Raw genomic sequence first — 72089 nt, 5'->3', positions numbered from 1 at the left:
TTACAATTCCACAAAAGACTCTCCTCATCACTTGGTGCTCTCTCTTCAGTTTCTCTTCATTAATTCTTCCATAGGATGCTCTCACATAATCACATTTTCATTAGTTTCTCCCTCTTCCTTGACAAATAGTTTTCTTATTTAAAGCTAAGCAAATATTGAGAAATACCAACTTCTTCTTTTTCTTCTTCTTCTTCTTCTGCAGTTTTGTTGTATACTTATATTTGATTTCTATGAATGTTATGGACATGGATTTTCAAAAAAATAGGAGAAACTCAAGAAAAAAAAAAAGACTTAAGATGCTTAATTGGTTAATTAACTTGTTAGTATTTTGATTTTTGAGTGCTATAGAATTACACCGACAAAAAAATTCTATCAATAAGCTTGTGTTATAGATATACTGTACTTTGAGTTTTTCGTTGAATCAAAATAATACTTTTACCTTGGCCCCACCAAGCAAAAATTTCTGGCTACGCCTCTGCCTAGTTCTTTAGGCTTTTTGCAATAAGCCTAGGGACCCAATATTTTTCAAAGTGAAAAGTATATTTCCTTAGAGCATTCACATCAAAGTTTTTAAAAAATTTACTTTTAGCATATCAAAAGCCACTTTATCTATTTTAACAACTCATGTTATAATATGCCCAACATCAAATCTTCTATTTTTACTTTTCTCATTAAAATAATATAAACAACTTCTTAAAATAAAATAAAACTTCCCCACAAAAAATTCATAGCAACTAGGCACCACTAGCCACTTTCACCACCAGCCACCTTCACAACCACCGCCACCACCGTGGGAATCACAACCCACCGCAAAAAAAAAAAAAAAAAAAAAAAAAAAAAAAAAAAAAAAAAAAAAAAAAAAAAAAAAGAAAACAACAACAACAACAACAACAACAAACAAACAAATAATATAAAATAAAATAAAAAAACCACCATCACAACCAAAACAACAACCACCCTCATCATCATCAACAACTTACCACAAAACCCGTTACAATAAACCAACACCACTAGCCACAACAACCACCATCACAATCACAAGAAATTTTAGCAAAGAGGGAGATGCAAATTATGACAATCAAAGTTTGAAAATTTTTGTGGGTAAGCACACAATAGAGTCGTCAATGGTGAGATATAACCTTTTATAGATGGTTTGAGATTTCAGTTTCGATAATATGGTGGGGTTTTGGCTTCCCAGTTTATGAAGCATTTTGTTACAGCTTGGTGTGGTGAATGGAGAAGAAGATAGGAAATAGAGAAATTTAAGAAGAAAGAGAAATAAATATTATTTAATAGGATAAGAGAGAGAATGGAATAATTTTTTTTTTTAAGTTTCTTGCTACAGTGAGCTGCCAAAGATGACAGCTCACTTTAGCTTGGATGTTAAAATTTTAAGTTTCAACATCATTGACGTAGATGCTTTTGTGATCTGTGTTGCTAAAATATAGCTTTTTAGCATTTTAAAATTTTTTATGGGAATGCTCTTATGAGCTCTATGTAAAGTTTTCAAGTTAAATTCAAACAAATGATTATATTGAGTTTATTTTTTCTTGGACAAGATAAATATATTTGTATTGTATTGGTCAATACGATCATGTGTTTCATTATATGGTGATTCATAAAACTATCTATAAGTGTTAAATCACAGAACTCATTAAATTATTCAAATAAGTTACATGATTTATTAAATAGGTCAAGTAATTAAAAATATAGCTGAATACTATAATTAAATCCAAGTAGTGGGTTACTAGAAACTTTGTTCTATTACACATTTGTTTGACATAGTTATTTGTGGTGGGCCTTTGTTATAATTTTGGGTTGGGCTGCCTCCTGCCGTACTAGGCCCAAAGTGTTTTGGATCAGAGAGTTGGGACCGGTCCAATTGCAACCCACCTTGGTCCGATTTGTGCACAAACTATGCCCCGTTTGTCAAGATTTTTGGTCACATGCCCATGACAAGCAGAGCTGTTATGGCAATTACGACAGGCAGATATAATAAAGATAATAAAAGAGATTCGTTTACTATTTAGACAAAAGTAAATAATGGGCCATGACAAGGAATGCTTGTTTTATGAAATAGCAGAAACAAGTATGGAAGATATAGTAATAAGCTTATTAAATAAAAGAGAAGTGTCAGTTTGCCATGTCAGTTTATGTTACGGGGTCTAAGTCAAGAAGGAAGTCATTCCCTCAATGCGAATAATCTCTCTGGGAAGAAATTAACTGCTTTAAGGGAACGGGCCTAAATGACTTGTGCCCAGAGAAATCCTTTGCCTTTAGCAGAGAGCATGGGCTTTAGAGAGAGAGAGGGAATCAACCTATCTGGTGCATGCCTGCCCTTTTATTCTCTCTGTTTTTGTTTTCTTGTTCTCTCTAATTCTTTGTTTCTTTTCTTTCCGTTTTCTTTCTCAGTGCTTACTTAGTTGTTGTGATTCTCTCCTTAAAGGTTCCTATTACTCTGTTCCCTCTCCTGTGCACGGCAAGGGTCCTTTTTATAATGCCTATTGCAGCTGGCTTTTACTATTTTAACCTTTAACCATCTTTGTCTGGTATAGGTGTCCTTGCCGACCATTACTGATTGGTCAATCGCCCAGCCAGTACCACTTACCTGTACTAACCGCGTCACTCCACATCACCAGACGAAGAGGACTATTTTGTTTGTTTTCTTGCCATGACATTCTTACCTGCCATGGCGTGGGTGCTCTCTCTCTCTCCATCCCTCATGGCATGCACCTAGTGGTTCCAACTCATCTTTGCTTCTTTTGGGCGGTATGCCATCCTAGCAGGAAAATTCCCCCAAAAGAACCTGAGCAAGAACCACAAAATAGATTTTCCCCTCTCCCCACCACCAGACCATGCCCTCTTACCTCTAACCCATGACCCACCACTTCCTGTGTTGGCTGGGTACATGCTAGTGGTGTCTAGGCCTTGCACGTGCTTCACTTCCATACTCGTCCAAAATTTGTCTGCTGCTCATGCGTTTGCCGCGGCCTAGAGGCCCTTCTACACATTCTGCCGTCCGTCCTTAACCTTTTATGGATAGAAATGAGCATCAACATTATTTTCTAGAGAATACTTCTTAATTATTATGAAGTGTTAGAAATATTAGGTTTATGTGTGTAAGTCTGAGAGACCCAATTATATTGTATGCACGTGTATACTTAACATTAAATTCTAATTTTCGTACAAACCCTACTTAGGGTTCATTATAATTGTTGAATTGAGATTATAGTATAGATATGATTGTCAAGAGCTTCCTTCATAGACATAGGTTGTTAACTTGTACAACATAATCCTTGCATCCTCTCTTTCCTTACTTTACGCTCTTTCTCTATGTTTTCATAAAATCTAATAGGAAGGAAACCGAGCAAGAAAGGAATTACAAGGGAGGAGAAATAATCTCATCTAAGAGTCCTTAAGGAAAAATCAAGGACGAAGAATATGAGCATATTTTTCTCTCTATCTCTCACACACACGCACACAAATCCATCTAGCATTTTTTTGAGAATTGATAAGACAAGGTCTAGTCGGTAGGTAGTACAGATATATCGTATTTATTTTTGGTACATCGGTACAATGAGACTCACATATTAATTATTGATGGATTGCATTGGCCGTGGCATTATATACATCACTAGTTTGAAACTTTTGAATTGTGCCTTGTACGTACTGTTTTTAAAGGTTAAAGATAGAAACTGTATTACGTATGTACCTTTTTTTTTCTTTTTATAGGACGATACATATAAATGCAGTAGTGATTGGACGGTGATATAATTTTATGGTACGAGAAGTCTTAGTTCTAGAGGTTCCAACTTCACTAAAATTTAAGGAGATAAAATCCAAATTTTGAAACGTGATTCAAATTCTAAAATTTTAGAGTAAAAAATTCAAACACTCTCAAACTTTAGAAGTATAATTTGCAATTTACCTTAAAATTTATTTGGGCACAATTTACTTTTATCTTATCAAGTGACCTAACATTCATGATAAAATTCAGAGTGTAAAATTTGAATACTTTCAAACTTTAGAGGTGTAATTTACAATTTACCTTAAAATTTATTTGAACTCGACTTACTTTTATTTTATCAAGTGACCTAACATTCATGATAATTTTTTTTTTTTTTTTTTGAGAAAAAACATTCATGATCATATAGAGATTTTGGAATCCTATTCATCTAGTGGAATGTGTAAAAATACTTGTGCCCCACAATTGAACTTAGAAGTTAGAAGACATCAATGGGGTGGGGGCTGTGAGCCTGTGACTCCCTGGGACTTCAAATTATTATTTTTTAATACTATTTAAAAATAGATATTATTTGAATATTTTAGTTCGAAAAATTCATGCTTAGCGCGCGTGTGTATATATATATATTGTAAGGACAAGATTTGAGTCCTAAACCCAAGAGGTAATAGGATTAAGGCCCAATGAGCCCAATACAATGAATTTGTAGAGAATTGGCTAAAAACTAGGCTCTAATGGAATGAACAATGTTCAACATGGACTAAAGATGATATGAAAATAGAGAAAAGTAAGATTTTTGCAAAAGAATCCTTCCTTGGTAAAGTCTGAGGTGAACGGTTCTTGCATATATTTCTTTTAGACTATATTACAATTTCAGCTCTTGTTGCTACAGTAATTTTTCTACAGATTCTTAGATAGATCCCTTTGTAAAAGGCTTCTTTCTCCCTTATATTATCTTCCTTTCTTCATTTCCACCCTCTACATGTAGGTCAAGTTGCTGGCTTTGATCATTGTCCCATCAGCACCTTCCTGAAGTCTCTAGAAGTAGCTGTAAGACTGAACATCACTGTTCAGGTATCACCTCCACATTAATGCGGCCAGAGAGTTAGTTGCAAAGCCTTTAATGCGGTGGTAGCAGCTTTCTCTTAGATATTTCTTAGCTTCCTTTTTTCCTACTCTCTTATGAAGTTCATCCTTATCAGCAGAATCCTCCAGAGTGTTGCTCTTGATGACAAATCAAACATTCTGACCTCCACTTTGCTTAACTGAGGAGGCATTTCTCCTCGGACTACATTTTCAAACCTTCTTGGTTATAATTCATCCGTGATACTCTGACCCATACTTCTTCCCTAACATCTACTAGTCCTCGGACTACTAAACGTCATCGGATAAGACCCACAACCGAATTTACTATTCTAGGCCTTTCATCCCTACAATAGCCCCTCGAAATTCCCTTCTTTTGCTCCTCGTAAAAAGGGGGATTTCGATATTATATAAAAAATAATTCTGCTCTTCCCTTACATCATTTTTGTCCATGTAGATGTCTTTTCAACTGCCTAGAAGCACGCTCCTGATGTTTCGGCATCTGGGATGCGCCTGCAATTAATTTCTGTGGCTCCATGTTCCCCACGTTCTACAGTACGATGGAGATCCAACGGCTGGGGATTTTACGGGAACTTAAGCAAGAGTTTTCCCACTTGCTTCATCTACCTCACTTTTTGCACTCTCAAAACTCAAGAGCTAGTCTGAGGAGCCTTTCTTCTCTCTCGTAAGTAGTCTCTAGAAATTTTTCTTTCTTTCCTTTCCTCGGTCCTGTCTGTTTTTCTTTTTACTTAGATCCCCTTCTTCCTCGCCCTTCTTCCTCGACCCGTCTAATTTCACCTCGTCTCCCTAGTTCCTTTAACTCTCTATTCATATGGGGAGATTCACTTACCTAGTAGACACCCTAAAAGGTATAGAGAGCTTCAAGGCTTAATACCGAATTCCACCAAGGGTTTCTATTAGGTATTTCAAACAAAGGGAATGACACACCATGAGGCAAGAGGGAGAAGTAGTAATCCTTATGATTGCCTTAATAGAGGGATGGATAAGAATCCCCATGGGTAGAGTCACTAGGGATTACCTAATAGCTCATAGGCTTTCCCCCACCCAGTGTGCCCCTAATATATTTAGGATCCTAGGTAGTGTGGATGCCCTTAATGAGAAGATGGGCTTGAACCTCACCCACCACGACGTGAATTGGATTTACAACCTTCACCATTTAAAAGGGCAAGGTTACTCATTTTTTTTGTAGTTTGTAATTGCTACCCATTCGTAGTGGGTGGGGGCACACTAAAGCTGACTCCATGATGGACAAACCAAGACTAACCACATCCACCCTAACCAATCACAACATACATTCAACCACTTTAATGCCCCAACTCAATTACAAGCTCATGTCAGTACAAAAAAACTACAAAAAAAATAAATAAATAAAAGGGCAGGGGTACTACCTAAAAACTAGGGTTCTTGAGGTTAGGCTCATTTCGTGTCTCCCTGAGTCCAACAAAGGCATGAACAAAGATTTTATAATTGTCTGAGGGGAGTGGCACGATGGCCTTTACTGTCTGACGAGAGATGGGACACCAGGTGGGGTTCCTAGGTCTAGGTTTATTGTTCTAGTAACTTCCCTTTACTCACCAATATCCTCCATGCTTATTTCTTTTATTTATGCTTGTAATTTAATTTTCCTCTAATTTGTACCGTCTTCTTAATAGTGTTTTTTTTTTTTTTTGATGGTTTTACAAATAAGTACGCTGTTGTTTCAAACCTAAACCTTGTCAACCAGCTAGACTTGGACAAAATACTCAAGGCCGAGGTCTTTGTTCACGAGGACGGACAACAAAGAGCAGCTCATCTCATTCTCGACTACAATCCATTGTCATCTAGCTTTCAAGCACCCAAGTGCGTGATCAGGGCCAAAGACAAGCATCTACACCTGATCAACGTTGCCATCCCAGGCTTCCTTAATCCAGGCCCCGCTCCAGAAGGCATGCAGCAAATAGAACTACCTTTCCGTTTCACAGCCAAAGAGGAAGCAACTCCCTCCCAACTAGCAATCAAAGAGGAGGAGGAAGTAGTAGAAGTTTTGGACTCTGAAGACGATTTCGAGGTCTTCAACCAACCCCAGTCCCCAGAAGCTCCAACTGAAGACTTTAGCTGCCTTCCTCCAAAGCAAGTAAGCCAAGCCCAAGAAGATCCCACTATCCCAGACGCCATGGTACTGCAACGCAAGACCAGATCAAGCCTTCGGGAACTGATGGAGTCCCAAGTGGGAAGTAATCTACCAGAGAAAACCACCCAGGCCAAGCGTCCTACCCCTTCAGCCACCTAGGCTCTCTGACTTGACCCTACTAATAATAAGAGGAAGAGGGACCAGAGAGGTAAAAAGGTGGTCGAAGGAGGAAAAAGCCACTCCTCCAAAGAGGCTAAGCCTTAAAAGGGGGTCAAACAAGCTAGGGTAACGCAAACTATGGAGGACAAGAGAAGTGATTCTTAAGTCGGGGTCCCGGCCTGGACTCTTGCCATAACACTGGATGGAGCTCCCTTGCCTGCCAATGCCTTTATCAAGGATTTCCAGCAAGGGAGGGCTGGATACGTGGCCAATGCCGTGAAACAGATTCTACTGCTGCTTGGGAACATGGCCGACCTGAGGTCATTGTGGAAACATGAAGTGTTTCTCAGCTTAAAGAGGGACCTCGCCCTAGTAAGTCCATTAATTAGCTCTTTCATACTCAAAATCATAACTATTTTGTTTGTTTTTGTTTGCTTTTTTTTTTTTAACCATTGTACTTTTTTCTTCGAAAAGCTGTCTAAGCTGCCCATAAAGCCGAGGAGTTGGTGAACAGCTCTCACAGGTAAATGAAGGACGAAGAAGGCAAGTGTATTGCCTTGGTGGACGCCTTCAAGGTAGCAGAGAAGAAGATCCAAGAGCTAAATACCCAACTCACTGAGGCTGACAAAGCCATGAAGAGCGCTGAAGCTGCTCTGCAAGGGGTAGAGAACCAAGTAGAGACCCAACGAAGCAACTTCGTCAGGCCGAGGAGGAGCTGGCTGTATCCAAGGAACATATAAAGGTCCTAAAAAAGAAGCTGGAGGAGGCAGAGAAGGCCGTGGATAAAGCTGAACAGGACGGCTATGAGGTAACAGTGGCAGAGACTGAAGAGGCCCTCAAGGCTGAGGTCTCGGAGGTGTGTAGATTCTACTGCCTCCAAATGTGGAATGAGGCCTTCAACCAAACTAGGGTTGAGGCCTCCTCTGCCCTTAGGAAGGCAGAGAGTATATACTATCCTCCTGCCATCCGTGCCTCAAGTTTCTCAAGCTTTAAGGCTGACACTGCCTCCAAGGAGGCAGATACTGGCAAGGACAGCCCAGCCAAGGCCCTTCCCTCTTCTGATAGTCCTTCCAAAAAGGCTAAGCAGCCTGGGATTGCTGAAAAGGAAGAAAACACAACCAAGGGAGTGGCCTCTGATGCCACCCAGCCTCCAGCTACCCCCAAGGACCCCTCCAAGGAGAAAGAGGCCTCCCACAATATAAAGATTGTCCTAGCTACTCTTCCCATACCTGCCAAGGAGGACCTCAAGGGTAAAGGCCCAACATCCTCAACAACAACCCCTGCCCCGTCCACCAAGGCCCTAGCAAAAGACAAGCTTGTACTAAAAATCAAGTAGTTCTTAGAATAGTTTTTTTTTTTTTTTTTTTTTGTAATTGTTGTTTTTGTTTCCAAAATTTGTAATCAATTTGCCTTTTTTAAGGCTTAGCTTAATGATAATTATGAGCTTTTCTTTTACACTTGTTATATTTATGCGAATCCTAACATAGTTTCTACTTTATTTCACACTTAATCAATATAAAAATGAGATCTAGCTTCATTTAATTATCTGCATAAGTGATAGTATGGTTGTTACATCCCACATAATCAGAAACGGAACAGGCTAAACCTTCCAAGTTTACAATCTTAACAAAATATATTATTAATTTCAAAAACATACCTTAAGCGTAAGTAACTCAAAGGACCCTTCGTATCACTGGACTTTCTATTGATCTTAGAGAATGGTGGAGCATCTATCCAACCAAGGTTCCATATAACCTTTCACTTAATAGTAGATTTAAGGAGTTGTAGATGACAATTAGCTCTTGAATTGACCGTGGACATACTTACAAATGCTTTAAGTGATGCTTAAGTGTACCCTTTCAATTAAGTTACCACAATGAGGATTTTGGTTATCCACCATAATCAGACTGGTTACTAATTTACTCAAGGCATGTGGTTCAAGGGACCTGACATGGCCGAGGTTCTATTTAGTATTTTCATAAAAGAAATGTTAATTTACCCAAGGCAGGTGGTTCGAAGAACCAGACATAGTCGAGGTTCTGTTTAACACTTAGTTAGCTTCTTGGCAATGCTAACTTACCCAAGGTAGGTGGTCCGAGGAACCAAGCATAATCAAGATTCTGTTTAATACTTAGACAAATAAAGAAGAGTATTAATTTACCCAAGGTATGTGGTTTGAGGAATAAGGCATGACCAAGGTTCTGTTTAATACTTAAACAAATAAAGAAGAGTATTAATTTACCCAAGGTATGTGGTTCGAGGAGCCAGGTATGACCAAGGTTCTATTTAATACTTAGACAAATAAAGAAGAGTATTAACTTACCCAAGGTATGTGATCTAAGGAGCCATGCATGACCAAGGTTCTATTTAATACTTAGACAAATAAAGAAGAGTATTAATTTACCCAAGGTATGAGTTCCAAGGAGCCAGGCGTGACCAAGGTTCTGTTTAATACTTAAACAAATAAAGAAGAGTATTAATTTACCCAAGGTATGTGGTCCGAGGAGCTAGGCATGACCAAGGTTCTGTTTAATACTTAGAAAAATAATGAACATAGCATATAATATCAAAATAAAAACATGGCAGAGCTGCCTTTCATTAATAATAGTACCTTTGCAAGTTATTTACATTCCAAGGACGTGGTGTAGCATTTTTGTCTAAATCTTCCAGGAGATAGGCACCTATACCAGCTACTGAAGTAATACGGTATGGTCCTTCCCAATTGGCCCCAACTTTCCCTATACCGGGTTTTTTGCAATACCTATACCTTTTCTTAACACTAAATCTCCAGGTGCTAAAGGTCTCAATCTTACACTTAAGTCATACCCCTATTTGAGCTTCTGTTGATAATATGCTAACTGAACCATGACGTTTTCTCTTCGCTCTTTAATTAGATCCAAGCTTTAATTAGATCCAAGCTCTTCTCTAATAGGTCGTCATTGCTGTTTAGAGTGAACAAGCTCGTCCTCAACGTTGGGAATCTAATTTCAAGAAGAATCATAGCCTCGGCTCCATAAGTCATTGAAAATGGTGTTTTCCCTATTGACCTACGAGGGGTAGTCCGGTATGTCCAGAGCACATGTGGCAGCTCGTTTACCCATTTTCCCTTCGCATCATTCAATCTCTTCTTGAGCCCACTTACTATGACATTATTGACAGCTTCGACCTGTCCATTCCCCTGGGGATAAGTCAGAGTTGAACATCTATTCTTAATACCCATTTCACAACAATACCTCCTAAAAGCCTTACTATCAAACTGAAGCCCATTGTCCGAGATGAGGGTGTGAGGAATCTCAAATCGAGTGACAATATTTTTCCACACAAACCTTTTAGCATCCACATCTCTAATGTTCGCCAATAGCTCAACTTCAACCCATTTAGTGAAGTAATCAGTGCCAACCAAAAGCCACCTCCTATTCCCTGCTGCCTTGGGGAAGAGCCCCACAATATCCAATCCCCACTAAGCAAAAAGCCAGGGACTGGACAGAGGATCGATGACGCCCCCTGGCTGATGAATGTTTGGAGCGAATCTCTGATATTGGTCACACTTCTTCACATACTCTTATGCTTCCTTTTGCATACCTGGCCACCAATACCCTTGAGTGAGGGCCTTGTGAGACAATGATCTGCCCCCGATATGACTTCCACAAATCCCTTCATGTAGCTCTTCTAGGAAGGGCTCGACTGCCTCACGGTGGATACATAGCAAATATGGTCTAGAAAAATAGCGTGCGTTTGTACAATTTTTGTTCCTTGGACAACCAAAAATGAGGAGCTTTTCTTTGTACTTTATCAGCCTCCCCTCTTTCCTCGAGCAGATGTCATTCTTAAGGAACAGAACTATGGGATCCATCCAACTAGGTCCCACTCTAACTTGATGAATTTGCGCCCTCTCCTTTCTTACCTCGGCAGGCTTGCATAAATCCTCAACCAGGATGACCCGAGGTAAACTCCGTGTCGAGGAGGTTGCAAGCCTGGCAAGAGAGTCAGCATGCGTATTTCTACTTCTAGGGATTTGCTGTAAGGTGAAAGACTCGAACCCAGATTGCAAATGTCTGACCTAACTTAAATACTCTTGCATCCTCAAATCTCTGGCTTCTAATTCTCCCTTTACCTGTCCAACAACCAGCCTTGAATCTAAAAACACTTCCATTGCCTTTACTCCCATTTTCTGAACCATAACCATCCCCACCAAAAAATTTTCATACTCAGCCTCGTTATTCGTGGCCGAGAAACCCAACCTTAAGGATTTCTCAATAATAATCCCTTCAGGAGATACCACAACTAGCCCCACCACAGATCCTCTTTGATTAGCAGCACCATCAATATACAACCTCCAAGATAGAAGTTCCTGTAAGAAAACCATTCTAACTGATTTTCCATCCATGTTCTGCTTTTCTCCCACCTCTTCCAAAGGAGATTCAGCAAACTCGACCGCCAAATCTGTAAGGACCTGGCCCTTAATAGAAGTACGAGGCATATACTTGATGTCAAACACCCCTAGAATCGTACCCCATTTGGCAATTCATCCTGTGTAATCAGCTTTCCGAAGTAGTTATTGAAGAGGGAGTTGGGTTAAAACCACGATTGTATGAGCCTAGAAGTAGTGGGAGAGTTTACGTGTAGCATGCACCACTGCCAATATGGCCTTTTCCAATGGTAGGTACCAAACCTCTACTTCATGCAAGGATTTTTTTCACATAATAAACTGGCCTCTGCACCCCATCATCAACTCGTATTAGTACCAAGCTTACAACATAGGGAGCTACAGCAATGTAAGCAAACAGAACCTCATCCTCCTCGGACCTGGACATGATAAGTGGCTGAGAAAGGTATTCCTTCAGCTGTTGGAAGGCTAGGACACACTTCTCGGTCCATTCAGACCCCTTCCACCTATTCAACAACTGGAAGAAAGGTTTGCACCTATCTGCTAATCGAGAGATAAATCGGTTCAACGCAGCAGTCATTCCTGTTAATTTTTTAACTTCTTCGGGATTCCAAAGAAGCTATAAACTAATTGCCTTAATTTGATCAGGGTTGACTTCAATTCCATGATGAGTGACCATGTAACCCAAAAACTTACCTAAACTAACTACAAAAGAACACTTGGAAGCATTAAGGCGTAGTTCGTGTTTCCTTAGTATTTCAAAGATATTTTCTAGGTCACCAACGTTCTCGGATTCTACCTTACTATTTACCACCATATCATATATATAAACCTCAATATTTTTCCCTAATTGTAGCTCGAACATCCTGGTCATCATCCTCTAGTAGGTGGACCCCGCATTCTTTAAATCAAAGGACATCACCTTGTAGTGGTAGTTTCTAGTAGGCGTAACGAAAGCAATCTTCTCCTGATCATCCAAAGCTAATAGGATCTGATGGTACCCTTAAAAGACATCTAAAAAACTCATCCAATGATGGCCTACAGATGGATCCACTAATTGATCTATCCGAGGCATGGGGAAGGGGTCCTTAGGGCAAGCTTTATTCAGATCGGTGAAATTTACACACACTCGTCATTTTCCATTTTTCTTCTTCACCATCACCGTATTGGCCAACCACTTAGGGTAAACACCTCCTTAATAACCCCAGCCCTCTTAAGCTTGATGACCTCCTCTTTGACAGCCTCAGAATGCTCTTTAAATGAGCGTCGAGATGGTTGCTTTTTGGAAATGACAATTGGATTGAAATTTAAATGATGGCAAATAAAACTTGGATCCACCCCAGGAGCCTCATAAGCACTCCATGTAAACACATCAATATTCTTTCTAGGAACATTGTCAGCTCCTTCTCTTGAGGAGGCAACTGAGCACCAAACTTGAAAAACCTCTCCTTATCATCGCCTATAACCACCTTTTCTAATTCCTCACACCTCGCTCCTTCCATCGCTACATCCGCAGATAACACTGATATTTTTAATTGCTATACACCCCGCTCAGCAAGGGTTGAGGACTCACCTTCAGCTTGATGCCTAATTGCAGCCACCAAGCACTGTCTAGCCATAGATTGGCTCCTGACCAACTCCTCAACCTGGTCCCCAGAAAGGTACTTCACCTTCAAATGCAAGGTGGAAGAAACAGTTCCTGTGGCATGAAGCTAGGGTTTCGCCACAATGGCGGTGTAAGGGGAGTAAGCATCTACTACAATGAAGTCCACCTCAACCACTTCTGAACCTGCTTGTACCGATAGTCTAATCTGGCCCATTGGAATAACAACTTTCCCATCAAAACCTACCAAAGATGAATCATAACATGCCAAGTCTTCAGGCTTCAACTTTATCCCCTTATACAAATTAGGGTACATGATTTCTGCACCGCTGCCCCGAATCCACCAACACCCTCCTCACATCATAGCCCCCAATCCTAAGGGTGACTACCAGGTTATCATCATGTAGCTGCACGGTTCCAACCTTGTCTTCATTAGAAAAACTCAATGTTGGTCAGACCTCCATCTTACTCCTCTTTGACTTAAGGGATGATTCCTCCGTGTGCGGCTGAGGTATGGACATTACCCTAAAGGGGTGAGAACCAGTCCTTCCCGGAGCAGCAAGAATAACGCTGATTGTGCCTGAGGTGGCCTTGAAGAAGCATATTTCTGAACTCCTGACCCTGTCTAGCCTCCTTGCCCATTGGGGTGATACAGAAATTGTTTTAACCTTCCACTTTGGGCCAGCTGCTCTAGGTGATTCCATAAAGTCCTGCAGTCTTCTGTGGTATGCCCTCGCTCCTGGTGGTGTTGGTAATGAAGGCTTTGGTTGCGCTTCTTGGGATCCCCTCCCATCTTATTTGGCCATTGAAAGTATGGCTCATTCTTAATTTTTTTCAAGATTTGATGCGCTCGGAATGCCGTGTTAACCACTTAAGCAGTAGTAGATCCAAACTGCCCAACAAAATCCCGCTGAGGACGATTATTATTGTGCTTGTCCGACCTGAAATCCCTTCTATCTTGAGAGACCACCTTAGCCTTGCCTTTCCCCTGCTGTTGGTCCTCCTCAACCCGCTTATACTTGTCAATGCGGTCCATGAGTTGACGTACACTTTTAATAGGTTTCCGCATCAAAGATTTCCTCGAACCATGCTCAGCAAGTAAGCCAACCTTGAATGTCCTTATAGCCATGTCGTCGAAATTCCCATCTATTTCATTAATCATCTCCCATTATTTGTCAGAGTACGTCCTCAGGGTTTCTCCCTCTCACATAGTCATAGACAACAGGGAGTCTAGAGGCCGAGGAACTCTACTACAAGTTACAAAACGGGAGCCAAAGGCTCTTGTAAGCTCCTTAAAGGAGGCAATAGAACCTTCCTCCAGACCATTGAACTACAAGTTACAAAACGGGAGCCAAAGGCTCTTGTAAGCTCCTTAAAGGAGGCAATAGAACCTTCCTCCAGACCATTGAACCATCTCATCGCCACGGGCCCCAAACTAGATGGGAACACCTTGCACATCAAGGTTTCATTCTTCGAATGAGCAGCCATCCTCTGGTTGAAGTGGCTCACATGCTCCACAAGGTCTGTTCGGCCATTGTACATGGTGAACGTTGGCTAAGTAAACCGCTGAGGAAGCTTTCCCCTCTCAATCCTTCGGGTAAAAGGTAATTTAGAAATCTGATTCAAAGCCCTACTCATAGCATCGTGGCCCAGGCCCTTGTGAGAAGGATTTTTCCCTCTCCGCCTATAATGGCACTCCTCATCACACGAAAAAGACTTACTGGGGGGAATCCTTGACCTAGGTCGATAGCTATTATCACTATCACCGCCAGAAGAATAATCAAAACTTGAGGGAGTTCCCCTACGTCACTCGCAGCGTAACCTCCTTCGCAACCGGTCAATTTCTAACTGCATGCTTCTAGTATTTTCCTCATGAGAGATGTGACTCCCACTTCAAGATTGGCTCATACTAGTTTGTGTGGTGTGTACACTAACCTCTCAGTCCCTTCTCTGGTCAAGATTAAGAAATTGATCTTGACATTGGGACCCAACAGACTCCTCTCAGTTTAGCCCTGAGCCTACCATAACTGAACGTTGATCTTCCACAGACAACGCCAATTGTAAGGACAAGATTTGAGTCCTAAGCCCAAGAGGTAATAGGATTAAGGCCCAAAGAGCCTAATACAATGAATTTATAGAAAATGGGCTAAAAACTAGGCTCTAATGGAATGAACAATGTTCAACATGGACTAAAGATGATGTGAAAATAGAAAAAAAAGTAAGCTTTTTGCAAAAGAATCCTTCCTCGGCAAAGTCTGAGGTGAATGGTTCTTGAATATATTTCTTTTAGACTTGATTACAATTTTAGCTCTTGCTGCTATAGTATTTTTTCTACAGATTCTTAGATAGATCCCTTTGTAAAAGGCTTCTTTCTCTCTTTTATTATCTTCCTTTCTTCATCTCCACCCTCCACGTGTAGGTCAAGTTACTGGCTGTAATCCTTATCCCATCAGCACCTTCCTAAAGTCTCTAGGAGTAGTTGTAAGGCTGAACATCACTGTTCAAGTACTACCTCCACATTAATGCGGCCAAAGAGTTAGCTACAGAGTCTTTAATGCGGTGGTAGCAGCTTTCACTTAGATATTTCTTAGCTTCCTTTTGTCCTACTCTCTTCTGAGGATCATCCTTATCAGCAAAATCCTTCGAAGTGTTGCTTTTGATGACAGATCAAACCGTCTGACATTTGCTCTGCTTAGCCGAGGAGGCATTCCTCCTCAGACTACCTTTCCAAACCTTCTTGGTTATAATTCGCTCGTGATACTCTGAGCCATACTTCTTCCCTAATATCTACTGGTCCTTGGACTACTAAACGTCCTTGGATAAGGCCCACAGTCCAATATACTATTCTGGACCTTTCATCCCTACACACACACACACACACACACATATATATATATATATATATATGCCAACATCCTCATTAAAAAACAAATATAAAATTCATTTTTACTAACAAAACAAAAGAAAATTCCTTATAAAAAGAAACATCTGCTAGAAAAACGTACTTATTCGTTATAACTATATGTTTCATTTGACATTTTGGTGTACTTATTTTTGGGATCTAATATTAAAAGTTTGGGATTTTAGATTTTGGATATGTGGTGATACTATCTAATTCCAACTAAAGGATTGTTTGGGCGTTTTTTTTTTTTTTCAGCCATTAGCAAGATGACTTTACAATTATCATTATTTATTAGATTTTTTTTTTTTTTTTACTGCTGCAATAAACTCTCGATTTTAATTTACAAGAATCAATCATTACTTTAGTTCCCATAAAAAAAAAATCATTACTTTAGTGGATAGATAGTGGAATTGCTTATTTTTAGTTCAGCACTGCATCTTCGAGGGGTACATAAATCTTTTTAGAATTGATAGTTTTTTTAATTAGTAAACAAGTTGTGGGGGGTAAAAGCTATTGAATAAACGTTTTGGGCTTTGGGCCTGATCGGTTGGTACCAGTCTGTTTTAATCAGGGCCTCTAGGCCCACAAGTCAATCCGCACGGTAGTAGTCCGAGGAGTTGTTCGAGGAGGAGTGTCTCCTCAGACAGGTCCAGCAATGACCCTAGGACTTGCTAAATGGGTTAGAGGCAGAATTCTGGAAGAACTGATGGGTAAGAGGGTGATCCAAGCACCCTTTAGAAGCAGGAACATGTGAGAAATATCTAAGGAAAAAACTGCTACCACCACATTAAAGGCCCTGCATCTACCTCCCTGGCCGCATTAGTGGGGAAATGACCTCTGAACAGTAGAATTCAGCCATCCTGTTATTATTTGAAGACTTTAAAAAGGTGGTGGATGGGACAAGTATCTAAGGGGAAGATTTGTATGACACGTGGAGGAACCAGTGAAGAAGAAAAAGTATTTAAGGAGACGAAAGAGGAAAGAGGGGGGGGCGACTCCTTAGCTAAAAAGAACTAAGAATTGTAAACTTTGGCATAGAAAGAGAATATTTATACAAATCGTTCTCGGCTTACATCCGAGGAGGTCTCCTTGTCATACTTGTTTATCATTTGTATAGATTGTGGCATTCTAGCCTGTTAATTGAACTTCCAACATCCCAAACCTAAGTTTCAAATCCATACTCTACCAATTTCATTGTATAAGGCTCGTTGGGCCTGAACTCATCACCTGCTTTTGGGTCCGGGTACAAATGTGCACTTACACAAGTTTTATTCTTAAGAATTCACAAATTACGAAAAACTTTTTTTTGTTTTTTGGTAAATTGAAATTTCATTAAGTACCAAAAGAAGTAGAAACAAGATCCCTCTTGCACGGCTTCCAAACAAATTATGAAAGGAAAGAAATATTACAACATAAATCATAATTTAAATCAAGAGAAAGCTTAGTTAAACTATGAACAACAGAGTTAGATTCTTGTCTAAACCAGTTTAGTGTCAACCTAAGAAGCACTTCTTCGGCCCCAAGATGCTCAATCCATTTTTTTTTTCAATTTGTAAAAGGATAGCTATTAAGTCATATTTTCAAGTATACATATTTTTAAAAATGTTACTTTAGGAAATTTGACAAAAAAATATAATGACATTCCACTATCTTAATATAAATTCAGGATTCCATTACAATGTTATCAGCAAACAAATGAATAAAAATGGTTATGTCATTCCAACTTCTTGTATTGCTTGTAACGTCAATTTCTATTATATTGTAATAACTATTACAGAGTACCAAACGTGCCCTTAATGATAGATCAATCCATATATAGCATTGCCAAGGCACTCTAGAGCAAGGTGGTCGATACTGTACCGTACTAGCTGGTATGGCTGGTATTTACTGTTCCAGTACATGCACCAATACCAAAACACAGCTATTTCATACCGGTTTAAATATTGGTTGTACCGGCCGATTTTGAGCGTACTGACTGGTACAGAGAAAAGCCTTTTTTTTTTAAGTTTTGTAATTTTCAAATTTTTGTAAGGGTAGAATGGTAACTTATTTGTATTATTTGTTTTCTTAATATGCAATGAACAATTAGGTTTTCTGTTTTTTATATTCTTTTTTTTTTTCTTTTAGTTGATGCTAAAAACTAAAACCATGAATAATTTTTTCTGAATTGAGGTAATGTTTTATGGTAAACATTTATTTTTATTATATATATATATATATATATTTATTTATTTATAAATATAAAAATAGTGATAAACTCGGTACGATACACCGATATTAACCGGTACCGAAACATATCGTTCCGCTAACCAAACGGGTATAGTCTCCAATATGAAATTGACTCTCTTGTTCTAGAGCATCAAAACATAGGTTTGAGTCTCCGTCTATCATTACATTATGATGGTTTACTTTCAAGATATAATAAGATCACATGGAGGAATGCCCTTGGCCCAAACTATTGTTGCAAATTGAAGTTCACCATTACAAGCATAATGAAGTTCAACTTCAACATCTAAACTTCAAAAAATTGTGCCAATGGAAATAGAAAACCATTAGCCTACCAAATACGAATTTATTTATAGAGAATGATTGTACTTGTACATACTCTTCAAATTTTTATTGCAATTATAGAACGACCATTTTCAATCATTAATATGATCAAAACTGTGATAAAAACAAATGAAAATAATATTTTAATAAATTCTTTGATTGTATATATTAAAAAGATTATTGCAAAATTTAGTACATAATAATTACTTTAATGGACTCTTTGATGCCATTTAAGTTTGAAGTTTTATATTCAGTAAAAAAAAAAAAAAAAGTTCGAAGTTTTACAACTTAAAACCCTATAACTTTGAATGGATATGGGTATGAATGTATGATCATCCTTTGTTGTGTAGTGGACTATATATTTTCATTTATTTAACTTAGGTAAAATTAAAGTAATGCCTGTTTCATTTGAAAAATCACAAGCCTTAAATTCCGGTCTGGATCATCACGAGAACTATGCATGTGCACTGGACAGAAGAATCATATATATATATATATCACACCCAGTCCCACCAGTAGTCAATGTACCTACTGAGCATACTATTAGGTATGCTATTATTACATGAAGAATCATGTGCAACAAAATGACCAATAAATAATACTGGTGATGGAAAATGCCAGGAAGACAAAAAGTCTCATATATGGTAAGTTGTGATAAAAATTGTGAGATTTATTTTGTTTTTAGCATTATTCTCTCTGATACACATAAAAACGTATATATTGCCATAATTGTTTTATCATTTTAGGTGATGAATGATAATTGGTTGTGTATCACTATCACGCGTACACATGCAATTATGACAAAGTTTGCATATTTATTTGTCGTACCAGCTTCTCATCACCCCCACAACATACGCACACATCGTGAACTCAAACTGAATTGCATTGATTAGCTTGGATAGCTCTGGCAATGTCGAAGAGGGACTTGCTAATCATTACATGCAAAGGTATGCCTGTATTTAACCTTTACATGAGAGTTTCATTTTAGACTAATAAACATCGATTCATTTCCTATACGTATCAGAAGATGCAGTACGTACCCAACGTTTCAGTCATTTAGCCAACAATGGAACAACCCCTCCCCTCCTGCCCCCAACCTTACTCTTATTATTTGATTCCTTTTCATAGATAAATTCCTTTATATGTTTGTTGTAGATTTATATATGTTATTACTTTTTTTTTTAATGAAATAATATGTTCTTTTTTTTTGGGGTTGAAAATTTGTGTACATTAAATAAAAAGTAATAAAATTAAATTCTGAAGTTTAAAAAATGTAATATGCAAAACTTCAGGTTTAATTTGTTACACTTTGAATTATAAGATATAAAACGTTTTTTTTTCTTTTGGTATTTATAAATTTATCTCTCTCTCTCTAATTTGTTCAACAATGGGGTGTGAATGTGTGATATATAGCGGTGGTGTGTTGGGGAAATGGGGAACCGGTGAAGGTGGAAGAGATACAAGTAGAGCCACCAAAATCATCTGAAGTTCGCGTCAAGATCCTATATGCTAGTGTGTGTCACACAGACCTCTTATTCTTCAAAGGCTTCCCAATTGTTAGTATTCATTTCCTTCCCAATTGTTATTATTTACTTATAACTCGTTTTCTTTTGGCTAAAGGGTATGATATCATTTGTTGATCTACATGTACAGCCTCTTTTCCCTCGGGTTCTAGGACACGAAGGTGTTGGGTAAGCTCTCAATTAACCAATAACAACACTTTAACTGAAGACAAACGTTTTATATATGAGTATTTTAAAGATAAGTATACATTTATATATATATATATATATAATAAATTTACAAAGTGTGCTGGATTTCTATCGAGGAAAAAATATATATATTTACTATGGTATCGACATTGCATCGATTTAACATTTCTTCTTGGTATATCTTTGCACCCTTTAAAAAAAAATTCAAAGAAGCACAAATTGTTGTTATAATAACTGGTCTTGCAAACATATTGATATAAATATAGATTAAAACATAGAAAATTTTATTGCATACTCACAATCTTCATACCCGCTATTGTACACTTTATACACACTCCATTTTTAAATCATATTTTAAAAACATAATTTCAATCCATGCAGTAGTGTGTATATAATAAGTATGTAATAAGAAGTGTGTGACTATTATTACTAATTAAAATATGCAATTGCAGTGTGGTAGAGAGTGTTGGCGAGGAAGTAACAGATCTAAAAGAAGGAGATCTTGTGATTCCAACATCACTAGGGGAGTGTGAAGACTGTGAGAATTGTTTGTCAGGAAAGACTAATTTATGCCTCAAATACCCTGTACGCTCAAGTGGTCTTATGCCTGATGAAACTTCAAGGATGTCTATTAGAGGCCAGAAGTTGTATCATGCTTTTTCTTGCTCTACATGGTCCGAGTACATGGTTGTTGACACTAATTACGTTGTCAAGCTTGATCCAACTGTATCTCTTCCACATGCTAGCTTCCTCTCATGTGGATTTTCTACTGGATTTGGAGCTGCTTGGAAGGAGGCTAAGGTTGAAAGCGGGTCAACTGTGGCTGTTCTTGGTCTTGGTGCTGTGGGCTTAGGGGTATGTAGTATGTACACTGCTCTCTCATAATTTTTCACTGACGGTGTAGTATTTTGCTTGGTGCATTATAAAAAAGTTATATTAATATTGTGATGGTTCAAAACCGACACTAGAAAGTTCCGACATAGAAAGCGCCAGTATAACTCAATTACCTATAATGGCGTTTTTGAAGCGCTTGTATAAACCAGTTTTTTTTTTTTTTTGAGGTAGTAATTATTGAGGAGTTAAAAGCGATGTTATTCAATCACCAACTTGTTATATAGTGAACAAAGTAGTGTCTCTGTCATCATTTATTTTTTGTTTTTGTTGTAGGTTAATGATAATGTCTGGTTAAGTTTTAATACATCCCCTACTAGAACGAAAAAATATACCTTATAGCGGTTATATAAAAAATCTCTCTCACAGTAAATAGGCCTCATTGATTAGTAAAACTCACCTACTACGAGCTAGAGAGATGTTGTATATAGCCGCTATATAGTATACTTTTCTCACTAGAATATTGTAACAATAACCAGAAAAACAAACCACCACAGACATATACATAGAAGGATAAGAAATGCACTCAAATCTCATAGCCACGGTCACTAATTAAATAGATTAAGGAAGCCGCGAATGGCTTATGGGTGATGGAGAAAATGCCCCACGATCCTTGAGGTTGGGGGAAAAAGAGTTGAAATAGGGTTCGAATTTGGTACGTCAAATCAAGGTGAAGTGAAAACACAAAGGACACTCTGTACATCAAAAGAAAGTGGATCCACATATGACAAGTGAAAGAGTAATGACGATTCGCATTTCATTTGTCACTTCATCCAAGCAATTGGACCCATCACAACACAAAGAAAAGGTTGGCTAGGTGTCAAACTGTCTGTATAGAGCTTCAACTGTATCAAAGTACTTTGGAGGTGTTGAGCAGCATAGTTTTAATACATGCCTAAACATTTTAAACATTATTATACACTTTTTCATTCACATGCATATCAAAAACACTCAAACAATATAATTTAAATTATTCTCCCAAACGTCTCCTTAATAATTACATTCACACCGTTGAAGAAAAATGTGTTAGACTTAAAATTTATTCCAGTATATGCATGTGATATAATAAATCTATATATAAAGCGAGGAAAACATTACCAAGGGTGACATAAGCTTGTTACTCTATAACTCATGTCCTAAAGGTGAAAGGGTCAGGATTATTGTCGATAATTAGTCTTTGAAGTTCAAAGCAAATAATTCAAATTGGATCATGTTAATGGGTATCTTGAAAACAATTGTTAATAAATTATATTAAGAAAATTTTAACACTATTTTTATAAAAAAAATATAAAAAATTGACAAAAAAATTAATTGTTTTTATTATTTTTCTATAAAATATTTTTAAAATATATATGACTTTATCATGTGCACTTCTAACATAACATATATATATATGTCCCATAGTTTTCCGATTCCCTTTTTAACTTTGCAACGTATATAAGGAGTAGACTTGTATAAGCAATTCTTTTATTTTACTGAACATAAACTTGCATAACTTGATCTATTCTTGATGAGATTATTTAACTAGTTGCTCTCTCTCTCTCTCTCTCTGCTTCCTTCTTTTTTTTCCTTCTTTTTTTTTATGGCTGTACCTTGTTGAAGTTTTATCAGTACATGCAGTTCAGTTTACCTACCAGAAAGAGAAAAAAGAAAAGAAAAGAAAAGAAAATCTCTATTTTCTTTTTCTTTTAATATTCGAATGGTGGATGAAGGAAGTTTAAAATTATGTACGTCCTTGTAAATTGCAGGCCATACAGGGGGCGAGAGTGCAAGGGGCAGCAAAGATAATTGGCATTGACACAAATGAAAGGAAAAAAACAAAAGGAACAGCTTTTGGAATGACTGATTTTATAAACCCTAATGATAATAATAAATCTATTTCCCAGCTAATCAGAGAGTTAACAGGTGGATTGGGTGTGGATTATTGCTTTGAGTGCACTGGGGTTCCTCCCTTGATCAATGAAGCCCTCCAAGCCACAAAAATGGTTCGTCTCTAAATTCAAATTTACATGTTCTTTTATGTTCATATAACAGTGGTATAGTGTTACAAGTTTACAACACATTACACCTAACCAATACAGCAGATGGTCTAGTGGCCAGGCTTTGTGCCAACTGGGTTTGAGTCGCCTGATTCTTGTCAGTGAACAATTTAGTGTCTATCTTTCTCCATGTTGTCTTGGACAAGTAGGGTTTACTGACACTATTTTTTTTTTTAAATGCTAGAAATAAAAATTATTTCATAATATTTTTTATAAATTATTTATATACACGTACAATGAGCAGTTATTAGTAAGTAAAAAAATAGTATTTGTGATAAATTTAAATGAGAATTTATAAAAATTAGTCACATTAATAATTTGTAAAAATATTATAAAATAATTTATATAACTAACAAATTCTTCTTTTTTATTTTTATAAACATGTTTGTCGGTGCATGGTGGTCAGGGAAAAGGACAAACGTTAGTAATTGGGGCAGGAAAAGATCAGACTGTCCAGGTCAATTTCATTTCCCTCTTGTTTGGTGGAACTTTGAAGGGTAGCATTCTTGGAGGGCTCAAATTCAAAACTGACCTTCCTATTATAATAGACATATGCAAAAAAGAGGTGAATTTTAATTACATTGCTTACTAATAAATGTGGCTGCTTCATGTTATACGTTCGTAGAACTTATTATCTGCTTATCAAAAAAAAAAAAAACATAGAACTTATTATCTTGGCTCAAAAGCATCAACTTCTAATATAATGTATATTTCTAATTTATTATCAAATTTAGCAGCAGTTCTACTATTTGCTAGTACTTCTTTTAAGTGATGATAGCTAGGGGAGTAAGAGTAGTGCAAATTAGTTGTATCTACCTTTTATTTTCCTTTTTCATGTTTATTTTTTTCTCTACCTTGGCTAGGAATGGGTTTGGTTTACCTCCAGTACTTTTTTAACTGTAATCTCATTTTGGTTTTAATAAGAAACTGTTACATCATCCACTAATTCACTACCACTTGTCATTGTATATTTAAAATAAAATAAAAATATGTCCTATTAAAAAAATAGGAAAGGTAAGCTAAACTCATTTTGAGATAACACTGATATTGTGCTTTCATTTTTTAGATGGAAAACTTGAAAGTTTCCAATTATATTGTGTAAAATATGTTTTATAATAACTAATATTTACTAATCATGTCAAATTTTGGGAACTTTTCAAATGCGGATTCACTCTTTTTTTTTTTCACAGAAAATCCAACTCGATGAACTTTTGACTCATGAAGTTTCAGTGGCAGATATAGATAAAGCATTTGAGAACTTGAAGCAACTTGATTGTGTAAAGGTCCTTATCAAGTTTATTTAATTGATCCTACTACGAGCTATTACAAGATGCATGTTCCTTAAAAAATAAACAGTTTTTTTTTATTACATGTAATAAAGATACATTTGAGACGATGGGAACATGCTTTTTCTTTTTCTTTTTTCTAAAAATTCCCCCCTTATTCCTTCACTTGTATAAGCACGATAAATTATAATAAAGGGCGGATAAGTTAACTAACGTTTTTGTTTTTGTTTTTGTTTTTTAAATTGTTAATTGGCACCACACAAATTAGAAAAGCATATATGACTTCTTATCTTAAGTAATCTTCTTGGGATACTCAAATGGTCGGCCTCCAATCATAATCAGCTGTCCAACCATAATATTTTATAGGAAAATATCCAGAACATTTCTTTGAGGGGAAATTTCCCTTGTTTGAGTCCTCAAACTGAATTTTCTTCTTGGTTGAAAAAGGGAATTTAGGGGTGTTTAGTTTGTGTTTTTAAATAATAATATTTAGTTTTTAAATAATATTACAAGTATTTTTATATAATTTTTCACCTACACATATTTTTATAAATATTTTTAAACAATAATTTTTAATTTTTAAATACATGTACCAAACGAACCCTTAATTTTCTAATTCTTGAAAATTTACCGTACAAATAATTGTCAAGTCAAATTAAAGATTTGAAAAAGATATATTCCAAGAATATCCACATCAAGCTAACCAAATTAGTATCTCCAACAAAAGGCATATTTTTAATCCACTTCAAATAAAGGTGTAGTTGACTATTGAGTTTCCAAGGTTTTTTTTTTTTTTTTTTTTAGAAAAATACAAGATTGAATATTAATGGTATTTCATGTTTTCATCCTCTCACTGGTGTGGAAATGGACGTGGTCCCATATATGCAACTAATGCATGGTGCAATTACCACGTAGGTGAGAGATATGAAAGTCTGAAAGGTTAAAAAAATATAAATGTTAAAAAAAATTCCTATTCAAGGACTGAGATTCAAAGCAAATTTTTAACTTTTAATCTCACCTATTAATTTATTAATATAGCATGTTGGGAAAATTATATATAAATAAAAATAAATTTTATCAAGCATAACAGAAACACAACCACACAAAAACATAAAAATTTACGTGATAAACCTTTTCTCTTTAAAAAGAAAAATTACAAGACAAATTTCTAATAATTTTATTATTATTAAATCAATTACAATAAATCTTTTATGTATATAATATATATAACTCATGACTGAAGAAAAATTTCGCTATTTTTCTTTCACTCTCGCACGCTATTTATCTCTCACAAGTCACATGCGGCAAGATTTTGCACTTATCTCTCTATTTTCTTCTCAACACACAACTCTCTCTCTCTTTTGATCGTTCGCTTATAACCAAATGGCCGAATGGCCTCAATTAATTCCCTTCAGCCTTTTTTTTCTTCTTCAGCGTGAAGTCTCTGCCTAAGCAAATGACAAGAAGACTTTTGGGTTTTGCTAAGGTGTCTAATCTATATATACCATAAAACCAAAATCTTTTGATCAATATTTGACTTTTTTTAAAACTCCTACACATCAACATTATTATTAAAAAAAAAAAAAAAAAAAACTATTTTTAACCCAAAAATTTCAGCTAAAAAAAATTAGCTAAAACCCGAAAACGCAACTTGTAAACTAAAGTCACAAATAGCTTTATGGTATATTATTAAAAGACCTCTCTCCAAGACTTTCCCTTGTACAATACCACCAAAAAAAAAAAAAAAAAAAAAAAAGAGGAAGAAGAAGAAGAAGAAAAAAGAAGAAGAAGAAGAAGAAGATAACCATGAAAGAAATCTATCCTTGCCCTACTTTAACTACTGCATATGTGAGTCTATATATATATTGTCTCTATATATATATCTCCAACCATGAAAGAAACCCATCTTGACTCTTGAGTCGTGACTCGTGACCCAACAGCAGAATGATCTTTTCACATGCCAACTAATGTTTCCGACAATCAACTAATGTTAATCAATGTTTACAGTACTCTCGTACGTAATCCCACATTACACATGCCACTGCATTATAAATTCAAATCTTTTGTATCACCCTCTATACTCCGATTTATGCTCCACCAAAAAAATCATATCACATTGCTACTTATTTAATTAAATCTTATCATTATACTTTTTCATTTTTAATTACTCTAAATAAACAAGTAAAACCTAACACACTACTAACACCAATCTTCTTCACCAGTGGCCACGACAAAATCAGCGTCACCACCTCCATCGCTAGATCCACACCACCGCTAGACTTCTTCATATCCAAGTCATGTGGTCCTACTGTCTCTCTCGAACCCACCTTATTTTTTTTATCCTCCCTCGTTTCCACCGCACAAAAATTAAGTTAACTTGACCCCGAAAAAAGGCAATAACTAGGACAATAAATTATCTAAGAGCTAGTCACTCTTTTTTTTTTTTAACCAAAAACAAAAAGATACAATAGAATTTCAATTCACTATTCCATGATAATTATTCTTCATCATCGGGTCAAAACACAATAAATTTTTAGTGTAGGCAATGTTCGAACCTTAAATGTCTTACTCAACAATAATAAACTTTACAAATTAAACTAACTAATACACACTCACATTATCATAAAATACACACCATAAAACACACACAATTACAACGCCTTCTGTTCATTAATTGCTCATCAACGTTGATGTTGATGTAAAAATTATACGTCTTCTTTGCTGAAAATTAATAAACAATTTGCAAGATGGCAGACAGGTTTTATCAGCAAGACTTTTGTAAAGATGATGAGCAAGTATATATATTACTTTTGAAAAGAAAATATTGGCCTGGAGAATCAATTTTGAGAATTTTGAATTATGATTATATATATGACGATGCAATGACACTAGAATGTCGATGAGCTACAGAGATCATAAATTTCCATCAATCAAAGTGTACCACCAGAATATGCATGCACGAGATTCACGCACTTGTTGCTTTTCTCAAAGTATTTTTCACACTGATTTCAAAAAAATAATAATAATTCACACTCACCATAATATGGATTATGTTCATATTGATGCCACGTTTTCTTTGATAGTCCATATAAACATGTCTTGATCAATATTTGTCGAATGAATACAATCCTCTCATAATAAAATTTTATATGGGTGCGTTATACTTTTATCTTCTCAAGTGACCCAACATTCATGATCATTTAGATAATTAGATCTTTTAGGATAATTCCACTTTATAGAGATTTTAGAATCTTATTCATCTAATGAAATGAGTCCAAAGACTTGTGCCAAAGACATAATTTAGATTAGAAGAGATCAATGGGGGTGACTCCCTTGGATTTTTTATTTTTTATTATATAATAGTAGATACTATTGGAATATTTTGGTTCAAAAAACTCATGCTTTGACTCTCCCAAAATTAAAATGGCCACCTAACCCATATATGTAGCGGCCAACATACTTATTCCAAAACAAAAAAAAATAAAATAAAAATAAAAATTCATTCTCACTAAAAGAACAAAAGCAAATTCCTTATGAAAAGGACATATATGCTAAATAAATGTAGATTTATTCATTATAAATTTATAACTATATATTTCATATGTTATTTCGGGATCTGAAAGTTCTGAAATTTTCTAACTCCACTAAAAAGATTTCTTGGATTTTTAATTTTTAATTCTTTTTTTTTTTTTTTTTTTTTGCCATTAGCAAGATGACTTTACAATGTCATTATTTATTAGATTTTTTTATTACTGCAATAAAATTTCAATTTTAAATTACAAAAATTAAATCATTAGTTTAGTGTATATATAATGAAGTTGCTTATTTTTAGTTTAGTTCTACATCTTTGAGGGATACATAAATCTTTTTAGAATTGATATTTGCTTATTAGTAAACAAATTGATATCCCGAAGAATTCACAAACTATGAAAAAATAATAATGTTGCAAATGGAAGTTCACCATTTTGAGACTTCAAAAAATTCGCTACCTAGCCTACCAAATACCAATTTATTTACAGGGTGGTTGTACTTGTACATATTCTTCCAAGTAATTTAACTATAGAACAAAAATCTTCAATCATAAATATGATCAAAAATTTCACAACAAATGAAAATGATATTTTAAAAGACTCTTGGATCTTGTATATTAAAGAAATTGTAGCAAATTTTAGTATAGAATGAATCATAGATGATTTTTTAGAGTTAAAAATTCCTCAAGTTCTTTTTTGACATATCATAATATTTGAATTGTTATTTTATTTATATTTTTTATGGGATGTCAATACCAAATAGAATTAGTTTTATTTTTCATGTATTGATTTAGTTTTAAATTTTAGTATATCTTTTAGTCTTGAATGATCAAATGTTTTTTGTTCATGTTTTGTCTTCCAAAAACAAACTCTTGTTTTCATCTTTGCTTGCGTCACATTCTTAATAATCTAAATAAACATTGACTATTTTGAGTAAAATTTAAGTACCATAGATACAGTACATTAAACTCTTCAATTTTTTTTTTTTTTTTTTTTGAGAATCTTAAACTCTTCAATTAAATTCAAACATTTTGTTGCTTTAATCAATAAAATAAAATTATTGTTATTTTTTTTTTCAACAATAATTAAATTCAAATATAAAGAGGTGTTTGATCTCAATGGAAACCTAATGTACTGTACAATTAGTCTGCCCTTGCGCTTCAATGACAGTATGACCATGTCTTATTAGAAAGCTGCTAAAAAAATTCCTAGAAGCATGGTCCATTAATCAAAAACTGGGTGCATCAACATTAAAAGCTTGCAAACTTTAATAGGTACAAATAAATTGACTAGAAAAGCCTTTTAATTAAATTTTAGATGAAAGCAGCTAACTCAAATCTTGATGTAAGGTATATATTATAAAAATGAAATCATCTTCTCAAACTAATGCCGGATTGGGTGGTTTCAACTTAATTTCAAGAGTTGTGCCTCAGTGTTAATATTGTTCAACCTCTTTTAATTTTTATGAGACAAATCAGAGTTTGAGAGGGGGAGACATAATTTAAAACATGCTTAATTTTCAACTTAAGCCAATAATGCATATTGGGTGCCCAACATCAGCATAAAGGAACATTAACCCATCTTCTAAATCAAATTTTGTTTTTCTTTTTTAGTAGAAGAAGGGGTATTATTAATATCTATAAGGGCGTCCGTACAAAATTAGCAGTCCATGGGACATTCCCTAAAGGTTCCCATTTTCATCAGATCCCATTTTCACTAGTCCATTAAATTTTGTTCTGTTGATGCCATTTAAGATAGAAGTGTTACAACTTACAACTTACAAGCCTATAAAGTTGAACAATCAGAACTACCATACACCTACCAGATTATAAACCCTAATTCTAATTATCCATTTTGCCAATAATTCAATGATCTATATAACTTTGAAGGGATATGGGTATGATCATCCTTCATTGTGTAATACTTAGCCATTTAATTAAATTAGGTAAAATAAAAGCAATGCCTACTTCATTTGGAAAATCACAAGCCTTAATTTCCCCCATGAATTCTCAGAATTTGGCTAACTACATGCCTTATTTTATCAGACCAAGGTGGCAAGAAATATAGGTTGAAAATTAATGTCAATCCCAGGAAAATGATAATTAGTTATGATATGGCGAGAATTGTTTACGTTTTACTCTATCATCTGCATACATCCTTTATATGCCTCCAAAGGTTCAAAACAGAACACAATATATATGCTTGCAAGTGATCCAAAGTAATGATTAGATTCGGCTAGGATATATGGCCTACTTGAATTAATGCATATAAAAAAAATTATGTTAGTGCTAGGATCTTCTTTATAAGAAATGAATTGATTTCATAATTTAGATTAAATATTATAAATCTAAAAGTGTATAATCAAAATCTCATTTAAAAATTCTAAATGACGTGACACTCTGTGATATGCCTATATTCTCGATCTCTCTCTCAAGCACATGCCAGCAGGCAAAGAAAATCAACAATCTCATTGAAAAACTCTCAAGCACATGTGAGCGAACAAAAGAGAATCAACAGCCTCGTTGAAAATTTGACATAGCTCTGAATACACAATCACATTGCCATTGAAAATTTATATACTACATAGAATGACACATGAAACACCAATCAGTGAGGTAACGTTTAATTTAACGTATATACCATAACTATCAAAAAGATCAGCTTGCTGACCCTCTCATATGAAAATTGCTGTGACTACATTTTTTTTTTTTAAGACGAGAAAAAAAAATGTACACATTTGCAAAGATATCACAGACCAAAGGGATTAATCAATGTTTCTTCACGCCTACATCAGCAACGACACCAACAAAGACCAGTGCAACAACCATAAGAGAGACTCCCATGATTATTATATTGCCGATTCTTTCATATCGTTCAGCATTTTCATCTTCCACCAATGCCATTGGAAAGTATAGAAGAAATTAATTGTTACACCAACTTTTCTGGAGCTTCTTTCTTTCTTTCTTTCTTTCTTTCTTTTTCTTCGCTCTAATGATCGAGAATGATATGGTGTTCTATAGTAATGTGATTAACTTTCTTGTATGCATGATCTTGAGACCTCAAATAGGCAATAAAAAAACAAAAACAAAAACCTGTTAGTACAACAACTAGCTACTACTTTTGGGGTGAACTGTATTTTTAGGCTGTAAATGGTTTGTTCTGTCAATAACAGAATCCACATACCGTGTAATGTGATAAACCTTCTTGAAGGTCAGAGAACAATTCTCAAAAAAATAAAACGTTTTTCGGTTTTTAAAAGGTTGAAAAAAATTTTCCCATATGATTAAAGTAGTTTTATTTAAGTAGTTTAATCAAACATTTTCCCATATAATTTTATAATGTTTTTTAAAAGGTTGAAAAACATTTTCCCATATTCGATTAAAGGTTGAACAATTTTAGAATGTTGAAAAACATTTAAAAAAAACAATTTTGAGAACATAAGATCAAGGTTGTCAAAATCGGGATCCTACGTAGGATCGTGGGAGGTAGGTAGGATCGGAGATAGTAAGATCGGATCGTGAATCGTAAGATCCTACCTATTTTCAGATTTTAAGCAAAAAACCAATTGATAGTAACTTTGTATGTTATATAATTACTTAAAATATAAATCCATCCATTAAAAAAAATTGCATCATAAAATGTAATTTGCACGCATACATCGTTCTTATGTCATTCTAATGAAGCAAAATATATTTAACTTTTGACATAATGTATCTAAAAAGTTCAGTACATGTTTAATTAGCAACTAAGTACCAAAATATTATCTACACATATGAAAAATGTTTTCCAAATTCTAAGTTCCAAATCCAAAATAAGTTAGGATAGTTAGCATATAAAAACTAGCTAACTACAATTTTACAATATGTAATCTAAAAGAAAATTCTCAATCTAAGGTAAACTAGCTAATTAAATAATGAAGATCCTATTTCATAATTTTTCAAATTTTACTTAATTTAGTTAACAAAATAGAAAAATAAAAACCTTAAAAGCTTTGTCAAAATCATATACACAACACAACAATATGGAATTAAGATAACAAAGTACAAATAAATGATAAACTACTAAGTACTAACTACCAAAACAAATTACCAGAAACCTTAAAGGCAGCAATGGCTCATGGCAACATTATTGAGAGGGCTGAGAGGTGTTGGGTTTTTGACTGAGTTTTTTTTTTTTTTTTTTTTTTAAACGTTAAACTTAAGTTAAGAAAGCTTAAAGGCAGTGATGGCTCACCATTAACAGGGCTGAAAGGTGCTGGGTTTTTGACAAAGGGTTGAGGAGGCACGGGACAGAGGTGCATGCTGGAGCTTTGCATTTCTAAATAGTTTAGGTTTTGTTTTTGAAAACATTAAACTTATACCATAGGTTTTTTTGAGATTTTATGTTGACATAGGGATAAATTTGGGACTTCAATTCATTATTGGGCTTCTAAAACCTGTTGGGCTTGTGGGTTTAAGTTTACCCAAATGAATCCCACTTAAAAAAAAAAAAAAAAAAAAAAATTCAAGCCAAATGGTAGGATCGGTAGAATCCCATACGATCCTATACGATCCTACCTACGATCCTAACATTTTTGCGATCCTGCTACGATTTAAAACTTTTTGGTGAGGTGGGATCGTAAAATCGTGCGATTCTACGATCTGGATCACGATTTTGACAACCATGCATAAGATAAAACCGTTTTTTTGTTGGATTTGAAAACACAAAACAGATGCCAAACTGCCCCTATTGACTGAATTTGTAAATAAATTCATAAGATATCTTTATAATTTATTGATAATTTGAAGAGTTATAGCAAAAATTATATGCTATTTTTAAGTAAATAAATTCACAAGATATTTTTATAATTTATAGATAATTTGAAGAGTTCATTTATAGTAAAAATTATATACTATTTTTAATACTATAAGGTTAGTGAATCTAATGTTACATACTATTTTAATAACAAAAGATTAGTTAATCTAATTTTCGTTAAGTTCATTGATAAAAAAATAAAATAAAATAAAATAAAAATTATTCTCTCTAATTAAATCTAATATTATAATATTAACAATAATTTAGTCATTAATTATTAGCTTAAATTTTTCAAGAGTAAAAAATGCTAGTTGTAATGTTTACTTTATATAGAATAAGCAAATCAAGTAGCATCTCCCAAAAAAGTAGTAGCTTGTAAATAAGCTCAAACTTATTCAACATTTTAAAAATATATATCTCATAATAATAATAATAATAGATAACCAAAACTTGAACATTTTATATAGCTTGGTAATAACTAATAAGCACAAACTTGGCTACCCTATTCAATTTAGAACAAATCAAGCAGGTAAAGCTTAAGCAAACTTGACCATATTTAGTGCATCTGTTCCAAAATTATATGTTGAAATTCAAGCTTGTAAAGTACACTGGACAGCAAGGCTGCCTAGGATCTCCCCATTGAGAGCTACTTACAGTCTCTTGACTGACTAATGCTGCAAAAGGCTTCCGTGAATCATATAAGGTAGCACAGAAGATATGGAAGCAATCATCCAAAATGTCCCAAAGGTTAAAGTGAGAAGGGATCTAAGTACACAACATTAGTAATTTCATCAACATCCTCTAAATTCTAATCCAAATGCAAAAACAAAAATCGGTGTCTTCATATATGCTTTTATGTCAAATGAACATTTAGATATTAAAAGTCTTCAAACAACCTCCATCCATAAAACAAAAGGTTCAAGACCACATACATATCTGATTCAAAGCATATATGTGGTCCTCAAAGATTGAAAATCTATTATCCAAGTACCCTTGACACCCAAAGATCATAATGAGTCAAATGGAAACAAATCTCATATTGTAGCTTCCACTTCAGGATCATTTTCAACTGGCACCTTAGGCATCTTACTGTTACCTCTCAAACGTGAAGATACATTGTCGATGGCTGAATTGAGTTGGCTTATCTTTTCATTCAAGGTCTGACGAGTTCTCTGCTTTCAAGAAAAGAAATGGAATGGAATATTAAAATAAAGTATTTGCATATTAAATTAGCAGGAAGCATTGTTCACAGGGTCATTAACAAGTAAATACATTACCTCCAAGCCTTCATCATAATATATTGGTCGCTTGGCCTTCCGGAACCCATATTCATCTTCATTTAGCAGTGACCTTCTGATCTACACAGCACCAAGAGCAAACCAGGATTAAATCCAAACTTAGAGCATAAACCAAAACCCCAAAGGAATAAAACAAATCACCCAAAAAATAAAAAATATTAAGCACAAAGGAAAATGTACTCCAATTGCCTCCCCACAATAACAAAATGGATGACTAAAAGATAATTTATGTTGCTGTAAAGAACTTGAGATTAATTTACAATAACGGATCAATAGTTGTTTGGAATCCACAAACTAAAAAAGGCCACATATACAGATTGACATTAGAGAGAAGGAATTTGACACTTCTACAACAATCTTTTCATCCTTGAAAGCTGGGCCACTTTCAGATTAAGTGCAAGCATGATAATCAAACTTGAGTAGAAGAGATGGAAATAAACTCTCCATGGGATAAAGTGAAAATCAGTAGAAGCATAGTTGAGTCTACATGTGAAACGTTGATGGTCTGCTACAGGTAACATAATGAGCAGAAGTAGAGTTCTTTTTTCTTTTTTAAATAAATTTTGTTAGGTAGAAATGTTCATTATGATGATATGTAGTCAATTAAGAGAACTTCTGTTACTATAGTGTATACTCTGTCATGTTTCATTAATTGTATTTTATGTCCTGGGACATGATAGAATCATCAGCTTTAGCATTGTTATAAAAAATTTTAAAAAAAATTAAAAATTAAAAGATTAAAAGATTTTATAAAATTTAAATAAAAAAAAAAAAAAGCCTTTTTGTAGGACAAAAATAGATTATATAGAATTTGAAGTTTGTAAGGTAAATTAATAGTATCGTGTTTTAATAGGAAAAATAAAGGATTGCATGATACAAATAAATTGTCCCAAGCAAGACTGAATGGCTCATCACCACTAGGCATGTTATATCACAAGGAGGCATCCAGGCAGAAAGACGTATAATTGCAATGGAAACAGAGTGCTCAACCATTCATTTTATCTTATCTTCATCACAAAATGAAATAATGCCCTTGATACATATAGTTGGGAAGTAATAAAATACTTTAACCTCAGATATTATATTGTGCAGCTAGACAACTATTAAAAAGCATGTGGTCTCAGTTTTTACATCCCTATAGTTCATTTTGGACATGCAAGACTACACTAGATTGCTATTTTTCTAACAATTGGTGCTGATTGTATGCTTAGCAATGCGCTTAACTCACAGAAGCTTCCATAGTGTGTGCTTAATATTCATCAACAGAATCCTCTAACTTATATTTCATACATTGCCTTCATATATGTTAAAACTAAAGTAGGATATCCAATCACCTGAGGAGCAAAAACATAAGCTAGAGTTCCAAACACAGCACCACCTAGAAGAAAACCAGCAAAAAAATCACCGCCACCACCTCTGCTACCATCACTGCATATATTATAGAGAACAAAAGAAAAAGAGGACAGGTGAATTTATAGTTCAAGCACTGCTGTATAAATGTTGCCTAAACAAATGCACAGAATAAGACTACACCCACGAGAAAACAAGACACCACCTTGACATCAAGGTCCACCCATTAGGCTCCTGAGACTCTTAGTAACACATTATCAAAGTCAAATTCTGGCTGGTTCACAATTTTAAAGTAGCAAGTTTCAATCAAACACAATATAAACTTGTCTTATTTTTATTGAAGTTTTTAAATCCACCTTTACATCAAATATATGTTGGTTAAATGAACTCTTAGACGTAGACTCACATTTTTTTTTTTTTTGGCCACTTGTTCTAATTCTAAAAATCAAAGCTGAAAGCATCAATCCACCTATAGAATTTGCAATAAGGACTCTAAAGAAATCAAGAAATATATATTTATGAGATAACCAAATCCAAACAAGGATTTATTAACAAGTACATGAATTCGCAGTGGATATAGAGACCTAGAGAGAAACCACCAAGTGAAGACTTGCTGAGTTTCTTCCTTTCTTGATTTTTCTTGATAGGCAAAAGTCACTAAAGCAAGGTGAAGATGGTATCAACCATACATAGAGAAACGTTATAAGAATTATAGAAGCTTTCCACATTTTAACTACTTAAAGCTCAGGTAATGATATCTATTCAAAAAAATTTTAAAAAAAAGTATAAATTTAATATATAAATAAATAAATATCTAACTAGGGAATACTATTTATAAGTATGAGCAAGTTAGAGAAGAAATTTATATTTCTAAAGATGGAAACAGGGGACTGGGGACCTTAGACAATCAAGTTTTCTAACAGTCTGCTTTATTCTCCCTGCATATATCTTGACATTTTACCAAGTCAATGGTAATCTGGTAATACAAAAGATACTGAACATATGCTTTTGTAGTAGCTTGTGAGCTCTTTGTGTTTTTTTATTTGTTTTTTTATTCATTGTAGTTCTTGTTTTCACCTTTCAAAGTATAAAAGATTGAATTACATCTAAATATTTACGTAGTTTCTAAGCTCAAAAGTCCTAGTCCTATTAGAAAGGTTTTACCAAGAATGTATAATTATGTATTAACCTATTCAATTAAGGATATCTGTTAAAAAATTTGTTTCCTTTGTAAAACAGATCTGATTTGTTGCCTGGATCAAACCAGATCATGGACAGGTATTTCTTTTCTTGATTGGTAAGTTACACATGCACCCAATGGGTCATGAACCCATGACCTCACCTCCGCCTAGAACTTATGAGGGAGGAGATGCCAATTGAGCAAGTATTTCTCTTTCCCCTCTCCATTAAATAAAAATAAATAAATAAATAAATTTAAAAAAAAAAAAAACATTTTTCTGTTTTCTACTCCAGGTAGTAGCATGTATAACACAAATCCTAACTTATCTAACCGACATCCTAATATTTTCCTTCAAACCAGCCCAAAGATCTTAGCTTCCTAGTTGTTTTGGTTTTGCAGGGTCAATCGAAAAACAATTTATATCTTAGTACATCAAACTTAGCTCTCTCTTGCATGCATCTAAGCTCTCAAATATCCAAATTGAACAAAATGATAACAGGCAACCTTCTTATGAGCACATAAATATGAATATAGCTTCCCTAGTACTCCCTCTGTCCTAAATTGTTGGTCCTCTATTCCATTTTGGAATGTCCCAAAATGAAGTCCTCTTTCCAAAATTAATAATTAAAATTCTTATCTTTTTTTTGAAGGGATTAAAATTATTATCTTACCCTTTACTTTATTTTAAAAGTCAATGTCATTCTTTCTCTATAGTTTAAATTACTGAGGGTAATTTTGGAAATTTGTAACTTTGTTCGTAACAAACAATACATTAAATGATGTTCCCTTAAAAAATTCGATTTTTTAAATATGACCACCAATTCTGGACAGAGGAAGTACTAGCTAGCAAAATTTGCTTCAACTCACACACAATGACACAAACCAAAATGATATGTGGGTCAATCAACATTTCTCTATATAACCACCACAGCATAAATATAAATGGCAAAAAAAATAAAAATAAAATAAAAATAACCAGTACATGTTTATAAGGAATATACAAATCAAAATCAAAATTGACATAGATTGGAGTCCAGAATGACATACTTGTATTCAGCACGAACACACAGCTTGCGATTACTTCCAACTCTGTTCGATTTCCTTTGAATTATCAGTTTGGGCGATTTCCCAAATGAATTGGATTTTGTGGACCAAAGCTCACGTGCATTGAGTTGCGATCCACCTATACCTACACAAAATCCAAGTATTTGCATTTGCATGGTTCTCATCTAAATATAAGCTAATACACTTTTATAGAGAAAACCCAATATAAACTAATCTCCAAACTCATAAGAATAACAGCACAAAACCCAATAATCATTTAGCATCATTGAGAGTAACCCATAACTCAGAATTCAAAAAATAAAATAAAAAATGGGAATCAAAGATGAGTTTTTCTTTTCTTTTCTTTTTCCTCTCTCATTCCTTAGCTTTCTTAGCAACCAAACAGTGATTCTTCGTATGAAAAGATAAAACTTTAGAAAATTTTACCTGAGATATGTACTGGAGGAGCAAAGCAGTTCGCCATGAGAGAGAGATCTAGTGAGAGAAAGTGAAAATTTTTAGGGAGAGAGAGAAAGAGATTGAAGCAGAACGCTTTGAAGTTAAAACCAAGAAATGAGGAGGAATTTGTTATATACAGTGTACTGGTGCATAAGATTGTTTTCCACAAATACCCCTATGCTTTCAAAGAAAAAGAAAAACATTAAAAAGTTTTTTTTTTTTAATTTAATGAAAACATTTATAAGCTATCTACTAATAGTCTAATACATTTAACTTTTCACTCTCTTTTTTTAAATTATCTAAAAAGAGTTTTTTTTTATAATATATCATTTTCATACTTAAACTTTTACAAAAATTCGTTTTTGGTCCCTAAATTTTTTAAAATGTTCTACTTCACATTCTTCCATCTATATCTATTAGTTTATATCCTATATAGACTAACAATTGACATAGCATTTGACTTGGACAAAACTATTTTATTTTAAAAATTTTAGACCAATGGCACAAAGTTATTGGCACTCTGATGAGAAGTTTTAGACATTTTTTTTAATGGATTTTATGTGGATTGTTTCTAAACCAATCAATTAACTTTTAATGGAAATATATATAGTTAAAATCTTTTCCTTTTTATATAAAAAATTATCAAATAATAAATAACTTCTTACACTTACAATTTATACTTTTGAATATAGAGAAATGCTATGTTCACAGTATTTTCACAATACATTCACAACAAATTTAAGATAGCAAGTTATTACTATCTGTTATTAGTGAGCAAAAAAGTAATTTAAGAAGTTAGTTCAAATTAGAACAAAAAACAACTTATTATCTTGGATTTGTTATAAAAATATTGTAAACCTAAAATAAAAAAATAAAAAAAGTAATTATCCCACATTACTTAAGAGAGTGTATTGTGTGTAGTATAACTTGCCCCACCTTCCTTTGAAAGTTACCATGGCTTTTGAGTGGAGTGTTGTGGCATGCCTTTGTGTTAGAACACATTTCCCTCTCCCTTATGTGTATGTGTTTATTTCTTTAAAAAAAAAAAAAAAAAAACAACAACAACAACAACGGAATATAAAATCAATTCTCGCTACTCTTTATTCCCTAAATAAAGCAAATCATGGGAAGAAATAGAATTCCATTTCGAAAGAAATAGTGTATTTTATTATATAGTTTTCTCTTTTCTCATTTTCCTTAAATCCTTACAACTTACAAGTCATTGAATTTTTTTTGGTAGAATTTAATTTAATGGAATATTTTTATAGATATAAATTTCTTCCTCTTTATATAAAATTGATTTTTTTTTTCATTGGAATATTCAAGAAATCTTTATTGGAATTTTTTTACTTTTAGTATTTAGGCTTCAGGACCCTACCGCATAAGAAGTGAAAGAACACATCCAAAAGCAAGTGAAATTTAAGAAAATTGGTAATTGAGAAGTGCAAGATGAGAGAGAATTTGCGCAAAGCTCTTTGTTCATTTTTTTGGATGATAAGATAATGCATCAACTCTGAATTTGTATACATGAAAAAATGTCATTTAGAAAAAAATAGAATAGCCTTTGAACATAAACAACATGAGTGCGTATAACTAATATATCATCATAAAACAATGTATTTTTACCAAAAAAGGGAAGAAGATTAATTAAATTGTTAAAAATATAAATTTAATAAAGAAAAATGTTGAATTACTCACAATTTTTTTTTTAAATCACTCCTTCTCACTCTCTTTTCCCTCATCCCATTGTCCACACCACTACCCCACACAGAATCGTGAGCACACCAACCTCCACAGTCAAATATAAAAATGAAGACTTCATAGATTCTATTTTCTCACTCTCCCTTCCTTTATTCCATTACACACACACTACGCCATTTTGTGCAAAATAATAGTGAAACTATAACAAGAGATGACAAAGGGGATGTATTGATATCATTTTAATACTTGAAGGTGTAAAATTACAAGTTTTGAAGGTCAATGAACCATTTAGATACAATGCCAAATTTAAAACCGTAAACCTCTTTTTTTTCTCTTTTCTTTGCATTCTTCTTCTTTTTTCTTTTTTCTTTTTTTTTTGCTAAGTTAATTACAATCTTTGAGTTTGAATGATTGATTACATTTTAATTGTAATATGATTACCCCAATAAAAATGATAAATTTATTGCACTTAAAATCAATTTCTCTCTGTACAAAAACAGGAGGAACAAAAAAAAAAAAAAAAAAAGATCAACAAAGAATATCATCCAATAAGAATTAGTTTTTTCATTAGTGCAATTATAAATAATTTACATAATTGAAATAAAAGTTTCTCCAAAAAAAATAAAGGTTTTCTTTAGTAGAAAGAAAATAAAGGTTATATATATATAGAAACACACACAAGAAATAGTACTTAAAAGCACTTGGCCCAAGAAATTATGTCCAAATCTTACCCAATTTTTTGCTATAGTATGTGGTTTGGCATTATGACTTTTTGCAGATTTACTTACTTCTATTTAATCAGTGACATACAATGGCATTAAATTATTCCCGAAGGGTATAATTGGAAATAAAAGCTTAAGCACGAGTTTAAAAACCACAGCTGGATGAGAGGTAAGCCCAAAGTTGCTAATTGCTGTGGCTTTGGTTGGTCCGCCTACTAACTGCCATACTTGGACTTTCTATCCAGAACAACTACGACTACTGTAACCACTACCATAAAAACAAAGGCTTCTCCATATCATTATTGATGTATTTATGTGGCGTTTGGTATGAAAAATTTGTATTACTCTTGACATCTAAATTTTTAGGAATGTGATTCTTAATAATCACATTCTTAAAAATGTGGTTATTCCTATATTCGGTTTCATTGAAAATGTGAGATGATAATGTTTGGTTTATTCCCAAAAATCTTAAATCAAATATTTATTTTTCTCATTTTATTCTTAAATTTAAATGTGAACTACCAAGTTCTTTAAAAAAAAATCTTCCTCTAAATAAATAATGAAAAACCAAATATAAACTATTAATTATGATAAATTTATTAAAATTATAGTCTAACATTTCAAAATGACAAGTACAATACAAAAATAACTATTTAAATTCTTAAATGTTTTTATTCTTAATAATAATTTTTAAAAGAGTTTAATCCATAACAAAACAACCTGACAACTTTTTTTTTTTCACATGTAAAACCTAAATAAAATTTTGTTAAAGAATATATAACCTTCACTACATATTTTTACTAGTTTACAATATCCTTGTAGGAACGATGTAAATCACAGAAGATTCGTTCTTGCCTTTTTGGTTAATGGAGTGTACATTCTTGAAAGTGACCGCCAGCAGAACTGCGATGAAATTGAGGCTCTTGCAACACCTTGGTGGGAATCCTTCCATTTCCAACTACCTTACAAGCTCGTAGACATTAATAAAAATTCCATCTTTGGTGCCATTTATGAATACAAATACCCTAATCCTTCTCCAAGCTTCCCACAATATGTTATAGCCTTCAGAGGAACAATCCTAAAAAAAGAGATGGTCTTACGTGACGGCAAATTAAACCTCAATTGCTTCCTCAACAAACTTCACAAGAGTTCCAGCTTTCAACTTGCAATGGTTCGCATTCTGGTTACTATGTCTGGAGGTGCAAGGGTGTGGTTAGCTGGACATTCTCTGGGGTCAGCTATGGCATTGCTTGTAGGAAAGAACATGGCTAAGATGGGTGATTTTCTTGAAACTTATCTTTTTAATCCTCCATTCTTATCTTTCCCGAAAGAGGCAGCTATCAATCCTGTTTATATTATTTTGGCAGAAAAAGATAAAGAGAAAAGATATTGATGATTTATCTTATATTTTATCTTAATTGCTTAAATGATAAAGAATAATGGTTAAAATTGTCAATTTATAAAAAATACAATTTCTTTTAAAGTTGGGAATCTGGATTCCCACCTATTTTAAATGAAATCCGCATACCTACTGAGAGGGGTTTAAGGAGGAATCCAGATTCTCCTGGCATTTGATTTCCTAGCATAATTTGCAACTAAATATGGGAATTTTTAAACATTCCTGAGAATCCTAAAATATTATCTCGTACCAAACACCACATTAGGGTTGCTTAAGTTAGGTGGATTTAATTAACTTAATTAGTAAAGTCTTTTATCATTAAATAAAAAATTTGAGATTTGAACTCTTGACCTAATGCTAAAAAGTAATTATTATGGTTTGAATGCTATAAATTGAAATTCTATCATGTCTATCAACCAAAAAAAAAAAAAGTGATGCTCATAATCTAATAAAACTGCTTTTGTTGGTTACTAACATCGTCAACTACAGTTGTCAATAAATAAATAAAAACCACAACAACCACCGTTGATATTATATATAAAAACATTAAGGGGAAAATTAAAAAAGACAATCAAAACATTATTGTTTTTATTCTTTTAATCAAATTTAACCCTTTACACACACACACACACATATATATATATTCGATAGTTGGAAGAGAGATTTGAGTCCTAAATTAAAAATATCAAGAAATGTCAATTGAACCATAATACTAAAAAATTTTAACTCTTCTATATGAAACCACATTGATTAAGGGACATTAAAATATAAAAATAAGAATTAAAAAAAATTATCATTTTGATTAAATTTGAATTCCTGAATTCCTAATCACTCGCTTCCTCACTTCACATCCCCTCAACCGCTCCTCTCGATCACCGACCATAGTTCACATCCCCTCAGCTGCCCCTCTCGATCACCGACCATAGTCCAACGATTTCAAATCCCTGCTCTCCTTACACCCCCCCCCACCCCCCCCACAGTAGCTTCCACACATCAACAACCATTTGACCGCATCAAAGGAGACCATTGGTAGTATCCATCACATCAACAACCATTTGATCGCATCAAGGGAAACCTTCGCCGATAGCTTTAGCATTTCAACTTCCACCAATGCAGCAATAGTTTGGGATTTGGGGACTTCTGACAGTTTTTAACGGAAAAATGTTTCGAAAACCATCCAAGCCAACCGATGAACACTTCTATATGTATTTATTAAACAATTAGCCTCTTTTATACATGTATTTATTAATCTATTAGCCAATAAAAGGGGTTTTTTTCCCCTAGGTGAGAGACTTTATGTTCTATTTTAGGGGCCTTACCTTCATTTGAAGGCCTTAGGCCATTGCCTAAATGGCCTTGTTGAGCTGTCCCTGAGCAAGATTGCTTTTTTGTAGGTTTTGCTGAGAATTTACAATTCAGTATCAATACTCCCCTAACAAATAAACAACAAAGAACAGTCTTTAACAGCGGACACTCAAAATCAAACATCACCTGTTACTAACCTACCACCAGGATGACAAACAAATTAGGTTAACTAACTGCCCATCACAGACCAATTAAAGCAACAGTATAAGCGTTTGTTTGTGTGTGTGTGTGTGTGTGTGTGTGAGAGGTAGAGAGAGAGAGATTGAAAAATGAAAAGAAAAGAAAACATATGATGAACACATTGGTCTGCAAAATCCTAATGACATCTGATATTTCGCCGGCTTTGATTCTCTTTATATACAAACAGCCGTAACTATGCACCCAAAAAAAACCAGAAAAGCTAAATTGTTTTTTTCTTAAAAAAAGAAAAAAAGAATTAGTAAATCCTGTATGGTGTATGAACATATGGAAGATGGGTTCACCTATGATCCCCACGGGATATAACGATCCGGTACACATTCATCACAACCAAGTGGGGGTGGGGGAGGAAGGGGGCCACGCTAATTTACATTACGGAAACATAACTGCAGTTCTATTTGTCCCCAAAGCCACTGCCAAAGAGAAGCAGTGGGGTATTCAAATTGGGCCTATCAGAAAGAAGCTGCTCTGTTTTTGAAACAGGTTTTACAGACTGCTCCTTGTCTGGGAATGGGAATGACAGAGACAGGGAAAGGGATGCAGAGTCTCCATCATCCTCCACCTCTATCACCTTATCTGGCACCTTTTCTTGGTTATTTTTCTTGCCTACTGTCCCACCTAAGAAAGGCAGCATTCCCTTGTTTGCGGGTTTTGTCTCGGCCCCTAATGCGAGCTCAAGATTTGGAACCACATCATGTATTTTATTGTCTTCATCTAATGGATGCTTTTTCCATGGCATGGTGTTGTCTCCTATTCCAAAATCCTTTGCTCTATGTGAACCTAGAGGAAAGAAGTACCTCTCAGAATTTCCTGTGTCCTCCGGAATAACTTTCTCATCGCAAGCTTCATCACATGTCTTCTCCTCAACAGAGGAACAAGAACCTGGATCAACTACTTGAGATGCGAAATTATCATTCCTAGAACTTCTACCTCTAGAACCACTGCCATGTCCACATGTTATACTGAAACCTGTCTTTAGCCTCTTACCAGTACTTTCTCCATCTATGAAAATGTTACTCACCTCATTCCAAGGCATTTTCTGACTTGTGCCAATAGAAGTTGGGGGAGCTTTCTCTGAAAGATCCAAGTAGGAACGTTTCCTATGATTGATTACGTCTTTCTCCAAAGCCATCTCTCTATCCATAAACCCATCGTCTTCCTTGAAATCCCTCTGAAGTTTAACTTGATCCCGAGCTCCATTCATTCTATCCTGGATTTTATCCTCACAAACACTCCCTAAGATACCTATCTCTCTATTGTCAACAGGAAGAATTTTCAAAGACGACCTATCATCCCTGTCAGAAGAAGTATCCCAATGCATTTGTGTCTTGCCACCATTGTTGGAGCGACTCTTTCCATCATCCCTGTCAGAATAAGTATTCCAATGCATTTGTGTCTTGCCACCATTGTTGGAGCCACTCTTTCCAGTCACTTGAAGAGACGTTTTAAGATCTGCATCCAGTCTCTCTGGAAGACTCAGTTCTTTCTGCATAAAGATAGAAAATTAACATGCATCATAAAGGGAAGTGAGGATGACTAAGTGGAGATCTCGCTGTTGAAATTAACATAAAAATTAACATTTATTAGCTACAAATTTGAAACAAGGAAAATAAGAAATTCCAAGATCTCTTTCCTAAGAGAAAATATTATCCTAGGCGTGTCCACATAACATGGGTTGTTTTCTTCAGTCATTTGTTTCCAAAAACATAGGTATTGCTTAAATTCTTAAAGCCTTTAACTTTCAACAAGGTGCATGCAACTTTAGTATAGAAAACTACCAACTGCAGAAAAACACAAAGAAGATTGAATTCAAGGCTAAAAAAATTAGAATTTTTCACAAACCATTTACTCCTCACAAAATAAAAACACTAGACAAATTTGCTGAGCTTCAAAAGGTAATGTCACTTAGAGGAACAACAAAGTGTATGTTGGTGGCTCTCTATCTGTGTGAACATGTGTGTTTGTGCATCTGAGAGAGAGAGAGAGAGAGAGAGAGTTAATCTCTTTTGGATGCGTGAGAATATGAAGTTCATATCCCTATAAATGTGGTAGGAAGTCAGCATACCAAGGAAAGGCTGCTGTGTCTCATTTCTTGGCTCAATTGTGCACCGCTTGTTCCTATCTTTGGAATGAATTTGTAGTCACGTCTCCCATCTTGCTGCTCCAAACTTTCTTGGTATCCCAAACATGTATGTTCAAAAGAAGTTATGTTGTTATCACAATCCCCACATACATTGACACGCGTCTGATCAGGGACATTGGATGTTAGGACCACGTTGCCAGATCTGATGCATGCAGCTGATTCTTCATCAATACGCCTTGGTGCACATAGATTCTCAGGAAAGGTCATGACAGCAGAGGGAATATCTTTGTCCGGCGGCAACACATTCAAACTGGGAATATTTAACTTCTTTGATGAATCAATACAACTTACCCTCTTTCCCCTGAACACACCCCATAGAAAAAAAAACATATTCCAACCTGGCAATGAAAGAACAATCTTCAGCACGTGCAATTGTACATAGAATGAAAGCAACATTGTATAGATGCACAGTGAGAAGCACAGTTACAAAAAGAGAGGAAAGAGGCAGACTGTAGACCCCAATGCAATAAAGCTAAAGCATTGCACATATTTAACTTGATTGAAATTCAATTCAAACAGAATGAAGAACAGCATATTTACAGAATGGTTGTTTGGAAAAGTGCATCACAGAATCACAGTTATTGAAGCTCAAACCAAAATAATATCGCAATAGTAAATCCTCTTTCCTAGCATGCATTTCATTCATACTTCCATAAATTAGCTTGAATGTGACAAACAGTACACAACCATAAACTTCTCAGTGTTTGAGGCCCTCCAACATCCAAGAAAAATTCAAACTTCAATAACAAAAAGTCACAACCACATCTTAGACAACATTAACACTCCATTTGTTTCAATGGAAAACCTCTTGTGAAGATTGTTTTCCAAATTTTTGATGGAAACTATTAAAACAACTCTCTCTCATTTTGAAGTCATTGCCAAACATAGGAAAATGCGATAGTTTTCCAAAAAATAACTTTTGGAGAATGACTCATTCTTTAAAAAACATTAATGTCAAAACAAACAGTGTGTATATGCAGGTTCCACTTACATATGATTATCAGTTGGATGAAGAGAGGGTAGGAAAACCTAAAAAAAAATTAAACGATAAGCCATCAAAGCCCAAATCTGTGGCATGAACCTCTTAGCCATACATAAAAATGGTTAAAATTGTGAGCAACCAAGACCAATGGCTGCAGAAACAAAGAGTAAGTAATATGGTTGAGTTTAAAGCACCAGTATTAAAAACAAAATGCAAAGGACGAGTCAGCTGTGAATAATGGCCTACAGCTTACACAGACACCAAAAGCAAACAAGGACAATGTAGACAACCAAATTGGCCAAATAAGGCTTTTTATGTTGATACTTGGCTACTGTACAAAGTGTGCATATAAAAATCAGAGAAAGGCTCATTAAGTGAAAAGCACACCTCAATATTGCCCATAGTGCCAAACTTTAAGAAGTAGGACTAAGCAGCACACATATTAAAAATAAATAGATTAAAAGGGGGAAAAAAAAGACGCCATAACCATATTGGATACATCTTCACACATCTAAGACACGCCTAAAATGTCAGAAAACAAGTGTACAACCTTTTGTTAGAGTAGATTACACATAGGTTATCTTCCACAAGTATAGAACAAAAGATAAAAACTCGCAAGTATAAAAAACAAATAAATAAATAAATAAAGATAAGAATGCTGCGTGCAAACAACAAGAGGCTCAAGAAAAAACAAGCTTAGATTGATAAGTTTACTTGTAAGCATTCATCATCACAGGGACGGGTTTCATTATCCAATAACATGGACTTACTTCTCTTTTTGGCCTTTAGTTTAGTCTTACCAGTCAAAATTATAAATTTTTTTAATAAACAGTAAAAAATTATAAATTCTACAGTTTCTAATTTAAGAGTCCAAGTCCTAGTAGAATCAGGAGCACCCAGCAGCAAATAATTATAAATTTATTAGCCCAATACAATGAGAGAATTTCAAATTTGAGCGCTTTCATACACTTTATTTTTTTTATAAATAATAATGTTGCATTAATATAGGGGGAGGGGGCAAACCCCAAAGGAAAGTACTGCCCTAGTCATGGAATGTGTACAAGCTTTCATATACTGAAGCGCTTCATCTAGATTCCTCTTTTTCCTCCTCTTCCCATTCTTCTATTTTTTCTATCTCAAATTTCTAGCAAATGATCTTTTTATATTAAATTCTATGTCAGGGTCTATCTTTCACATTGTAATTTTCTCCTACCACTTTCCTTTTTGCAAGTCATCCCAATAAGCTTAAGGTTAATGAGAAACCTTTTGGTGTGCATATTGCATTCTTTCTCAATATATAAATTAGGATACTAAGTTATAAAGCAATTAAAAATAAAAATAAAAAACCATTATTTCCAAAAAATTAATTATGAATATAGGCATACCCCCCCATTTCTCTTATCTATATCTATATTTCAATAGTCACAGAGACGGTAACCTACACCCACTTTAACACTGCATAGCTGTGGGCCAATTTCTATTAACATACCACTAATATATATAATTCCTATTGTTCAGGAGCCATATTTGTTAGCATGCCCCATGGTGCAGGCATTGCAATATCAGCATCCCAATTCTTGAGCCTCAACTTAGTGTAAACATCAAGTATTATACCACAAAAGCCTATAAAAAAAATTGTTACAACATGCAATGCCCCTAAGATAACATTTCCAGTTAATCCTTACGCTGGGACTTCTCAGGAAGCTGGTTGGATGGGAATATCAGAAGTTCAACACCATCAAGATTTCCTTTAAGGGCTAAATCATGTTTGATCATACTATCCAACAGGCTCTTGTAGTTTCTCTCATAACTGTATCACAAACAGAATGAAAAATATATTGTATCAAAATAAGAAACAAACAGATATATACACCAAGAAAAACAATTTTCAATTGTAAGAAAGGTATGTATGCATATACTTACCTCTCAACATCTTTGGCAAAGAAGTATAGAGCAATATTATCTTCTTTAGCACCATTTTCAGAAAACTGGGATGGCCATGTGCTCACGCGAGGTACTTCATGCAGGGGAAATTTCTGGGGAAACTTGTTCACCACTTCAAGAACTTTAGGTGATGCACAAGTTGATAGATGGGCTTGAATTCCACCACATAAGTCCAGAAGTTTTCCACCTTTATGCACCTCAAAACCCCCCCTGCAATCACAAAATCTTATCTAGCAGACTGTTTTCAAAATGCAATATATGATGAACAACAAAGAAAATGAAAAGCCTGTTTTGAGAGTAGGAAATGTTCTCTCTCCAACAGATAGAAATAATTTATGGAAATGTAAATGAATCTTACTGCCAGATGTATTCATATTCGGGAATGGCTGATGTTTTCAAAAGAGAAGACATTGCTGTGGATGTATGACTGGGCAACTCTCTTGCATGCTTTCCAATAGAAATAATTGCGGAATCCGAGTCCCCCACTTTGGAAGAAAAAACATCAGTGGGGGGCAAAGTAAACTGCTTTGAATTATTGACAACAGCATGTTTGCAAGAGTCTGAGGTAGAACTCCCAAGAACAGCTTGCCTTTCATGACTTCCTTCAGTGGATATAATATTCTTTGGCTTGTTTGAAACCAGAACCTGATCCTGGGAAGCTAGTTCATAATTCATTTCTGTGCTTGACGTGGACAACTCATCTGGTTGATCAAAAACTTTTTTCTTCCTGTTAATTTCAGGTCTTCTAAGCAAAGCAGCATGAATTGCAGCTTTCAACTTGTTACCTTCATGCGATTCCTCTCTAGAACTTCTTACAGCAGATGCATCAATACCAGAAGCCTGTGGAGTACCAATTGTGCAAAACTCTGTAGCATGCCCACTATCTTTACATTTTTGACAGAAAACACTTTTTGAAGCACTTATTGCAGTAGGCCTTGAGCGAGTAGTGGAACTCTCCCTAGTTTTCTCATACTGATTTGCTGTTTCCTGAGACCGAGGCAACCCATCTTGCCCAGAAACATCAGCACTATTGGATGGTCTCTCAGTGTTCAAAGGATAAGTGGACAAGGGTTCATCTTTAGGGCTAACCAGATTCAACTTTTGTTCAGCAGCAGAACCAAATATTCCACTAGTAGATGAAGCCCCACCTGCATTACCCAAACACAAAGTTGATATCTTAACCTAACTTGATCCACAAAGAAGAAGAAAATAACACCAAAAACAAAAAAATAAAAATAAAATGCAACAGGACAGGGAGCATAAAAGAAACAAATATAGAGTTAGCAGAGTCACTCCTTAAAGAAGACAAGACCACACCTGAAGTAACTGGAATTTCTACACCTTTACGACCTAGACTGCTTGTTACTTTTGACAAACTTAACTTTCCATCAGTCTGAACAACTTTCGAATCTCGGTTGTTGCTAACATATGAAGGCAAACTGGTTTCACCACGAGATGTGAGCTTTTGGTCAAGCTTAGGTGTCGAAACAGAAGAAGTAATTGTTGTTGAACTGACCAGAGGGCGATCCAGTTTAGATAAATGTTTTCTTTCAAATGTACCACGTTCTTTTGCTTGTTTCAATCCTTTTACATCTTGTACATGGGTAGATTTGGATGAAAGCATTTTAACTTTTGATTCAGCAGCATTCATACGTCCTGAATTTGAAGATCTAAACGACATAGATTTGCTCATCATTCTGGCTGGCCCCTCCTTCATATCAAGGGAATTATAGTCTCTAGCGCCCTTCTGCTTTGGGGGAATGACTTCATCTGCAAGTTTAACTTTTGGTTTGGAACTTAGGGTGTTGAATGACTTGGACTTTAACAAAGCACCTGTATGTGGAAAAACAATCAACTGGTGCCTAAAATAGTAAACACTAAACCCAAGAAGTCAAGATGGGCATTACAATGGGCAAGCCTCAGCTTCGGACAAGTAGAGAGTGAGAGAGAGATTAAAAAAATAACACCAACAGAGAAACAACAAGATCAAATAAGCTATTTGTTTACCCTCTCCTTTTAGATGCCGTGGACCGGTGGCAGGAAAACGTGCAGTTTCCGGAATATCAGTACTGGAATGATTGCCAAAAGATGTTTGATGAGCTGACTTTACTTTCCCTTTCTCTATGCTCTTGAATGAAGAATCCCGAGATAATGAAACTATTTTGGTAGGACTCAATGGCTTTGGTGATGCTGAAACTATTCTGCTGGGACTCAATGGCTTTGGTGATGCTGAAACTATTCTGCTGGGACTCAATGGCTTGGGTGATCTGGGGCTTGATGGCTTTGGTGATCCAGTCACTATTCTGCTGGGGCTTGATGGCTTTGGTGATCCAGTAACTATTCTGCTGGGGCTTGATGGCTTTGGTGATCCACTACCTGTTTCAAGTGCCTGCCTTTTTGCTGGAGCCACTTCTATACTTTCCGCACACCGCTTGCCAGAAACAAGTGTACATGAACCAAGTTTGTCCATTTTTTTTTCCTCAACTTCTGAACCTTCAAATTCCATTTCACAATGATATGAGTAAAGTTCACAAAGAGAGCATGTACAGTGCCTGTGTCCAGATTCAAGCTTACCTTGCTTCTGGTTTTCGGACTCCTCAGCAAATTTGCATTCTTCACACAGCCAATCACCTTCAGGGACTTTTTGGAGCATTTCTCGCATGCAATAGCTGATTGATAGCAACAACAGTGTTAAGAACCATCTTGAACACAAACTTAAAGATCAACACAGCATAGAGAACCAACAAAACCTGTCAACCAACTAATCCAGTTGAAAGGTTGTTTATGCTTACGTGTGTTCTGCACCATCACTGCACCTACTACATATAGCAAGCAAATCCTCCCGACCTGCATCCCCACAAATATCACATACTTTTACCTGTTTCCAATCAAAGAAGAAATCAGCAAAGGTTAATTATCCATATAAGAAAAAGATTTTGATAATAAGAGAAGAAATCAAAAAGGGAGGAGGGAATCTTCATTATGAGAGAAAGAACAAAACATTACTACAGAAAAAGGCAATTAGAAAAAGAACAAGAAATCAGAAATAATGCAAGGCCATACTTCTCTTAAAAACAAATGTGAACGAAATAGGCCCATCTAGGGATCCAAGGACAGGACATAAACATAACTCCAGTAACATACCTTCCGTTCTTCAGAATGATGTAAACGACTTCCATTTCTATTTCAACTCATTTTCATAATTAGGATGCCCGTTTCCTTTTTTTTATTATTGGTAAATTACATGTACAGCTAATGAGTCTTGAAACCACAACCTCATCCCCATTTCATTATTATAAAAAGAGGAAGTGAACTTTCAGTTAGAGTTCATTGGCTAGGATGTACATTTCCATATAGCCCAAATAAACAACAACCAGATATGGTGTTTACATTCATGGCAACCTCATAGAAGAAGGTATAATTGGTGTTTCCCCCATGAACTCAACCAAAGCCCACTGCATTGTATTCTCGCACACCAAAAAAAAAAAAAGGATCAACTACAATGTATCAAAAAAATTCAAAGACTGAAACCAAAGGAGATAATGGAACCACAAATATACAGCCACCAAGTTTTAGTCCCAAAATTTTGGGGTTGGCAGCTATAGATCCTCAATAGACTAATCAAGGTCAAGTGCATGTATTCTTTTCCACTGTTTTATTTATCCAAAGTCATACTCTCTATTACCTTCTTAATTGATATTTCATTTTTACTACTTCTACTAATGTTATTTTAGGTCTTCATCTATCTTTTTTCATTCCCTCAACTTGTATCAACTCATTCTTCCCCATTGGTGCATTGATTACTCTCTTCTATGCATGACCAAGATGTATGTTCTCATAGATCTTTCAACAGGGCACATTAACAAGCTTCTTCCTAGATCACCTTTCAATTACAAAAATCTCTTCAGAGCCCATTTTCCTTCTTTCCTCCCAAAATTAACTTCTTTTTTTAATAATAATCTCCAAAAATGAACCATATTCTTGCTAAACAATATGCTATCAATGAAACACACATATATCATGATACTGATCTGGCGTTCCAGTCTAAAACTAATTACTTTAGGGTACCCAGGATTCATCAAGGAAAAGAATGCAAACAAATCAAAAGAACAGAAACTAAAAATATCAGAGATGACCAGTTATGCATATGTTAGGAGGGGGAATCATTACTCACATCTTGCTCCACAATGTCTGATTCATCACTCTCATCCCCAGAAACTGATTGCAGAGGAGGTTCCTGCATGTCAGTTAACCCAACCATCTCATTGGACTTATCATCATGCTCATCTTGGTCTGAAGATTTCATAGCTTCATCTGGTGGGTCACCACTATCCTTGTCAGTCTCTGGTTCTGGCTTTGGATACTTTTTCATTGAAACCTCAGAAATGCCACCCACGGGTCTACCTCTTCGCACCTTTGGTGAACTACTACCAGCATCCAAATCTTTGGAAGGAGGAATAACTGATGAGCCCAATTTGTTCAAACATGTTGCCTTCCCAGATCCTTCTGGACCTAAACTACTAATTGAAGCAGTACTATTGTTTATATTCCTGTTATGATTACGTACTGCTTCATTTGCATCGTTGGCTCTACTAACTGATGAAATGTTATCATCATGGCCTTCTACTGCTTTACTTTCATCATACATATTTGAAGAGATTCTCTGATCCAAAACAAACTGTGGTTTGGCAGAAAGTTGATCCTCTGCGATGGTACCTCCAGAAGTCAACTTTGGAACAATCTCAACATCTTCTAAAGCATCAGATACAACAGACGACCTTAAGGTTGCCTTACTATCAGCATTTTCAGAGAATGAATCATGACTAGAATTAACACTGAGTAGGTTACTTGTTTCACTGGTGGTGTGCTGTAAGCTATCAGATGCTCTATTCTTAAGAGAATATAAAGTACCACTCTCGTTAACAGAATACTGGCTAGCCACATTTACACGACAACTTTCATCAGAAAACTCCTCAGTTTTTGACCCCATTAAAGATCGGTTCAGATGCATACAAGATGAACAAGGTTCAAAGCAGACGTTACAAGTCCCAGACTCGCCTCTCATATGAACTTTCTTACTCATGGACCAATTCCCAAACTTTGTTTCAGATTCAGAAGATACCTGGTAAAACCAAAGCTTTAATTAAGGAAAAAAGAATAGGAAAAAAAAAAAGGAACACACACACACACACTAGATGAACACATTTTTCACACTCTGATTCTAACACCCGTCTAAAACTTTGAAGTCGGCTATAGATCCTCAACAAAACTAATCGGAGTCAACCACATATGTTAAATACATCAGAATAAGCGCATGGATAAACATCAAGATCTTAACTGATTTAATATTTAGTAACATAGCACATAGAAGTCAAAGCCATTTTCACCTGACTCCTGATGCACCATAGAATACGTTACAAAAGAAGCAATTCTTTGTAGTATCTAATCCTAGAGGCTATAGAAACATACCTACATGTTGAACTCCTAAGATATACATCATCGCATTCATCTTCAACTGTTGCAATCATCAACATGTGCACAAGGAAGTTATCATCACATTAAAAACCTCTAGCAGAGTGAAGCACATTGCATTACATAAATATAATTACGCCATTGGTTACAATGAGAAGAAATGGTGCAAAGAAAAAATATATATAGAAAAAAAGCAAAGAAAGATGAATTCCAAAAATACAAAACACAACATGCGCACCATATCCAAATGGACAAAGAAGAAAAACTTCCATAAAAACATCATATAAGTGTAAGTTCAGGTTTACGTTTACAATTTTAAATAGTATGTTCAATTAGCGATAAAAAAAAAAATTAAAAAAAAAATCACTAAGTGAGCTACCATTTTCATTTGCTCATGTCCTGTAAACACTACATAAACCGAAAATACCTTTTTTCAAATGTTGCAATAAAGAAAATGACAAAACCTATTGAAAGGAAAACAAGGAACAGAATGTAAATTACCCCTGTTATCTCACCATATACATATTATCATGATCCATCTCATCTACAGGCCCTTGCATCCGATAAATCCCTCTCAAGACTGGTGTTATCTAAAAAGAACACCCAAACTACATCAATTTCTAGCACCAAAATCCAAAATAAAATAGTGCCCAATTCCATAAACCTAAAACTCGAACCAATTCACAAGTTGCAACCATAAGAAACGTCATGCAATCAAAGCAACAAAAACCCAAAAGGCAAATTATCTAAAATTTTGACTCTAATACCATCACCCTCCATACCACATATTGCAACATGAACCAGTAACAAAGACAACAAAATTAGCCAAACACCCTCATGACCCAAAAACCCTAATTCCTAATCCGCAACCAAACAAACCCTAAACCACAAACAATCCCTTATCACATCAATCCCACAACAACAAAATTCAATAAAGGAAAGAAAAAAAAAAAAAGCTAAGTTCAAAATTGAATAACCACAATTAATCAAAACAAATTCAAATTTAATAACAACCAGAAAAAAACAAAGCCCTAAATTAAAAATTTTGAAAATTTTACATGCCTCCAGTTTTCCAATCGACTCCGTTGCATTGCACAGCTCCTCCACCGTTCGCTCTCTCCGGCCGGCCATCGCCGCCGCAACGATCAATCGGCGGCCACAATCGAAACCCAAACTCCAACAAATCCAAAATTCCCAACAATCTATCTGATAAATTTCTCCAAGTAATTGCAGAGAAAATCTCACTCTTTAATTTAACTGTAAACCCAAATTTACTGGTTTCAGACCACGCAACCAAACGAGCTTCTTCTTATACTTGTACATATATTGTTATAATTATTACATAGGATCTGCTATATATATGTATATATAACAAAAATTCTATAGCACGTAAAATGAAAAAATATATATATATATATATTTTGGTAAATTTTTTTTATAAAAATACTTTTATATATATATATATATAGAATCTCTCACTACGCTACTTTTCTCTCTCTCTACTCTCTCTCTCTCTCTCTCTTTGTGATCTGAGGAAAAATTCTTTGAAATGAGTCTTTAAGAATCAAAATCTTTTTATGTTAGCCTAATAATAATAATAATAATAAATTTCTCTCTCTCTCTAAAACTTTCTTTGTTTGTTTCTCTCTCTAAACTAACATTTTTTTGCTTTTTTAAATTTTGCCTTTCATTTTCACTCTCTCTCTCTCTCTCTCTAAATTTTATTGGGGAAAATAAAAAATGAGTAAAATATTTGTAGATTTGCTTTTATGAGGCTCTTCCTGTTTTATAAACGTTTTTTTTTTTTAATTTTTTTTTTAATTTTTGTTTGGTTTCTTTTTTTAATTTAAAAAAAATGGGAAATTTTTTAAATGCTGCGGAGGATATAAGCGAATTTGGCGAGCGCGTGGATTCGCACGTGCGAATGTGAAGCACGGTTAGTATTTTCTCGCACGTGGGACAGCTGTGGGATGGAGGGTGGTTTGGGTTTGTGCAATCTTGCTTGGCGTGTAGCAAGACTTATGTGTGCCTCACACTTCACAATCAGGACTTTGGAATTGGAAGTCAGCACCTTTTCTTTTTTTCTTTTCTTTTTTTACAATATATCACCTTTTCTTTCTTCGTAAAATAAAAAGTTTTTTCAAAAAAAGAGAGAAAGTAATCGGTAAGAAAAATTATTAGGTCTTCTTAAAATATATTGACATAATGCTCATTTTCTCGCATTCATAATTGATTCTACTATATTGCTGTATTTTGAATAATTACTCAATTCGTAGAAATAATGAATAAAGAGTTCACACGTGTCATTAAATTTGAATTTAAATTTAATGATTGATGTTTTGTGCATGAGCAAGTTAGGTAACAAACTTTCCTTTCACACAATAAACTTGAATCTAGTTTTTTAAGACTCATGTGTTTAGATGCAGCATTGGTTTGGTAGAACTTGTTTTTATTAGTTTATTATGTTAAAAAAAAAAGTTCAATAAAAATAGACTTCACCTTAAAAAAATGATACTTTAGAAAACTATACGTAAAAAATAAGTTAAATGAGAAAAAAAAAATTCAAACCAAACAAGCACATAAAAGTATGTCGCACATTGTGAGATTTAAATTGGCAATATCCATTAACAATATAATTTGAAAAATTGTTTGTATCACTAGGTGTTTTGTAAAGATACTGTCACGTCTTAAAGCTATATGAAGAAATGCAATATGGGAAATCTTGCTCAAGCGAACTCCATTTTTAATTAAGCATATCAATAACTCAAGTGGAAAGTTCGCATGTGCCTCACTCAAGCAAGAATGCCAAAAAAAGTTTTTTTTTTTTTTTTCTCTCTCTCAATTGGAAAATAACTTTATAGCCTAATTTTGTTCCCTACTAGGGGTGTCCACGAGCCGATCTAGGTTAGGTTTATGCCCAACTTGCAATCGATCCGCTTACATTGGGTGGACGATTGAACGACCCGCTGCCTACCTCAAACGACCTTGGGTCGAGTCAGATCAGTCTCTAGTGGACAACGGTCGGGTCAGTCAGCCTCGGTACTAAGTTACAATCACCAGATCGAAGCTCAAAATCACCACATCAAGCCCAGATTTGAGCAAAATCACCGGATCTAAGCAAAAATCAAAGCAAAAACCACCACATCAAGCCTAGATTTGAGCGAAAACTTCATCTCATCGCCGGATCTAAGTAAAAATCGAAGCAAAAGCACCACATCAAGCACAGATCTGAGCAAAATCTTCATCTCACCACCGGATCGAAGCAAGAAAACCTAGATCTTCACTGGATCTAACCAAAAACTACCAAAAGTTCACCAGAATATCGATGAATCTGAACAGATCTAGGTAAATCCGACCTTCTTTCATGTGTTTCGTCAGTCAAATTGGGTATATCGGGTTTTAAAGAAGAAAACCCACCATCCGACCCGCCTAAGTCAATTTTTGGTAGCAAAGACCCATTTTCGACCGTCACCAACGTTGGGTAGGCCAATTTTCGGGTCAGCCCAAGCGGTTTGGGCAGGTGAATCGGTTTGTGGGTTCTGATGGACAACCTTATTACCTACTTATACCTACTTATAAATACTATAAAGTACAACTTTTTAAATGAACATACTTTTTAAATGAACATACATGATAGGACCATATTTTAATCTGATGAAATATGATCATAATGTGCAAAAGAAATTCATGGTGAACATCATAATCTGATGATTGTGGTTTCATCTATGAACTTAGGAGTTATTTTTTATATAATTATTGTTTATTCATATGACAATAATATGGAGAATGCATGTTTATGCACATGGTATGGCCATTCCATATTGGAAAATTGGCTTTCAAGTTGAGTGGAATGAACTCCTAACACCTTCTCATTTTATAACCTAAACCCAAACTTAGATATAGGCTAGTAAATTATCCTTGTAACTTATGCTTCTTCTATTGTAACTGATGAAGCAATTTGATCAACAACTCCACTCGATCCATTAGCAATTGCAAAACAAAGCAAAGCAATAGAGATTTGCCAGGGTTTGTTAATAAGGGGACTCTTTGATGCCTAAGTTAGTAAATAAGCTATATGAAACTGTGAGGGAATTGCAGGGTAGCATTGGTAGGGGTTATTAAGCATACTTTTTCCGGTACATATCTCTTCATATTTATATTATTGTTTGAGATTGCATTACTCCATAATGTTAGGGATGCTATTATGTATAATATGTTATTCTAATCTCATAGCTATCCTTTGATTGTTGGGATTGGCATTGCAAGATCCAGTAGTGATAGGTGGATATGAATGTCTTCCCATATATGTGAAGTCTGACTTTATTGCATTCAATGAATCTTAGGCGCCCTAGTCGACTTGCTATGTCATCAATCCAAGCTACAATGTTAACTATCTCCTCCTTTACCGAGTTGAGCTAACATAGCATCATTTTCCTCATTTGTAAATAGCAAAACGAGTTGTAATTTTATATTATTTTTCAGATTGTGATTAGGAATAAAAGTCATGTAATTTTCGATTTTAGTTCCCTTATTAAACAACAATGTAATCTCAAATTGCAAGTTGTGTTTTGAAGGATTTCTTAATTTTCCTTTTAATTAAATGAAGTGGTAACTTCATGTATAAAATCCTCAATCTAAGGGATATAACATTGTCATTTGGATAACCATTTTGAGAACCAACAACTTTTAGATCCTATGTCCATTAGTTTGTGATTCTCATATATAATTGCGAGGATAACTATGTTAATTTTAAATTTATGAATGTCCAATTAATTTAAGTAATTAATTATGTTAGATATAAATTGTTTATTTAGGTTAGAACCTTATTCTCCTCTTGTGTGTGTTTGATTCTCAGAAGAAAAAGTAATTGATATATACCATTTAAAAATTTGTACATAAGATTTTTTTTTTTTTTGTTTTGTTTAAATGGGGGGAGCCAGATCCTAATGACACTCTGCCAATGGTTAAAGACGTTTTACAAGCATGGTTTCACAAGTTCTTGTCTTGTGTTATTGTTAATATCCTATGCATGCATATTCAGGAAAAAAAAAATTCTCTCTCTCTGTCACACACACACACACATATATATAAGTTAAACCAGATGCAAATTAATTATATGGAACCCAATTTGCTTTCTTTTTTAATTTTTTAAAGTGATTAAGGAAAAATAGAAAAGTAGATGAAATTTTTTTAGGGGTATTGCAAATGGCAACCCAACATGTTAAAAAAAAATATCATAGAAATTGTATCCCCATAGCCCCCAATAGTCAAAAGTTTGATAGTGACGATGACCAATTACAATGGACTTCAATTTTAAATCGTTGAGAAAATTGGTTCCAATTGGTTCTCTTTCTTTAGTTTTCTCCTTTCTTTAGAAACAAAGAGGTAGTTGCTTTCAATTGGTTTACCTTGTCAGGCATATACTTTGCTAATAAAAAAGTCTTTGTTAAACTAGTTTTATATATAATCAAAAAGTAAGTCATGAATTTGAACATCCGGAAATGGCGGTGATGACACATATATTCTACTTAAAAATTACTATTATATTGTATTTTTGCTACCTTAAATCACTTATTCATTGATAAAGGGATATCAAGTTATAGCTCAGAGCGCATGCTGTATGCGGTCACCTTCCTTTAAAAGTATTTAGACTTGGCTTAGATGCACTGTAATAGTTCATTACAATGGTAACACGTAATTAAAAGAGGATACTTGTCAATGTTCCATTATCTCAACCGTCTAATGCACTGGACCCAATCTCTTCCTATTAGGCAATAATTTCTTAGAGGGTAGAATAGTTACTAGCTATGGCTTACTTTTTGTCTCCTCCATCCTTAATCTTCAACAAAAACTGTGTGGTAAACAATTATATAAGATCATAATTGTATGGTTTAAACAATAGTGAACTGCAGTGCCATGTGAGCACTTTCCCACGTGCCAAAAAAAATGACCTTGGTTCTAAAAATATGTGAATTTAATCTTTTTGGGTATTTGGATATTATGTTATTTAGATCTACCGTTTGTTTTAATGGAAACTGTTTTTTTTTTTTGAGGAAAATTACTTATTTTCTTGAAATGATTTTTTTGTGGAAAATTGAGTCATTTTGTTTTTGATATCTTGAAAATGAACTGGGAAACATTTTATATTGTTTGGTCAATATGGAAAATGGTTTATATTTCATGTCATGTCAACAAATTATATGAACAAAAACTTCTACTCATGAAATTAGACCAACCAATGGTTATGTCGAACTGGTGGACTGCAAAATTTTGGATTGGTGTGAAAGAAATACCGGATTTATAAAATATATATATATATATATATATATATATATATATATATATATATATTAAACTATCAAAAAGTCAATGGATTTTTTAGAAAATACCAAACCACATAACGTGATTAAATAACCATACATTCATTTGATTTTACACTTTTGTTTATGGGTTTTTAAGTGTGCATTTAGGTACCGCTTATTTTGCTGAAAACTGAAAATTAAAAACAATAAAAAAAAAACTATATTTCGGTTACTGTTCATTAATAAAATTACTGTTCATTTGTCTATTTGCACTGTTCATGGACATGGACAATGCAAGAGGCACTGGACTTAAAAAAAAGAAAAAAAAGGCAAAACATGAGACGTGGACGCGCAAACCAAATGGACACTAAGTCTTTTGCTTTTAAACTTGAAATAAGTAACCAAAACATCAATTCAAGTGTCCTTTTTTTAAGTCATTTCTTAACAAATTTTTTGAACAATATTATCATATCAATTTCAATCTTTCATATATTTGCATACTGTGTTTAAACTGAATAAAAATTTATTTATTTTAATTAATCTTTGTTTTGCTTATGTATTATGTAATGTATATATATATAGACACATATATATTAGACTAAATTAAGTAATAATCCAACGGTTTAATCAATGAACCATCATACCCTTCCTTAATATCTATAAGATTAGATGTTCATAAATGGCATCATTAATATTAATTTAATTTAGGATTATTGTATTTTATTACTTGAAATCGCTAGTGATCTGACTAGGGATAAGATCAAATTCACCTCATACGAAAGAGTGCATGTTGTCACCTTACTAACCTTAGGCATTAATTCTTTTAAAGGTATTGTTTTCATGATAGAGAGAGAGAGAGAGTAGCAATGACTAGTCACCTCTCTCACCCTTGATTATATCAACAAAAAACCATTGGGTAAATCGTAATTGTGGTTTAAACTTTAGCAAATATAGTGCTATGTGTAAACTTAAGCGAATAGAAGGTACAGTGTTTTTGTAGTGTTTAGTTGAGTTTGTAACATTCCAAAAAATGTCTTCCTCTCTTGAATCAGAATACATTTTTCATTGAATTGCATTTTCCGCTGTACCAAATATGAAAACATTTTCTATAGAAACAAAGCATGTTCTCAACTTTTTTTAATTCTGATATTGTAAAGACTAATTCTTATAAACCGGATACATCAACAACTTATGTGGCTTAAAAGAACATGTCTGAGGCTTATGTGACATAAAACCGACGAGGCGTGTCCCTATTAAAAAAAAAAAAAAGGAAATTACACTTTGCCCACCTGTAGTTTGCCCGAAAAACACTTTACCTACCCATGATTTAAAAATTGATACTTTACTCACCTAAGATTAGTTCCGGTTGTCTCCCGTTACCCACCTTTGTTAAAAACAAAAGTAAAATTTTATTTTGTTACCCTTTTATGTTTCTCTCCTCTTAAAACATAAGAAACTAAAAAAACCAAGGGAGAAGAAGATCTAGAAGCTAGGTTTTGTAAAAATTAAAACCTAACTTTTACATCTCCTTTTCATGTATCAACTTTTAAATCTAAAACCAAAGCACTTTACCCACCTGAACTTTCTATTGAATTTTCTCTAATTCATAGAATAGGTTAAGGTTAAGATGGAAGCAAAGTGTTAAAATAGAAGATCTAAGGCAGTAGCGCTGCATAGCTTCTGCAATTGCTAAGGCAGCCACATTCTTTCTGCATTCACAGCTGTCTAAATATCACTAAAATGCAACAACATTTATTCTCCACGCCTCTGGCTACCAAAGCATGTATTCAGTAAAAAGAAACAATAAAGAAATGCGAATATGTGGATGCTGATCCCATACGCATCAACATATGGGCCGAAACTGCAACATATTGCACATATGGATGACTTTATTGAAGATGTAATTAAATGTATGATATTCCAACATAAGCAAGACGGTAAACTAGCTTAAAAACTCTAGGAAAATAAACAAAAATGGATGGCTTAGTCCAATTTTTGAATTTATCCAAATTCAAACAATTGCAATTCAATTGTTAGGCTGGACCAAGGTTGTCAAAATCGGGATCCTACGTGAGATCGTTGAAGGTAGGTAGGATCGTAAATTGTAGGATCGAATCGTAAATCGTAAGATCCTACATATTTTCAGATTTAAAGCAAAAAACACATTGATAGTGACTTTGTATGTTGAATAATCACATAAATTATAAATTCATCCACAAAAAAACTAAGATTTGCATCATATGATATTATTTGCATGTCATATGTCACTAAGTCTATACTAACGAAATAAATATATTTAAGTTTTGACCTAATGTATTTAAAAATTTCAATAAATGTTTAATAAGCAACCAAATACCAAAATATTAATCAAAACATATGGAAAATATTGTCCAAATTCTAAGTTCTAAGTTCCAAGTTTGAAATCCAAAATAAGTTAACAAATGGAAACTAGCTAACTACAATATGAAATCCAAAAGTAAAATGAATATTAAGGTGAAGTGAACATTTAATTATTTTCATTCCAAGATTCGTATAACTACCGTCCTAAATTCCTAATCATCATCACCCATTTCATCATCTATGTAGACATTATATATTTGTATACTAGAACTACAAAAGACATCAAGATACAATGTCACACTCAACTATTCAAATTATACCACTCAACAACAATTAAAGAGCATACTCAAAAAAATCAATCGATCAATATACAAATACAAGCATAGCTGATAAAATTATATATATATATATATATATATATATATATTAGTAATATTAGGAGATGAATGACAAATGTAGAATCAGTTTCCTAGTAAATATATCTAAAACCCAACTCTCATGCCATGAACATTATTGCTTTTGATGATTTAGGATAATAGTTCACACCTCACAAGGTCTTCTATAAAACTCTAGTGTTTGGTTGCAGAAGGGGAGCCACATATATTCATGTTAGAGTTTGCAACCGCTAGAGAAATTGCTTGAAAGATTAAACTCAAAATTGTTGCTCGCTATTTCTAAACAGTATGGAACTTTCCAAAGAACATATATAAAGACTCATTATTATAGAAGTCTAAATATTTTATCACTAATCAGCAACTATAAAATGATCAAACAAACTTAATAAAAAAAATTTTGATAAAAAAAAAACCAAAAATTTATGTTGTTGGTAGGATCCTATACGATCCTACGATCCTATACGATCCTACACGATCCTACATACTATCCTAGCATTTTTACGATCCTAGTGCGATCTTAAACGTTTTGATGAGGTGGGATCGTAAAATCGTACGATCCTACGATCCGGATCGCGATTTTGACAACCATGGGTTGGACGTCATTAAAGCACCCAAAAAAAAGAAAAAGAAAACAGATAAATAACGTGATTGCTCCCATAATTTTGGAGGAAAGGGAGTCAACTATGCTCAAATTTTTTATGAGTACAATCAAAAAGAACATAAATTCCCAGTACTCAAGTACCTGAGAAAAGAATCAAGCCTTATCTAGGGGACTCGACTAACTTGCATAGGAGTTGCAATAAACTAATTAGCTCTTTGGATCAATATTGTACCTAACTATAGGTTAAATTTACCACTGAAATATGTGAACATAATAAAGTTTTGATAAAAAATTGAGACATGAAAAGAAGATGTAAAAGTTAGGTTTTAATTTTTATAAAACCTAGCTTTTAGATCTTCTTTTCCCTTGATTTTTTAGTTTTTTATGTTTTTAGAAGAGAGAGACATTAAAGGATAATAAAATACAAATTTACCCCTGTTTTTAATAAAAGTGGATAACGGGAGACAAGCGGAGCTAATCACAGGTGGGTAAAGTGCCAATTTTTAAACCACAGGTAGACAAAGTATTTTTTGGGCAAACCACAGGTGGGTAAAGTGTAATTTTCCCAAAAAAAATCCAACAAAACATCTCTATACATAACTCTAGAATTTTTGTTTTGTTTTAATACTTGTATTTCATTGTCACGGAAATGAGTGGTTAATGGTAAGAAAACATTAACAAAGCAATAAATAGCAGCAAGTAATAGATAATAATACATAAATAAAGCACCAAGCAATATGAAAACTCAGGCCAGAGCATACCACAAGTTGAAGTCTCTTTTTTTCTAAGTGAAATAGTGAATATAAATGAGTGTGAAAGATAATTTAGCCCCAAAAAAATTGTTAAATAAATGATAGTCAATGTTGTTGGGTTAAAATGAATTGACCCCTTGCAAATTAATTAATTAGTCAAATTACATGCAATAGTGTGATAGCACAAACAAATCACCAAATAACTTAATGCGGCGGAAAATAAATTTGAAACAGGTGATTTGTTTACGAATGTGGAAAATCACGGAGGCAAAATCCCACCGGGTAAATTTAAGGTCACCATTCTCGAGAATCCACCATTATCAGTCACAAGCGGTTACAAGTATAAGGAATCTTATCAAACTTTTTGGCCTATCCTGAAATACCAACCTACAATTGGACCCTTACCTCAATATCCAATGTGAAAGTGTGTGAGGATACGCCTGATAGCCGAACAGAAGATGAGCTTATCACGTGTAGCAGTATCCAAATACACATCTAGAATAGATGTGATGAAGTAAAAGGAAAAGTCGATAGAAAGATCCTCTAAAAGAGACAAAAGAAAACGAGCACGAGACTCAGTGATGGAGTTATAGTGAGACAAAGGAGTGAGAGTGAATGTCATCGCCATGTTAAGGAACCTCGGGCCTTTGGCAAAGCCCAAGCATGAGGTGTTTAGCTTACCACCCCATGTGGAAGGATTCTCACAAAGGTGAGAGAGAAGCTCATCTCTAGACACTGTCTAGAGACGCTCACATCCAGGGTAGTCAAGATGCACTACCCTAGGAACATGTAGAACCTCAGATATAAGATTCAGAGTAACTACGATACGTGTACCTCTGAATGTAGTAGCAAACTGAGGTACAAAGGTATTGATGCCATGTATATTGGAGTAAAACTCCTGTATAAACACGACGGGACACCTCAAGGGTTTCTTGCAGAGAGATTCCCATCCCCAAGTCCGATGACATCGAGTAGAGGAGTGTCGACAAAATCCGACAGGATAACCTAATGTTCCACATGAACGCCACATTTCTAGAAGTTCTCAGAGAAGGCCTAGAAGGCCTTCTCATCATGGAACCAGATGTGAAAGGGGGGAAAAGGAGAAGAATACTCGGAACCTTGAAGAGGATTCTGAGCCGGAGTGGATTTGCACTGTTTGGGTGCCATAGTGCAATCTATCCAAAAGAGAGTAAAGGAGAAAGAGAGAGCAGAACACATCACAACTCAAAATAGGAAAGAAAAGAGACGTAAATGCATGAACATGTGATGTGCAAAAATTAAAAGCATCATGGGTAAAAATCCAATCCAAATCTACCAGCACTCAAACAACAATAATCAATCACACATTTAAAATGCATGAAACATTGTTATAATGCAATAAGAATGTAATGCATGAGCGTATATCACAAAATCAACATAACCCAACCCAAAATTTTCACAACAAACTCAAAAACCCAAAACCTAGGTCTAAAAATGCATGAATGCATGAAAATGAAGGGATTTAGGATGCTTACCAAGTAATTTGAGCTTGATCTTGGCCGAAACTTGAGTGGGTAAAGAGATTTGAGTGAGAGGAAAGTGTTTAGGGTGAGAGAGAACGAGATTTGTCGAGAAAGATATGAGAAGAGTGAAGTCTGAATTGCGCCTCAAATTTAAATATAAAACACAGCTCGATGAATCGAAGATTCTATCGAGGATCTATTGAGCACTAAATCTCAACATAAATTAATCTGTCAAGGTGTTGTCGAGGATCTGTCGATGGCAAAACTCACTTCCATGGATCGAGAATCTGTCGAGAAGTTATCAAGTGGATAGAATTCTTAGAAAATCAGCTCGATGGATCGAGATGCTGTCTAGAAGAAACCCAGAAAACTTGATGGATCGAAGATTTGTCGAGATTCTATCAAAACTGAAGAAAGAAAGCTCGATAGAAATGGAATCTGTTGAGGATCTGTCGAGAAGCTGTCAAGCTTGAAGAAAATGAGTTTTTCAAGGGAGAAAAAACACATAAAGATGAAGGCAACAAGCAAGCTACTCAACCATAGATCTAAGCAACATATTAAGCTCTCAAAACATCTCTCAACATATAAGCATAACATCCATAGATCCAAAAACCCACACACACTAAACAAGTCTAACCAATTTTATATTTCAAAAACAACTTAAGATAGTTTAGTGAGCATATATTAACACATGTGTTCCTTGTGATGGCCAAATCGCATTATACCTGCACCTGTATCAAAAGTAGTAAAGAGTATACATGTTGTGTGTGAAAGCATAGCAAGAGTGCATAAGTGTCTCATATTATGAAGATTTGAAATATGAGAGAATCTAATACACTCACACAAAATCATAACTGTTTAATGAGATTATCACCTTCGAGGTACATCCTATAACTCTCATATCTCCTAAAAACACATTTGTAATCATTTTTAAAAGCATTTTGATTCTTTTTGCTTTTATTTTCTTTGCATATTTTTCTTTTGAGCATAGCATGCATGGGCATATAAGAGAGAGAAGGAATTACCCAATTATGTAAGCTTAAAGCATCACAATTTTGCTGTGCCAAAGCACACAAATGTTATACATGATTAGTGGGCTTTAGCGGTGAGATGATTATTTATGCATTTCTCTTAGGATTTTCTAGTCATTCCCGTCAAAAAGAGTGATATAAGTATTAAGTATAAAAAATTACTTAATCATACTCATCACCAACACAAGCCACAAAGCTTACTTGCTTAATTGTGCATTAAAATGCTCATCTAAGTTACAAGAGATACAAAGTTTAGAAACTTTGTTTCAATGGTCATCCAAGGTACACAAGTACCAATATACAACTAGATGCAAGGTACACAAGTTTAGAAACTTTAATCAATTTTTATGATTAACAAATAAAGCAAAAACTGAAAAGTAACCAAACAAAAACATAAAGAAACACACAAAGCAAAAAACTAGATGCAAATGCATAAGAAAGGAGGAGAAAGAGGAGAGATCACTCCATGAAGATTACACCAATGTTTTGGCATAAGAATTCAAAACATTTGCTATCAAGAGGCTTGGTGAACAAGTTGGCCTTCTGATCATCAATGTGGATGAACTCAAGAGGGAGTGTGCTATCTTCGACAAGTTCCCAAATGAAGTGGTGTCATATCTTTATATGTTTTGTTCAAGAATGTTGAACAGGATTTTTAGAGATGTTAATGGCACTGGTATTGTCACAATAAATGGAAAGTTGTTCTTGACGAATACTATGATCAAGGAGTTTTTGCATCCACAGAAGTTAGGTGCAACAACTAGAGTCAGCAATGTATTTAGCCTCAGCAGTGGATAAGGAGATGAAATTCTACTTCTTACTCATCCAGGAGACAAGATTATTACCCACATAAAAGTAACCCCGATGTACTTTTTCTATCATCAGCATTCCCAGCCCATTCCGCATTAGAATACCCAGCTAAGACATCGTTTATGTCTTTGCTATACCACACTCCGAAATCGGCAGTGGCTTTGACATATTTTATGATTCTTTTTAAAGTAATCATATGAGACTCTTTGAGATTTGCTTGATATCTAACACACACTCCAACACTATAACTAATGTCAGGTCTACTAGCAGTAAGGTAAAAGAGACTACCTATCATGCTTCTATACAAGAAAGAATCAACACTTTTGCCTAACAAGTCAACAGTGAGTTTAACATTAGGGCTCATGGGAGTTCTAACAAGACTAGCATATTTCAAACCAAAATTTTTCACAAGATTTTTGGCATATTTAAATTGAGATATGAATATACCTGGCTTTTGCTTACGAATCTGCAATCCAAGGAAGTGATTCAACTCTCCAATCATGCTCATCTCGAACTCGGCCTGCATAAGCTTCGAGAAGTTATGAGCAAGTTCATCCTTTGTAGACCCGAAGATGATATCATCAACATAGACTTGAGCTACTATAAATTCGTCATTCTCCTTTCTGATAAAAAGAGTTTGATCAGCTTGTCCACTTGTGAAGTCATGTGAGACCAAGTATTCTGTAAGCCGATTATACCAAGCTCTAGGTGCTTGCTTTAGTCCATATAGAGCATTCTTAAGGTACAACACATGATCCGGAAAGTGTGGATCAATGAATACTTTAGGTTAAGCAATATAGACATCTTTTTTAAGAAACTCGTTCAAGAATGCAATCTTCACATCCATTTGGTATAGCTTGAACTTCAAGTGACAAGCCAGGGCTAGAAGAACTTTAATGGATTCCATGTGAGCTAAAGGAGAAAATGATTCATCAAAATCCACTCCTTCTACTTGAGAGTATCCTTGGGGCCATTAGACTAGCCTTGTTGCAGATCACATTTCCCTCCTCATCAGTTTTATTGTGAAATATCCACTTTGTGCCAATGATGTGCTCTCCTTCTGGTCTAGGTACCAGGGTCCAGACATCATTCCTTTGAAACTAGAGCAGTTCATCATGCATGGCCTCAACCCAGCTTTCATCCTGGAAGGCATCCTCAACCTTGGTAGGTTCAACCTGCGACAAATAGTAAGAATAAGACACAAAGTTAGTAACACATTTATCAACTGTATGCTTTCTTAGTGTAAGTTCGTTCATATTTCCCACAATAACTTAAGGAGAGTGATTCAGCTTGATCCTTGAGGAAGGTCCTTTTTCTTCATGAGATTCAGACTCAGGTGATGTAGAAATATCTGCTAAGACTTCTACAACACTTAGAGTGCTTAGAGAAACGGACTCTTGATCAACTTCTTCTTGAACAACCTTAGGTTCTGAAGGAAGAATTGCCTTAGGTATTTCCTCACTACTTTTCTCAAAACCAGAATCTGAGGCTTCTTCAATAACAACATTGACAGTTTCCATCACCTTCTTGGTTCTTTTGTTGTACACCCGATAAGCTTTGCTTATGAAGAAGTATCCCAAAAAATATTCTTTCATCACTTCGGGAGTTAAACTTTCTCACATTTTCTTTATCCTTAAGGATGAAATAAGTATTACCAAATATTTTGAAATACTTTCGGCTTTCTTCCCTTCCACAATTCATTGGGAGTCTTTTTTGTACTGAGTCTAAAATATACCTATTAACCGTATGACATGCGGCGTTGACTACTTCTCCCCATAAATTTCTGGCCACATCTTTATTGTGCAGCATAGCTTTAGCCATTTCCTAAATGACTCTGTTCTTTCTTTCTACTACAACATTTTGCTGAGGAGTAATAGGAGCAGAGAATTTTTGAGATATACCAGATCTAATGTAAAAAGATTTCATTTATGAGTTCTTGAATTCTTTACCATGATCACTGCGAATTCGATCAATCTTCATGTTCTTCTCATTTTGCAGTTTTGTACACAAAGCTTCAATGTACTCAGGAGCATCTGACTTGGATCTTAGAAAAATGACCTAGGTGTATCTGGTGAAACATCTACTACAACTATAATATATCTCTTTCCTCCAAGGGATTCAGTTCTAGTTGGACCCATGAGATCCAGATGTAGTAGCTCCAAAGGTCTGGATGTAGCTAATGTCTGAGTGCCTGGATGTTTTGCTTTCGTTTATTTCCTAAGCTAACACGGTCCACACAACACGGTCCACACACAACATTGCTAACCCTGTTGAGCTTTGGAATTTCCAACACTGATTCATGCTTAGATACAATTGACAGATGTTTATAGCTAGTATGTCTCATCCTTTGGTGCCATAAGTCTTCATTTGGCAAACGAATACTATTGCACACAATGTCAGCATCAGGTACCAATCCATAGCAGTTATCTAGAGTGTGGACTCCGCTTATGAGTTTCTTTCCAAATTCATTCAAAACAAGACACTTCCCTTTTGAGAATAGCACCATGAAATCTTGATCACAGATTTGACTTATGCTCAACAAGTTCACCCTAAGACCTTCTACATACAATACATTTGTAATCTCTGGTAGTCCAAGTGAAGAGATGGTTTCCTTCCCTTTTATTTGTAATTTGCTCCCATTACCAAAAGTGATATTTCCGCATTTCTTAGACTTGAAAGCCTTAAAAAGAGAATGGTCTCCTGTCATGTGTCTCGAGCATCCATTGTCAAGGTACCACAAACATGTGTCCATTACTTTAAATGCAGACTTCATCATAAAACACACTTCACACTTACTTGACAAATCAGTAGGAATGGTTTTCTCTCTCAGCTGCCATTTATGAGCACAACCTTTGATTTTCACCATTCTCAAATGAACTCCTTTGCACATTTTCATTTTGAGACAGTCTAGTTTCTTCCTTGTCACACTAAGACCTTTTTCATCAATCATCAAGATAGCTTTCAAATAACTTTCAGACTTATATTTTTTGAAACACTCAATCAAATAGAGATTAGAAAAGCAAGGTGTATTTGAAATAAAATATATTTTCATGCCACTTGTAACCATGACAATAGGGATCAATGGATCACACAGCAAATATTAAACCTAATTAGAGTGTGCTTGCTTTGATACCACTTGTTGGGTTAAAATGAATTGACCCCTTGCAAATTAATTAGTTACCAAAGTTAATTAATTAGTCAAATTACATGCAATAGAGTGGTAGCACAAACAAATCACCAAATAATTAAATGCAGCAGAAAATAAATTTGACACGGGTGATTTGTTTACGAATAGAGAAAACCACCAAGGCAAAACTTCATCGGATGACTTTAAAGTCACCACTCCTAAGAATCCACTATTATCAATCACAAGCGATTACAAGTATAAGGAATCTTACCAAACCTTTTGGCCTATCCCAAAATATTTAATTGGACTTGTATTGTAGCGGCAATCTCTCCTTTCAATGCACGAGTCCCAGTACGTGACTAACCAATGATGCATAGATCCCAGTACGTGACTAACTCACCAACTTGAAGAAAATTGTTAGCTTCAAAGTTTTTCAGTTCATCAACAATAAAGATCAGGAAGCTCCTTGGTCACAAAACCCTTGACATACAGATGCAATAGTTTCTTCAGAAAAAATGATGTACTAGGTCACTTTTTGCATTCTGTCACACAATGCATGCGCGACAGCCTTCAAAATAATCTATATACATGTTTAGGGTTGATAAAAAAGAAACCCTACACAAATACATAGAAATATGCTTGTAATCAGATATGAAAAATCTAATTTCGTAATTCTCGACAGATACAGCTTGTGTCAAGATTCTATTGAGCTTCAATATTAAATCTCGATAGAAAGGATTCTGTCGAGACTTCTGTCGAGTTTTAATGAACAACATTTCCTTCACTTATTTCTTGGTCAAACTTGCATGACTTCAATACTTAACTTAAACACTTGTTTCTTAAAGTACTAAACCCATCCTAGATCTACCTAATTATAAGTAAAGTGTGTTTTGTCAAATGATTAGCTAATTACACAAAATATGTTCTTAACAAATGTTAAATAAATTGTTAAAAAATGTTAATTCTAATCCTTACCTATTGGCCTGTATGCCTCCGACAGATAGATGCTATCATTCATTGAATGTTGACTTTGATTCTTTCTATTACTTAACAAACACCCCAAGAAGAAGAATAAGAAAAGAAAAAGGTTTTCTATTCTAGTTGTTTGGTGAAAGCTATTGGCCGGCTATGGCGAAACCCCAGTTGGTCATACCAAGGAGCGT

The 72089-nt window shown here is 34.6% G+C and overlaps 4 protein-coding genes across 11 annotated transcripts; 2 read left to right on the top strand and 2 right to left on the bottom strand.

The window, feature by feature from the left end:
• The first annotated feature begins 19350 nt into the window (after positions 1 to 19350).
• LOC142620918 (8-hydroxygeraniol oxidoreductase-like) lies at positions 19351 to 24674 on the top strand. Of its 2 annotated transcripts, none has more exons than XM_075794226.1 (7): positions 19351 to 19504; positions 19971 to 20071; positions 20178 to 20248; positions 20722 to 21124; positions 22909 to 23145; positions 23606 to 23764; positions 24390 to 24674. In XM_075794226.1, the coding sequence occupies exons 1-7, from the start codon at positions 19468 to 19470 to the stop codon at positions 24501 to 24503; spliced, it is 1122 nt and encodes a 373-aa protein (XP_075650341.1). In that variant the 5' UTR covers positions 19351 to 19467; the 3' UTR covers positions 24504 to 24674. The 2 variants fall into 2 exon arrangements, with proteins under 2 accessions (XP_075650341.1, XP_075650340.1); XM_075794225.1 differs by having other exon boundaries at positions 19971 to 20113; positions 20211 to 20248.
• Positions 24675 to 33627: 8953 nt separating this feature from the next.
• LOC142619815 (uncharacterized) lies at positions 33628 to 38265 on the bottom strand. The gene is made up of 5 exons (XM_075793107.1): positions 38129 to 38265; positions 37685 to 37826; positions 35442 to 35535; positions 34087 to 34167; positions 33628 to 33981 (listed from the first exon to the last, which is right to left on the bottom strand). The coding sequence occupies exons 1-5, from the start codon at positions 38163 to 38165 to the stop codon at positions 33844 to 33846; spliced, it is 492 nt and encodes a 163-aa protein (XP_075649222.1). The 5' UTR covers positions 38166 to 38265; the 3' UTR covers positions 33628 to 33843.
• A 2696-nt stretch (positions 38266 to 40961) lies between these two features.
• On the top strand, positions 40962 to 44370 carry LOC142620322 (GDSL esterase/lipase At4g10955-like). Its single transcript, XM_075793711.1, has 3 exons — positions 40962 to 40996; positions 41386 to 41896; positions 43587 to 44370. Exons 1-3 carry the CDS (start codon positions 40962 to 40964, stop codon positions 43698 to 43700), a joined length of 660 nt encoding a protein of 219 aa, XP_075649826.1. The 3' UTR covers positions 43701 to 44370.
• On the bottom strand, positions 43635 to 55599 carry LOC142618670 (protein PARALOG OF AIPP2). 7 transcript variants are annotated; one of them, XM_075791650.1, is made up of 13 exons: positions 55129 to 55181; positions 54582 to 54646; positions 54064 to 54109; positions 52769 to 53716; positions 51387 to 51472; positions 51169 to 51263; positions 50602 to 51087; positions 49912 to 50427; positions 48953 to 49742; positions 48574 to 48804; positions 48336 to 48460; positions 45591 to 46006; positions 43635 to 45011 (listed from the first exon to the last, which is right to left on the bottom strand). In XM_075791650.1, exons 4-13 carry the CDS (start codon positions 53675 to 53677, stop codon positions 43920 to 43922), a joined length of 4746 nt encoding a protein of 1581 aa, XP_075647765.1. In that variant the 5' UTR covers positions 53678 to 53716; positions 54064 to 54109; positions 54582 to 54646; positions 55129 to 55181; the 3' UTR covers positions 43635 to 43919. The 7 variants fall into 7 exon arrangements, with proteins under 7 accessions (XP_075647765.1, XP_075647764.1, XP_075647766.1 ...); XM_075791649.1 differs by lacking the exon at positions 54582 to 54646 and having other exon boundaries at positions 55129 to 55597; XM_075791651.1 differs by lacking the exon at positions 55129 to 55181 and having other exon boundaries at positions 54568 to 54621.
• Between the last annotated feature and the right edge of the window lie 16490 nt (positions 55600 to 72089).

The sequence above is a fragment of the Castanea sativa genome, chromosome 12 (assembly GCF_040712315.1).
Source record: "Castanea sativa cultivar Marrone di Chiusa Pesio chromosome 12, ASM4071231v1".
Taxonomy (NCBI): domain Eukaryota; kingdom Viridiplantae; phylum Streptophyta; class Magnoliopsida; order Fagales; family Fagaceae; genus Castanea; species Castanea sativa.
This window is presented reverse-complemented; position numbering and strand designations above follow the sequence as displayed.

Excerpts from the sequence above, each read along its gene's own strand:
- LOC142620918 (XM_075794225.1), top strand. The coding sequence starts at position 19,468 with ATGTCGAAGAGGGACTTGCTAATCATTACATGCAAAG. Across the intron at positions 20,114-20,210 it reads TCTTCAAAGGCTTCCCAATT|CCTCTTTTCCCTCGGGTTCT; the intron begins GTTAGTATTCAT and ends CTACATGTACAG. Across the intron at positions 20,249-20,721 it reads CTAGGACACGAAGGTGTTGG|TGTGGTAGAGAGTGTTGGCG; the intron begins GTAAGCTCTCAA and ends ATGCAATTGCAG.
- LOC142619815 (XM_075793107.1), bottom strand. The coding sequence starts at position 38,165 with ATGGCGAACTGCTTTGCTCCTCCAGTACATATCTCAG. Across the intron at positions 37,827-38,128 it reads TCCTCCAGTACATATCTCAG|GTATAGGTGGATCGCAACTC; the intron begins GTAAAATTTTCT and ends GATTTTGTGTAG. Across the intron at positions 33,982-34,086 it reads ATTATGATGAAGGCTTGGAG|AGAACTCGTCAGACCTTGAA; the intron begins GTAATGTATTTA and ends TCTTGAAAGCAG.
- LOC142620322 (XM_075793711.1), top strand. The coding sequence starts at position 40,962 with ATGTGGTTATTCCTATATTCGGTTTCATTGAAAAT. Across the intron at positions 40,997-41,385 it reads TATTCGGTTTCATTGAAAAT|GAACGATGTAAATCACAGAA; the intron begins GTGAGATGATAA and ends ATATCCTTGTAG. Across the intron at positions 41,897-43,586 it reads TCTTATCTTTCCCGAAAGAG|AGATTGAAAAATGAAAAGAA; the intron begins GCAGCTATCAAT and ends GTAGAGAGAGAG.
- LOC142618670 (XM_075791644.1), bottom strand. The coding sequence starts at position 55,197 with ATGGCCGGCCGGAGAGAGCGAACGGTGGAGGAGCTGTGCAATGCAACG. Across the intron at positions 53,717-54,581 it reads ATCATGATAATATGTATATG|GTATCTTCTGAATCTGAAAC; the intron begins GTGAGATAACAG and ends TGGTTTTACCAG. Across the intron at positions 51,473-52,768 it reads CAGACATTGTGGAGCAAGAT|GTAAAAGTATGTGATATTTG; the intron begins GTGAGTAATGAT and ends GATTGGAAACAG.